Source organism: Nothobranchius furzeri, chromosome 6 (assembly GCF_043380555.1).
Source record: "Nothobranchius furzeri strain GRZ-AD chromosome 6, NfurGRZ-RIMD1, whole genome shotgun sequence".
NCBI lineage: Eukaryota > Metazoa > Chordata > Actinopteri > Cyprinodontiformes > Nothobranchiidae > Nothobranchius > Nothobranchius furzeri.
Genome location: NC_091746.1, coordinates 38,081,337 through 38,153,425, shown reverse-complemented (window position 1 = coordinate 38,153,425; position 72,089 = coordinate 38,081,337). Strand labels below are relative to the sequence as shown.

Here is a 72,089-nt window from a genome sequence, read left to right as displayed (position 1 = left end):
CTCCCCCTTCACATAAACTCTTTTTATTATCTACAATGAAATGTCACCTGCTGTGGCTGTTTGGCGCACACACACACACACACACACACACACACACACACACACACACACACACACACACACACACACACACACACACACACACACACACGCACACACACACACACACACACACACACACACACACACACAATCTCACTTTGCAGAAAACGATTGTAACTCAGGAAACTAATCAATCCACTAGTGAGAAGGAACGTCGCCACATATGACATTTAGAAGTTCTAGAGTACCATGGCAATCTTGAACCCGGCGCCCCGCGAGCCCAGCATGTTGTCCAGGGGAATCCTGCAGTCCTCCAGGATGATATTAGCGGTGGACGAGGCTCTGATGCCTAACTTGTCCTCTTTTGTCCCCAGAGAACCAGGAAGGCACTGATACCCTGAAGGGACAAGGAACAACAGTCCGTTAGATAAACACTCACTCCATCAGATCCATGCCTCGCCCCTGCAGCCAGAGGCCCGCGGTGCGTCACCACGTGCCTTGTGTTTGAGCTTCTTATCTGTGGTGGCGAACACAATGACAGCTGAAGCGTCCCAGCTGTTGGTGATCCAGGCTTTGGTCCCATTCAGCACCCAATGGTCTCCATCCTGGTGCGCCATGGTGGAGGCTGCACCTGCGTCACTGCCATAACATTTATAACAATTAATGTTTCTATGGTTACATTGTGATTTCTTAGTACATATTCTATTTGGTGAGAGATAAACTTTATTGCTACAATGGTCTGGCTCTCTGTCCAGGGTGTACCCAACCTGATTGCCCATTGACCGCTGGAGATGGGCAACAACCCCCTCGCGACCCTGCGTGGACAAAGCGGGTTCAGACAATGGATGGATGTATAAACGTTATTGCATTTACCCTAGTGAATGTATAATTAAACGGGTAAAGTAGTATTCAATGTCAAAGAAAGTAAAAAGTTATTATCAGGAGAGGGAGAATGTTTAAATGGTTAGCAGCAGTGTTCAAGCCGATGGCCCCCTCCACGAGGCCACCACAGCTCAGCAGAACATCATTGTAGCTTCTTCTGGGGAGAAAAACACTTAGAGAAAAAATAAAGTTAACAGCTGAAATAGCAGGAATTAATACAGTTAAAGAGCAAATTGTAAAAGTAGAAATAATACAGTTGAAGAGCAAATTGTAGAAGAAAGAAGTAGAGTGTGGAAAGTGGTCAGTATGTCCTCCAGCAGTCTAAGCCTATAGCAGCATAACTACAGAGATAACTCTGGATAACCTAGCCTTTTCGATGGAGGCATGTTGGAGGCAGGGCAAGGGAGAGCCATCTTTACCGACTGTACACTCCACCTCCCTCTACTCCCCCACTTGTCCAGATCTGGGCTAACATCAAATTTTAACCATAGGCCCTATCAAATAAAATTGTTTTAAGCCTAGTCTTAAAAGTAGACAAGGTGTCTGCCTCAAGGACTAAAGCCTGATTCATGCTTCTCCATCTGCGTCAGTGCGGAGACACCCAACGCCATTATCCGTCCTTGCGTAGGGCACCGGCAGGCACGCAAGTACATATGGAGTCGAGCCCACTTTTTTAAACATCCGTCGAACGAGATGGAGAATGCAAGCTTGTGATTGGTCAGGGCACCGCTGTCATCTACACCGCCACCATTGCACCCACAAAAACTTTAAGAGAGTGGAGGATAACTAGCGGCAGACACGGAGAAGCTTGAAGAATACCTCGCAAAAATAATTCTAAAATATGAACGTTCAGTTCCCGCGTGACTGGATGAGTGAAAAGATACACAGCGTTTTATTTGTGGACCAAAATGACAGGAAACGTGGGTTTAGAGGTGGCGAGCACATGAAGAGGTGGAGGAGAACGAGAGAAAAATTTGTCCGTGTTAAAAAGTCTCATATACAAAAAACAATATAAACACACTATCTTGGACCTGATACATGACAGGATACCACAGAACAGCTCTACGCCCTCTGCTGTCCTGCCAGGGAATTGCTTTGCAACACTCTCCAGGAGACGGAGAAGTATGAGAGAAAAGGCTTCCATCAATCCGTGCGTGTCTGTCACTTGCGGAGCTGACGGAGAAGCATGAATCAGCCTTAAAGCTGGGAGTTGGTTTCACAAGAGAGGAGCCTGATAGCTAAAAGATCTACCTCCCATGATGGGAGTCCCATCCTATTTTTAGATATTCTGGGAACCACCAGTAGACCTGCAGTCTGAGAACGAAGTGCTCTGTTAGGAACATATGGAACAATCAGATCACTGATGTATGATGAAACTTGATATTAAGAGCTTTATATGCGAGAAGGAGGACCTTAAAATCTATTCTGAATTTAACAGGCAGCCAAGCTGACAGGAGAGATATGATCTCTCTTTTTAATTCTCATCAGAACTCTAGCTGCAGCATTTTGGACAAACTGAAGACTTTTAACTACATTCTGCAGACTTCCTGAGAGTAATGAATTGCAGTAATCCAGTCTTGATGTAATAAATGCATGAACTAGTGTCACGATACGAGCAAAGAGGAGGTTAGGACCCAAAATGCAGAACCCAGGATGACATGAGGCAGGGGTGGAAGATGAAATAAAAATCCTTTATTTGGGGATAATCCAAATGCAGGGAGCCAAAAACCAAAAATCCAAATACTGAACGGGAGATTCAAAAACACTAGAGACACAAGAAGCTCTGGAAACACTAGAGATTCAAGCGAGACAAATCTGACAGAAACAATGGACCGACAAACACTCAGAGACACAGACCGGGCTATATACACTGGGGAGAATGAGGGGGAGATGAACTGCAGGTGTGTGGGGAGAGAGAGAGACCAGGTGAACTCAATTACTAATCAGGGAGGAAACAAACATGACCTAAGAATAAAACCTAAAGACCTGAAGGGCAGCAAACATAACTAATATTCTAAGGGAGAAGCAGAAGCTAGAGGAAAACACTACAGAAAGAAACTACAGGGGCGTGACTAAAAGGGGGCCAAGGGAGCACAGGACCTGGGAGGGGGATGCCTGAGGAGGGAAACCTAGAGAGCTGAAGATCTGGGGCAAATGCGGAACACCAGGAGACACAAGAGGAAGACGCAGACAAGGACACATGAGGGCGCTAGGCGATACAAAAGGAGAATCTAGAGAGGGATGGAGAACATAAAGGAAAAACCTGAGGGGAGATGCAGACTCAGACCATGACAACTAGTTTTTCAGCATCACTCCTGGAAAGGATGCTTCTAATCTTAGCAATATTCTGAAGGTGGAAAATGAAAATCTTACAAACCTGTTTAACGTGGGATTTGAATGACATGTCCTGGTCAAAGATAACACCAAGGTTCCTTACTTATTTATCGGAAACTAATTTAATGCCGATTGAATAAGCAATTTCCTTGTCTGAAGTTCTGGTCCAAAGATGAGAACTTGAGTCTTGTCTTGATTTAAAAGCAGAAAGTTTTGAGTCATCCAATTTTTCATGTCTTCAAGACAACCCTGTAATCTATCTAACCACTTAGGTTCATCAGGGTTAATGGATAACTATAACTGAGTATCGTCAGCATAACAGTGGAAGTTTATCCCATGCTGTCTAATGATTTCATCAATTGGAAGCATATATATGTATAGTAAAAATAATTGGTCCAAGCACGCTACAGTTCTCAGTAAACATTGTAGCTCAAACTTGGAGACAATATTTTTGAACTGTAAGCCGTCTTACTCCCCGCGGGAAATATCTTCATTCATTTTGGTTGGAGTATACATACATCCTCAAGCAGATGTGAGTGTTGCATTGCAGACTCTCGCCGATCAAGTTACCTCCACAGAGAACAAGTACCCAGACTCAGTGCTCATTATTTTGGGCGATTTCAATAAGGCTAAACTTAATATCGAACTACTGAAATACAGACAGCACATCAGATGTCCTACTAGAGGCTAAAACATATTGGATCATTGCTATACAGTTCTTAAAGGGGCATACCACTCTGTCCCTCGTGCAGCTCTCGGCCTCTCTGACCATAATTTGATTCATCTTATCCCCACTTATAAACAAAAACTAAAATCTGTAAAGCCAGCCATCAGGACAGTGAGGAAATGGACAAATGAAGCAAAAGAGGAGTTACAGGACTGTTTTGATTGTACAGACTGGAGAGTATTTGCGGATGCCACAGACGATCTGAATGAGCTAACGGACACTGTGTCATCCTACATCACCTTATGTGAGGAAGTGTGTGTGCCAACAAAGACTTTTCGCATTTTTAATAACAAGCCATGGTTTACAGCAACACTGAGCCAGTTGAGACCAGGCCCCCACAATGCAGCTCTGAAACTGAGTCAAACCCGGAAGTGAAATAAATTGCAGTTCCACCCTCATCCGCTGGGGGCTGGTGTCAGAAACGAGCAAATCCTCATTGACTCCCATGTTAAAAATACCAATTTCACAGCAGAAATAAACATGTTTACAGCCTGGTACCAAAACATGTTTTTGGTTTAAATGATCTAGTTTACACTCATGACAACTCTGAGGGGGGTGAATTGTTTTCTCACTCTTCTGTTTAAGTGTATTAAAAGCCTAAAATTCTGTATAATTAATGAGCATCAGACCCACGTGACCACAGAGCTAGCTCCGTGGAAAGGCCTCAGTAGAGCCTCGGCCTGGCTTGGAAACTGCTCCGCGATTTTGAGTCTCTGTGTTTGTGTATTCTTGTTTAGATATTATTTGTGCAATTGTTGGACAAAATGACTTGCTGTGGCATTAATTGCACATATAGAGCGTCCAAGGAGTCTCCACTTCATTTTTTTGGTAAGTAAAATTATATTTATGTATTTTAGGTCACTGCCGAGCTGAGCTTAGATTTTAACATGTACTGTTTAACCATGAAATTTAAATGTAATAGGGTAAAACCCAGTGCATTTAACATAATGCTGCACTTTAGAAAATGGGTTGAAATATAACATGTTGGCGGAGCTGGGTTCCGACTATCGGCTTGTGGAGCTCTCGGGAGACCGATGTTTTCCACCCTTATCCCCTCCCTGCAGCCCAGTCCATCTCTGTCTGATCGCGGCTTCTGTTTGCTGAAAAGCGGGCTGATGGCTGGTTCTCCCAGCAGCTCGGCGCATCTGTCTGATCGCGGCTTCTGTTAGCCGCGCGGGCTGACGGCTGGTTCTCCCAGCAGCTCGGCGCATCTGTCTGATCGCGGCTTCTGTCAGCTGCGCGGGCTGACGGCTGGTTCTTATGGCAAGCCAGAACCGCCAAAATACGCCACTTCTCCCCACAGCTCGGCGCATCTCTTTCTGATGGCGGCTTCTGTTTGCTGCGTGGGCTGACGGCTTGTGGAGCTCTGGGATGGAAACCTTTCCACCCCTTTCTCCCCAGCGGCAGCTCTGCGCATCTCAGATCGCAGCGGCGCTTGTCTGCTGTGCGGCTGCCGGCTTGTGGAGGTCTCCGAGACCTCCACAGAGGTCTCCGAGACCTCTGTGTTCCACCCGGTTTTACCCAGCGGTCAGCCCGGTGTATCTCTGACTCAGAAGCTCTGGTGTTGTGCACAGTTAACTCTGGTTGTAGCTAGGTTGCTACCTCTGTTAGCTTAGCTCCCACCTCCGCATTAGCTTTGGGTTAGCTTGTAGCTAGTTCGACCGGGTGTCGTCAGTCGATCCCAGCCTTACAGCCCCACCCTCAGCTCTCTTCCCTTTCATGGAATTGTCTGGGCTTGACGGAACCTGTGACAGTGGTCAAAATGGCGGTGGTGGCCACCTCCCATTTTGGCAGAAAAACTTGTTATTGGAGTCTATGGAAACCCATTGACCATATATTTATGTCGATGGTTGACACAGGCAAAGGAGCAGGCTTATAGGGCAGGAGACAGGCCTCTGTACAAATCACTCAGGACTTTGACTAGGAAGATCAGAGGTGCTAAGATTAAGTATGCAGCAAAGCTGAAAGACCAGTTTTCAGCCAACAACCCCACATTATTGTGGAGAAACATTCAGCACATTACCAATTACAGGAGATCATCTTTCATTTCTGATGCTAATCATGGCCTTGCTGAGGAGATAAATGGCTTTTACTGTCGCTTTGAGGAAAGGAAAGTCACACCCCTCCTCCACTCCAGCATAGCTGCAGCTGCCACCGCTCACCTGGAAACTCTTAAGGTTGGTTTATGCTTGACGCGTCCGCGAGGTCCGCACGGCTCCGCGCAGAAAAGTTGCGTCATTTTGCGTCATTTTAACAACCACGCCCCTCCACCGCGCCTCCGCACGGCCCAGAATTTCCGCAACGCGCACCTCGGAAATTTTCTAACCACGTGGACGGACGGACGCGGAAAAACATGGCGGACCGGCAAGAACTAGTATGGCAGAGGTTCGTAAATACAGACATTTGTATGATTCAGCTCTCAGAGATCATCGTGATCAACAAGTTGTTAATAATTCTTGGAGAGAAATAGCTCGCACTGTCGGAAAAGACGAGAATGCTGTTAAAAATGCTGAAATGCCAAGTTGTAAACTTCTACAATGGTGTAGTGTTGGATGCATGCCGTAGAGCTCCATGCTGCCCCCTACAGTTTGGGAGAATATTGGCTCACCGCAGAGACGAGCCGTATGAACCATAAAAGCTGCGAGTTGTGAAGCGCGCTCCATCCGCGAGCCGCATCACCGCGCGGAAAGCGAATGCGTCAAGCATAAACCAAGCTTTACTCCTCTTCCATCTAAATCACAAGCTACATTCCTTGTGAATGAAGAGGATGTCTGCAACATCTTTAGGAGACAGAATATATGGAAGGCACCAGGCCCAGATGCAGTGGCGGATGGCCAGTAGAGGGCAATAGGGCACCGCCCTCCCAGTTTTCCCCAGTGTTTTTAATTTTTATTTAAAAAAATAAATAAATAAAATTAACAATAATCACATATTCTAAGTTAATTGTGTGTTTTGTAACAAAAACAAATCATATATATAAATATCTATATTGGTGAGAAGCTCTCTGCCGAGCGGTGGAGGCGACAGAAAGGCTGTAGGCTGTGTTTCAATCGCCCAAACAGCACTGAAGCAGCCAGCCAATTGCTGACAAGAAAATCAAAGGGTAGGAATGGGAATGTATCCAATCAGCGTCGACGTCGATTCAGAAGCATGATGGGCGATAGAGCTACTGCCACAGGCTTTCGTTGGTGTTCGGTAGAACTCGGCAGACTCTCGACTACTCCAGCACGTTTTTGGTCGTGACGCAGATGTAATAGCCTACAACCAGCATGGATACCGGATCTCAGCAGCCACTGAATTCAGTTCGGTCTCTTCTCCAGCATCCGTTCGAGAGGAGAACTATGGTGGAAAAACTTAATGTCAAAGAGCTTGGACCAGATCAGCCCGACGTAAAGATAAGCCAGCAGGAGAAGGAGAGAGGTAAACTGTACACACGAGGCTTCTCCCAAAATTGGTACACCAGGAAGGCTTGGCTAGCTGGATGCAATCACGCTAATGCGTTATTTTGCTTTCCGTGTTTGTTATTCAAAACGGCTGGGACAGATAAGGCATGGATGAGTCAGGAGTTACGGACATGAAACATTTTTCTGAGAAGGTGACGAAACATGAGTTATCCCGGGCACACATGGACAACACGGTGAAGCTAGCTATGCTAGGCAGAGCTAACATTGCCATGCAGCTAGTGACGAGGGGCACAGGCTTACAGCGAAGAAACACAATGAAGAAGTGGATCAGAACCGGCACATTTTGTCCAAGAGAGAGATGTCAACACAGTGTATGAGCACAAGGGTGACCTCCTCAGATTTTTTCCAGATGATCAGAGACTCGGATGACTTTGATCCAATCACTGAGAGAGAGGCAGGAGGCTTTGTGAGAATGCTGGAGGAAGAAGATTTCGGCTTTCTGCTGGCATTGTGTCACAAGATCATGCCACATGTGGACATGCTGTTCAACCAGCTGCAGAAGAGGAACATTGACTCTGTCTCCATCACAGGGGTCATCCCGAGCTTCACCAACAGCATGCAAAAGATCAGGTACATACTTGTTTATTTAATATTATTGTGATGAAATTCTCCAGTATGTTAGTTTCACAAACAGTAATGTGGATTTGGACCATTTATGGTCATGTTATTTTATGTGCAATTTAATGCAGTATTTTTCAACCTTGGTCTGCAAGGCAGTGTGCCAATAGTCAGACACACGTGGATTAATCCCTTTGTCCAATAATGTAAGACAGGAAATAAAAAAGCTGTGCTTAATTCAGGAAAAGTGAAGTTGTGCACAAAGCTCAGAAAGCACAAGTTTGTTTAAAAAAAAAAAGCACAGCCCCACCAAAAATATTTTTCACCAGCCGCCACTGCCCAGATGGAGTAACTCCTTCCTGCCTCAGGACCTGTGCTGTCCAACTAGCACCTGTATTCACAATGATATTCAACTGATTGCTGGAGCTGTGTGAGGTTCCATCATGCTTCAAAAGCTCCACTATCATTCCAGTGCCTCCCCTACTGAATTGAATGACTATAGACCTGACATCAGTAGTCATGAAGTCCTTTGAGCGTTTGGTGCTGTCCCATCTAAAAAACACTATAGGTCACCAGCTGGATCCCCTGCAGTTTGCCTATAGGGCAAACAGGTCAGTGGATGATGCAATTAGCATGGGGCTGCACTTCATCCTGGAACATGTTGATCAACCAAGGACCTACGCAAGGATATTGTTTGTGGATTTTAGCTCTGCTTTTAACACCGTTATACCAGAAATCCTCACCACAAAGCTCTCTCAGCTCACTGTTTCCCCTTCCATGTGTCAGTGGATTTCCAGCTTCCTGACAAATAGCATGTGCGGTTGAACAATGTTACGTCTGGCACAAGGTTGATCAGCACCGGTGCACCACAGAGGTGCGTCAGGGTTAGGGTTAGCAAGCCTGGAGTATGAAGAAGATTTGTCATGTACATTTACAAAATGAAATCTGTCAGACAGGTAGGATTTAAACCAACCTAGCGCTGTTCCTTTGATCCCTACAACATGTTCAAGCTTTTCTAAAAGAATGTTGGGATCAACTGTGTCAAAGGCAGCACTGAGATCCAACAAGACTAGAACAGACACAAGATTCTTATCTGAGGCCATGAGAATACAATTTGTAACTCTCACTAATGCAGTTTCAGTGCTGTGATACTCTCTAAAACCAGACTGAAATCACATTAGGGAGGATGCTAATGATTTTGTTTCTATTAGAAACAATTTTACTTGTGAAAAATCCCATAAAGTCATACACACTCTCACAACACAAAGCTTGCACATACATACACTACTGAATCACTTTGGGAGATTGGGAGTAGGGGTCCTTGTAGCCTCTGACACGTTCCCTCCAGCCCAGTGGCTTGGAGCTGTATCTGGGGACCTTGGTGGTGTTGCAGAGGGTCCAGGTGGAGATGGGGTCTCCAGTGGTGTGCTGTGTTCTGGGACAGCCTGGTCCATGTAGTGGTGATATGGCTTCTTTTTTGATTCCCTCCAGTGAAAAGGGTTGGCCTCATCGGGGTTCTGCACCTCTCTGTTGTGTTAATCATCCACTGACTGTTTTCAGATGAACCCTTTTTTTTCTAAAGCTCCTTAACTCTGACCGATGAACCATGCAGATATTGAAGGCTCTCATTAGACAAACTAGCATTGAGTTGACACACAACAAACCCATTACATCACCCTCATGCTAACTCAGGATGTTGGAATCCCCTTGCTTATTGTTGGACTTTATTCTCCCAAAGAAGATGATATAACATAATGTTTATTCTAAGAGAAATTTTATTAAATAAATAATGCATTGTTTACTTCAATTCAACATTTGAAATGAAGACACAACATAAAAAATATGTTTTTCTGATTCAAGACAAAAACCGTTGATATTCCATATCAAGTTCTAAGTCTAATTTGAGGAAAGCTTGAGGAGACTTTCATGCTGGTGCTTTCATTAGTGACTAACAGTCATTAGAATCATTCAATTCCCTTTTATTGTTCCCAGCACAGCTCTTAATATGAGTGTTATGAGTCCGGAGTCACCAAAGGGCTTTAAATGACTCACTCTGTCCAGAGGAAACATACACTACAAAGGTGTGGAACACTGAAAAAAACATTTTCTAATGAATATTTCTGAGTTTTCATGCAAGCTGAACATGAAAATAGTCTCCTACACCTACCTGCTGCATTAGCTTCTGATAGAACATAGACGGTGAAACTCTAGGATTTGAAAATCCTGACAGATCTACGGCACACTAACACTTGACATTCATGAACTCACCCATCTTGGCTCACGACGGGGAAGGCTGTTGTTGGTTTAACGTCCAGGAAACAGCAGAAACTGTCTCGGCTTACAGAAGCCATTTGTTAGCATTAGAAACTCCACCACACAGCAGAACTCCTTCAGGCTTGTGTTATTTGTGCAGATAAAACATCAAAATTGCAAAGCAAACTGTGTCAATGGTGGAGTTGCATTGCTGTTAGCCAATCCGATGCGAGACATCCAAATATCAGGAAATAAGGGTCCAAAACCTGCCTTCTGAAGCTACTTTCTCCTCCATCTGACTTCTACTTCCTGATTCAGGTGCATCAGCGATCCACCCCGAGTACGACTTACAAGGCATTCAATCATTCCCACTAGAGACCATTGCAAGTGTTCAACACCTTTACTATCACATAACTTTTCACAAGAAAGTCAGCAGGGAGGTATGAGTTCCTCTGAAGCATGACAAGGAGAAGACTTTTGCAGCATGGCCTTGTTTCAAGACACCAACAGTTTGATGCTCAGCTAAAGGTCCAGGAGTGCTGATGACTGGGGAAAGGTGATTTTCTGTGATGGATCCATCCATGTTCATATGCTTTTCCAGGATTGAGTTCTGGAGGCAGCAGCCTAAGCAGAGGTCCAGACTTCCATCTCCCCAGCCACTTGGACCAGCTCCTCCAGGGTAATCCTAAGGTGTTACCTGGCCAGCAGAGAGACATAGTCCCTCCAGCGTGTCCTGGGTCTTCCTTTAAGTCTCCTCCTGGTTGGACATGCCCGGAAAACCTCACCAGGGAGGCGTCCAGGAGGCATCCTAATCAGATGCCCGACAGTGGAAATTTTTTGGTAGATACTAGAATACAAAAACAAATGTTTTCTTAGTCTTCTTGTTCTGTTTCATATAAAGCTGCGATCGTTTGAGAAAGAAAGACGAATGACAGTGGTGAAGACTCCGGGCAAATGAACAGGCTGAAGTTTCAGCTTAAAAATCAAACAAAAACAGTAAGAAAAGAAAATTCAAAACAATATTATTTCTTAATGGGTTTTAAATTAGCTGTTTGCTCCAATGGGGGTGTGTTTTGGGAGGATTGATGCGCAGAGTCATTGAGTCATTAGTGCCTTATATTCACCCCAGCTTTAACAAGCTGGTGACTCAGACCACTGGTTGTCCCAAATCTAGAGCTTCATCAGGCTGCCCCGATAGTGGATAACTGCTCTGTGTCACTGGTTCTCTTTCCTCTCGGTGACTAAGTCCAGCTGCTTCATCAAAGGCTGGAAATGACTCAGAGCAGCATTTCAGCGTTCCTGTGTGAGTTTACGTCATTCCTTAGATTCTGACGGCTTTAAAAAACACTGCTCAGGCTGTAAACAATTGTTTCAGTGGTGAGCACTCACTCAGTCATAAATGACCTAGTAAACATTATATTTAAATACAAGTAGCTGAGCCACAGTGATGATCATGTACAGGCACGTCTTTGGGTCAGCAGAAGAAATATTTCTAAAAAGTCAGATTAATGGAATCCGTTTGGAATACTTTGGAAAAACAATGATCACATTTTCTCAAAAGTTAAGATGCCTTTTATATTCAACTTGACATGAACTTGATCAAAGGATAAGCCAAAATCTAAAGTGACTTTTCTTAAGTTCAAGAGTTGTAGTTTTGTGGAGTAAGACCTTACCAACGAATGGCCATTAGGGTCAAAAATCCCTGGGAGTGCAACCTCCAGCAAAATGACAAGAACATCAGACTACCTTTCATCACTGGCAACAAGTGAAGAGATAAATGTGTAACACAACATTGTTTATGAATGGTGAAATTTTTGTAACCGCTTGTGACAAATCAGTAAATGTGTTATGTCCTCACAGGCTCCCGTAGAAGGAAACATGGTGTCCAATATGGCGTTTCCCAATGACTTAGACCCACTCCCATGTACTTTATACCCAATTTTTATGGTCATATGTCACAAAGGCGCCAACATTTTTCAACAACTGGGCATCATTTAATTCAATTTCACCAACATTTAGACGGATATTTCCAGAGATTAATGGTTAAAAACTACTCATTGTCTCTTTAAGACAAAGGATCTATCGGTCAGGTCTGCTTAATAATGCATTACTGAGTTAATATTAAAAATATTAAGCAGTTCATGTATTTTTTAACGAATTATTAATGCTTAATAATGCAACAAACAATGTTATTTGTTATTAATGTTTGAAGTAAATAACCTATAATTCAAAACAAATTATAGTGCAAATGGCAATATTTTATTGCTCTGGCACATTATATATACGGTAGTATAGCTACAGATATGCTACATCCATCCATCCATCCATCCATCCATCCATCCATTTTCAGCTGCTTGTCTGGGGTCGGGTCACGGGGGCAGCTGCCTAAGCAGAGAGGCCCAGATTTCCCTCTCCCCAGCCACTTGGACCAGCTCCTCCGGGGGAATCCCAAGGTGTTCCCTGACCAGCTGTGAGACACAGTCTCTCCAGCGTGTTCTGGGTCTTCCTTTAGGCCTTCTCTCAGTTGCACGTGTCCGGAACACCTCACCAGGGAGGTGTCCAGGAGGCATCCTTACCAGATGCCTGAGCCACCTCAACTGGCTCGTCTCGATGTGGAGGAGCAGCCGACCTACTCCGAGCCCCTCCCGGATGACCAAGCTTCTCACCCTATCTCTATGGGAGAGCCCAGACACCCTGCAGAGAAAACTCATTCCGGCCGCTTGCATCCGTGATGTCATTCTTTCGGTCACTGAATCAACCAGTATATCGAGATCTTTGCTTTCTGGCTCAGCTCTCTCTTCACCACGACAGATCGGTACAACGCCCGCAGTACTGCAGATGCTGCACCAATCCACCTATTGATCTTGCGCTTCAGCTTTCCCTCATTTGTGAACAAAAATTCCTCCACCTGGAGCAGGACCTTATCCCTGACCTGGAGCAGGCATTCTACCCTTTTCCGACTCAAGACCATGGTCTCGGATTTAGAGGAGCTGATTCTCATTCCAGCTGCTTCACATTCGGCTGCGAACCATTCCAATGAGAGCAGAAGGTCACATTCTGATGAAGCCAACAGGATCACATCATCTGCAAAAAGCAGAGACCATCAAAGAGGCCACCAAAACTGATGACCTCAACACCTTGGCTGCGCCTAGAAATCCTGTCCATGACAAAGTCCGTGTGTCTGTGACAAAGGGCAGCCTTGGCGGAGCCCAACTCTCACCGGAAACGAGCTCAACTTTCTGCGGACCAAGCTCTGACACCGGTCATACAGGAACCTAACAGCCCACATCAGAGGGCCTGGTACCCCATACTCCCGGAGTACCCCCCAGAGGGCCCCCCAAGAGACGTGGTTGAACGTGTTCTCCAAATCCACTGCCAATTCAGTTATTTTGATACGGATCCTTTAACTGAAATTGATTTGAACTTATTGGTGATTTGAAGAAAATAACAACAATTAGTGACAACGAATCCTCCTCAAACACATTCTCTTCCATAACTCTGTGTTTTAGTGATTTCTCTAGGCAGGAAACGCTCCGGAAGATGTGACCCCTTTTGTGAATCATTTGTCAGACAGGTTTCAGAACAGTTAGTTATCTGATAGAAGCTAAACAACAAAAGAGCTCATGTTAAAGTTCAAGGCAGGAGAATTCTGAATATATCCCTGACCATGGAGGCTAATGGGGCTCTTTATGTGATGGTCTAGTGCATTTTGCCCTGGGGGAAGTGATGTCCATGTATGAATTGTTTATGCTGAAAGAAACATGCCATATAAATGGCTTTTGGTTAAACTGTGTCAGGGACTTCTGAGGAGGAAGGCTGAGTTCCACAGCTGTATGGATGAACTTCCACTTGGTGAAAGCTAGGCCCAGTTAACAACTTGCCTGACATGAATTCTGCTCTCTAGCAGAAAACACGGATGGAAAATTCTCTGACCTTTGACCTTCAAACACTTCTGTAAGGACAAGTGGGACAAAATCCCTACAAACCAAATGAGACTGCCAATAGTTGTCACCGTGAGTTATTAGAATTTGGGGTAAATCATAGAACTGTGAGGCATTATTTAGTCTGTACATGTGACCACAAAAAACACAGAAGTAAGGAACATGAGTCAAAGAACATCCATCCATACCCGCTTGTCCACACAGGGTTGCAGGGGGCTGGAGCCCATCTCCAGCAGTTTGTGGGAAAACAGGTAGGGTACACCTTGGACATGTAGCAAGTCCATCACAGAGCAACACCGAGACACGCAGGACAAACAACCAAGCATGCACACACTCACACCTAAGGACACTTAAGGACCGATTAACCATATCAGTCATGTGTTTGGGAGTCTGGGAGGAAGCTGGACAACTCAGAGATAACCCATGAACAAGGAGAAATTACAAATTATACAGAAATACCCTAGGTTGAGATTCAAACCCAGGACCTTCTTGCTGCAAGACAACAATGCTAATCACTGCAGAGCCCAAGGAAAAAAAGATGGATTTGGTCATCTTCATCTGAAATGTTGGGCTCAGCCTGTTATGAGATCCATTTGTTTTCTGTGATGCAGCAGGTCTGCTCTGGGGTTTGTTGTTTTACATTTATTCTCTGGACTTCCTTCTTCTCTCTTCTGCATATCTGCTGTTTGTTCATGAACTTGTTTTCATTTCCGGAGCCATTTTCCATCATTATCAGAGCCATCAGTTTATTTCCTGTGTGACAGCACCATTTCCTGTCTCAGTGGAATTTAATCAGAGATAAAGCTAGCTTCATGTTAACTCTCTCTCTTTGCACCTTGTTTCTCTTTCATTTCATGTACTCTACATATCTTCCTCCTCCTTCTGTCTGCTGGACTGTTGTCAGTTTTAAATACCGTAAGTCAACAAATGTCAACATATGCCTAAACAGCTATTGTTCTTCGAATTTTGACTCAACGACTCCCTCCAGAGTTGGAACCAACTCACGTACATTTCCAGAGATGAATAATGCAACTCTTAGCACGATTTGCTCTCTTGGTATTACTGTGTTTCTTCTAAAGAAGAAATAATCATCTGAGTCCATTGTCCCCCTGCCAGTGAGAAGAATATGCTCCCTCAGAACAATAAGCACTTCCTTCTGGTAGGTTTAGTGGTTGACGGCAGCCAACAAATCAACTGAAAACATGTGACGGGCTATTGTGCACAGCTGCGCTCCAGTCTTCCTGTGTAAGCTCACTTCCCAACTGAGGTTACTGTGTTTGTGAGCAGGAAACACCTACATATACTGGGGCAATGTATGTGCACAATGGTATAGTGCTCAAATGCAAACTGCACGTAAAAGCTTTGGAGCTATTTTACCCCTGTGCTTTCACACGTTTCATCAAAGAGCACAAACAATATTTATGTGATGTTTGAAACTGGTGACTAAAGTTGCTTGCAGAGTAACTTTGAATGTTGCACTTGGTGCTCAGAATCTTATGTTCTGACATATCTTCAGTATGGTGAATGCTTAAGGGACTATGTAAAATGATGTTTGGGAAAATAAAAAATAAAAAAACCATCACGAACAGAGCAGGAGTCGCATTTTTAATGGACACGACTTTTGTGTGTCATTACTTAAACTTTCCATAGGTGCTCCACAAGGCTCCGTGCTGGGGCCTCACCTTGTTGCTACTGATGGCTTGTAAAAGGTAAATGTCCTGTATTATATACCATCTTCTTGAGCTTTAGAACCCCCCAAGGCGCTTTGCACACCACTCGCCTCACGCACATAAGTGACCAAAACAAAGCAGTATGGAGACACTCCGTCTTCAACCACCTCTCAGGCAGCAGCCTGCACTCCCAAGTTCTACACGTCACTAGAACATAACCAACCAACACAATAAAAGCAGTGTTTTACAAAATGGAAGGCCTGTAGTGTTTATTCTCTTACAGTAACAATTTATCAATTTTTTTGAGGAATTTATTAGAGATTTTTTGGTTTTTATTAACTGTGCAGTAGAAAAATAATCATTAGATTAATTGTCTAAATAGTCATTAGAATAGTCGACTATTCGATAAAATAATCGTCAGAATAATCGTTTTAAAAATAATCGTTTACCCCCAGCCCTACATGCCAAAATGGTTGATGGAAATGAGCAATATGACTGCTCTTAGTTGGTGCATTTAGGAAGTTTTCTAGGCACACCTCACAAGGAGGAGACCCCAGATTACAACCACTAGTGATTGAACTGGCCCACTCAATGATTACTAGGCAAATTCCTAGGCACACCTCACTAGGAGGAGCTAAAATTAGCCTAGGAATCTGGACACACCATTGCAATTGCAAAATATTTGACTCTGCAGGTTGGTCTAGTCAGGTCTATAGCCTACCACTCAATTTTTGTAGCATAGAAAGATTTTTGGGGGGGCTTAGCACCAAACCTGTGATACAGAAAGACTACAAAAATGGCGTTGGCTAAGGAATGGCACTTGTTTGAAACGGCTTTGGCATAAACTTTTAACTATTTCTTTAAGACATGAGCAGATAGAGGTAATTATATGTTTTATTTAAAGGATGTATTATAAGGACATACTTTTGCTTCTTTTTATTTGATGGTCTATGGCAGACTCCGCCATTGACAGATTTCTGACAAACTTGTCACATTGTTTGTTCTGATTGGTCTTAGTGCTGTCCAACTGTATTTGGACACAGTTTGAAAGACAACCGTATTCCACCCCATGACCAAGCTCTGTCTATGGATTGTGGCCAGACTATTTACATTTGTAGGATGGCTTGCCAGGCTAATATAGTCTCAGTCTAACTACATAGAGTGAAAGAGATTAAAAAAGAGAAATTTTAAATGAAATGATGAGTTTAAAGTACTGGTCCTGATGAAGGCTAATCTAACTGTCTTATAGAGTTCTTTTTTAATAGTCACTTTTTGTCACTTTGCATTTTCTTCCTTTGTGTAGTTTGTATGTTGTCTTGTTAAGTTATATTGGTATGATGATGGTTGTGTTAGTCATGCTTCTTTTTGTGGTTGTTTTGTGAAGGTGGTTTAATTGTAATTTGTGAGGCTGTGATGTCAGTTTTTCATTATTTTCAATAGTCATCTTTTCTTATGCAAGTGAGCTGCGATCCTGTAGGCTTCATTGTTTTGAGAGTTTTTACACATTGCGAAAGTAGATTTGTTTAGCTATTATATTTTATATGAACAGAAATGAGAGCAGCACACCTGCTTTTCTGATGGATGCTTTTGAAATTCCTGTGAAAAAGGTTCAGTCTCTGTTTTTAGGTCAAGGGGGCAGTTTGCTGAGCAGCACGTATTCCATATCAGGAGAAATCCGTTGTGGGAGGGAAGGTCTTTCATTGTCTGACCTAGCTCTACTGGCACAGGAAGCAGAAGCAGTTATGGCGCCATGCTCTGGTGAACAATCCCACGCTCTCACTGCTTTTTCCTGAGCATGCCTCCATCAGGTTGTCAGCTAATCCACTTTTCCTCTTGGATTAGCTGTCTGACAAGATTCTCTACTGAAATTTATGACCAAATAATGTAAGTTCATGTGTACAGTTCACACAGGGACACAGAACTGCTTTAATATAGGATTTGACTCAGAAAACTTAGCAAAAACCACACAAAGTCCAGAAACTGACCATCACAGCTCAGATTCTTTGATTTTAAATGTCCATCATAAGCTTGGATAAACAGTTACAACCCCTATAATTCATGGACCTTCTGAGAGTTTCACTAAAACCTGTTTAGTGATTCAATCGGCTCCACCAGCCCCTCCGACCATCACAAGCAGCTGAAGAGGGTGAAGTGTTATGCCCAAGGACACAATGATTGACAGGGACAGAACCTGGATTTGAACCAACAACCCACTGGCTACAGGGCAAACGTCTAGCTCCTGAGCCAACTTAACTTTAGCTACCATCAAACAGTTTAGACCAAAACTCACCCTGTCAGCATGTTTGTCTTAAAGGTGTGGAACACTGAAACTCATTTTTTTATTGATTATTTCTGATTATAATCTGTCTTTTTCATGCAGACTGTCTCCTACATCTATCTTCTCCAATAGCTTATGGCAGAAAATAGATGGTGAAACTCTAGAATTTGAAAAGCCTGGCAGATCTACGTCACACTGTAAGTTTAAGCTGCTACCCACTTTCTCCATTCAGGAATCATGAATGAGTTTTCAGAAATCTATAAAAGTGATTGACTTATCATATGCTGTGATGAAAGAAAGAAAGAAAGAAAGAAAGAAAGAAAGAAAGAAAGAAAGAAAGAAAGAAAGAAAGAAAGAAAGAAAGAAAGAAAGAAAGAAAGAAAGAAAGAAAGAAAGAAGAGAGGCACATTCAGTTTATATTAGAAGTGTCTTCTGAAGAATTTTGGTGACACTTTTCAAAGAAGAAATTCTTGCCTTCAATCTCTTTGTCTTCTGGGATTGGGATTACTTTTTCTGAACTACACGTACCTTTTCATTTGCTGACAGAACTCTCCTTTTAAGCGTTTTGGGAGACTCTGTGATTTGATAGCAATGGTCACTCAGGATGCTATTTGGCTGTAATGACACAGTGTTATTATTATTTTTTTTATTTTTATTTTTTATTTGTTCCCACCCACCCCCCACCCCGTGTCCTGTCTGGCTGTGAAGCAAACAGAATTGATGTATGAATGCTGGTAACAAGCCTTACAGATTTACTTTCAGGTGCAGCATCAAAGCGTCTGCTTTTAATGTCACGCCTGATACTTAAAACTTTATTGTTGTTGTTTTTGAATGCTTTTTAATTCTTACCAGACACGGAGACAGAGGTGAAAGAGAAAGGAAGAGACAAAAGATGGGGGGAGGTTCCACAAAAATAAACAATAATGAACAAGAATCTGCTTCTAGACCTGCGGAAAGAGAGAAGAAAAAAGCACAAAAAAAAAAGAAAATAAAGGGACACAACAACAATACAACAAGATCAAGTTATCACTGTGTCAACTTGATGAAGAAATATATAATCAACATTGTTTAACTGAACAATCACACGATAATAAATCACAGTGCATTAAGTGCCCACCATAGTCTTAAGACATGTGTTGAACGTGCCCAAGTCCATACTTATGAGAGCACCATGTGAGCACCTGTTTGTGTACACACGCTTGTTTATGTAAGGTTTCTCTATAGGAGCTTCCAACAGAGAGTGTGAGGGGCCACAGATCTGCCCCCTAAAGATGTGCAGGAGACGGAGGGAGCTCCAAGTCCCAGAGATCCAGGAGTTGCCCCAGAGCACAGGAACTCCAGGGAGACTGCGACCAGAAAAACCCCTGCTCCCCTCGAGAGGCGCAGGGGATCGCCCCGGGGGGGCCACAACCAGCAGCCGGCAGAGTCCCGGGACCCAATGACCCGGGACCCAGGGGCAACCACCCCCCCGGGGACCCAGCAGAGCCCAGGGACATAGACCCCACCAGGCAGCCACCGGGATTGGTCAGGCAGACGCCAAAAATCTTAAACTCCCTGACCCAGGAACCACGACCCAAGCAGACCAAGGCACCGCACTCCACACCAGGTGTGGCAGGGAGAGGGGAGACCAAGATCTATATCACCAAAAGAAGTACCAGGGGAAGGGCGGAGTCAAAGGCCCCACCTGACATACATGGTCATACACAAACACAGTCACACACTCCCTCCCTCATGCTCACACATGCACATACAACCAAAGACTTACAAAAATGCACGCCGGACACCCACTCATGCTCCCCATACACACCCTAATCACTCTGGTCTCGGTACTGCTGCACATGGGGTACAACCATCACCGGTAACCAGAGTTTGACCCTTTCTGCTGGGGTGCTGATGAGCAGGCTCCCCCGCCCAATGCTGAGCACAGCAATCCACCACCCCAGACCCCAACCAGACGGCCAGATCTCCCTCCAGGCCTCCAGCCCCAGGAAGCCAAGCAACAATAGAGGTGTGCTAAGACCCCTAGTCTCCCTCCGCCTGCTCTAATATGGTGTTAGTGAGTGTTGATGAGGTGTATTCCATGGCTGTGGTGAGCAGGCAGTGTGGGCATCGTCTGTCCTATGCCAGCTGATGCCACCACACCACCCCACTTGCACCCACAGCCCTCGGTGTCTAAGTGCAGTTTAAATTTGGAAGTGGGCGCCGGCACCCGGGATGAGGCTGAGAAATCCCCCTGCCAAATGCCGTTGGATGTGCTCACTCCCAAGGCCCTAAGTGTGTGTTTGTGTGGAGTAATGGCACAGTGTTAAACTGACCAGAGACCGAGTCATTCTGGTGTTGAACACTGTGACCAGAATGAGCATTATCACACTCAATTGCTAGCAGAGGAATGTCATCATGTGTTACATTCTGAGTAACAAAGACCTCTTGAGGTGAGTCTTCACACATCATTATATTGCTCAGATCAACAGCAACTTTTATTCCCCTGCTTCTTCATCTGTAACCTTCACAAAACTATTTACAAAACCAATGGGGTTGTCACTTACCTTGTCAATCCTACTTACCTGTACTTTCCTTCTTGGAAGATGTTTTTTGACCTTAAAAGGAAGAGAAGATTGTAAGTACAGCTGTGTCCTTCAGTCAAAGTCTCCCCTACAGTAAAAAAAGAGATTCACACACACACACACACACACACACACACACACACACACACACACACACACACACACACACACACACACACACACACATTTCTGTATCTCAAAACCCCACTGGTACACCAGTGTGTGTGTGTGTGTGTGTGTGTAAAAGCCATGTGGACAGTGTTTGTTATTTATAAAGCATATGTTGTTAGATTTTATCCAGACTTTGAAAATATATATTTTAATTACAGTTTGATTTATTTGACACCAGTAGAATGTTTATTATTTTGTTAATTTCTCCTTAAATGCCTAATGTTTTAGTTTAAAATGAATATTTTTCATTCATCCCAATACATAAAGTTATACATTAAAGACTGACCAAAATTTTTTTTATTTATCAGAATAAATATCCATAGAATTAGATGGAAATTAATAACGTGATTGTTTCCCCATCTAAACAGCCCCAGTCACAGACAGCTCAAGGGAGGGAGAACTTTTTTTTTGTTACACAGCAATGTAACATCTGTATATTATACAGCTAATGCTTCAATTTTTTTTTTCAATTGTTAACTAAAATATGAAGTAATGTGTTTGTACCCTGGAGTCCGTAGTGAAGTGATGACTCTCAAAAGTGTTCACTGCACAAGCGGGAGTGTGAATTGGGAGTCCAGCACTCTCTTCTTTGGTTGCTTACCCAAAGGTCAAGCCTCTCTGGATCACCTAGAGGAAAACTTCATACAAAAAACTACTTAAGCATATGGGTTTAAAATACTTAATAGCTTATCATGGCCTGTAGTAAAAGGTCTACAATTAGGATAAAGAGTAATACAAAATGCATACTTTATAAAAAAAAAAATAAAACAAAACACTTGAGTCTATCGCCTTATTGGACAGGATATGAACCTTTTAATAATCAATTTTAGTAACACATTTCCATTTTATTAAAATACAGTAGTTCCCATGAGAACAGGGCACCCGGTCGCGGCTCTTTGTGAACAAATTAGTTATTTAGTCGCTCCCAACCATTATTATTTTACAAATATGCAAAAAATTTAAAAAAAAACGAGCAAGTTTATCTGATGGCTTACAGGCTTCTGGAGACTAACATCAAGCACTATCAACCAACTCACTGAGCTGCAGTATTTCTGTGGTCAGGTCTTTCTCCGAGTCCAAGAGCTCCACAAGCGGTCAACCCGCGCAGCAGACACGGGCCGAAGTGGTCAGTGTAAATGACCACGTTAATATTTTGTAAAGTAGTTCATAAAGTTATGAGCGACTGTTATATTGTTAGAGCGGATGCTCTTACTTTGAAAGTCACAGAGCGACAAGGTGCCGTAAATCGAGTGACGTAAACTATATAGCTGAAGCGCGAGATCTAATGCACAGAGAGAAGGTGTGCTCTATGGTTAATGGACGGGAATGGGAAAAAGAACGGCTATTAAGGTGCAATACTGAGTTGAAAGCAGTTTCTTAGCACCTGGTTGATGAGGGAACAAGGTTTGTAACCAAGTTTGTCCTGTAGATATGCACTTTGTTGTTATACGTAGCGTGTAGCTGCTAACCGCTGCTAAGCATAAAGGCTAAGTTTTTTACCCACTAGAGGGTGCTAACATATCTTGTCATGTTTAGGCATCGATGCAACGATTTCACTGTTATATGCAATAATTGACAAGTTTCAGTGTTATTTGTTATGAAAGGTAAAGAGAATTAATTTGTGATTAATAAATAAGTCAAAAGGGTTAAAGGTAACACACTGTTTGATTTACTAATAGTTTTTTATTCTGTATGTTGTAGCTCTTACGGTGTGTTCACATGCACAGCGATTTAATAAAAGGATTGTGAACCATCAGTTTGAGAGACCATCTTTTCAACCGAGGATGCTACAGTCAGAGATTCGCCGGGCTGACCGCTGGGGAGAACCGTGTGGAAGAATGGAACACAGAAGTCTCCCTCCGAGAGCTCCACCAACATGTCATATTTCAACCCATTTTTATGTTAAATGCACTGGGTTTTACACCCATCGACATACAGTACGTAATTAGCCAGTTTGCAGGTGTTTGTGTGTGATGTTGGTCATTGGGTTTGTACGTGCAGTCTATTTTTGTCACATGGTCTGTGCCATAGTTTAATGTGAGTTCTTTGTCGTGTTTTGTCTGCTGTTTTTCATGAGGTTATCCCATGTGGATCCCTGTGAGTGTAGCTAGGGTCATGCTGACTTTTGTAAAGCGTTTTGTCTCTGTGATTATTTTAGCATTACAAGGTGGTGCTTTTTCTGATAGGGTGGTTGCAGGAATGAAGCTTGACTAGATGAAGTTTTCTCACCATGAACATCATATGTATCTTGTCATTTTTTTTTGGCACATAGCAGCTGTTTGGTCACCATCTTTAGCCTTTCCATATTTACGTTGTGGTATTTTTTTCAGATAATGATTTTTTGTGACTTTTGTGGTTTACTTTATGCTTCTTTGTTATTTTCTCTTATTTTGGTCATCTTGTTTTACTCAATCTTTCCATTTCTACACTTAAGTGTGAGATTATTACTGGATTGGTTGAGACCTGCAAGAATCTCTTTTGCTTTGGGAGTTGTATGTTCTCGGCTGCACAGCATCTAAATCTTGGTTTCACAATTTCTTGAATAGGTCAAGGGAAGGTAAACTTCTACTTCCAGTCAGTGCAACCCCAAATACAAATATTATTTTAAATCAAGCTTTAGACTTTAGTGGTTTTATGAGAAATGTTCCGCCTTACATGTGAGTCATTTGGTATATTGGTGTCAGGGAGGATGTCCGTGGAGATAAACTTAAACTGACACACACCTGGTCAGCAAAGGTTTACTGGAAGTTAAAGGATTTTATCTTGTTACAGGTGTTATCTTTCTCAGTGGGAGATGTTTCTGCCTAAAACATCTCCCTTTCCATAAATATTTGTCTAAAGGATTCAAAGTAAAAAATGTGCAACATTTCACGTCAGTCAAAAGTATAAGAAACATTCCAGAAATAATATCATACGGCTGAACATTTTATTTGGCTTTTTTCTTCCACTTATCATGTGAGGTTTGTGCTATTCTCCCACCAGTTCTTCTTGGAGGCGACTGATAAAATAGGCTCCTACAGCCCAACAGGAACAAGCTATTGGACCACTCTTCTCAGGAAAACTGGTAGAGTTGATTTATAATGTTTGGCTGCTTTCCTCACTCAGTCTTTGGACCACAAACTGTTGAAAGGGTCTGGCCTTTGGGAAGGCCATTCCAGACGTTTTTCATTAATGGTTTTATCCGATCAGAAACCAGTTCTGTGTGGAAGAGAGAAAATCCACAATAGGTTCAAACTTGTGATCCCAATTCATAATCTTAATAAGGGTTAGGGTTAGGGTGCGTGGTGGAGCAGGTGTTGCTGCCTCACAGCGAAAAGGTCACATATGCAAATCCCGCCTGCATGGCCTTTCTGTGTGAAGTTAGTATGTTCTCCTAGTGCATGTGTGGGGTTTCTCCAGGTGCTCTGGCTTCCTCATTCAGGCCAAAAACAAACATGTATGTTAAAACTGTAAGTCATACATGGTCAAACATAAACTTAAATCATAAGCAACTTGTTTGTTTCCATCTTGGAAAAAATAACCATTTGAATTGATAATTAACCCCCCCAAAATAACTGATGATCTTGCCCATGATGGGTTGATGCAAACGTCAGCCCAGAACTGCATACTGCAGAGGTGTCTAAAGGAGATGAGGGCCTAAATGAACAGGTTAAAAGTCCTCACATCCTACAAAATACAGGAACTTTTTTGCAAAAATGCAAAAAATATTTTATAGTGACATTTTAATTTGTACTGCTTGAAAAGGCATTGAATAAACATATTAGCGAAAATATAAACATAATTTTGTTAAATATGTTTAGTTTAGGGTGATCAGATCCTAACTTGCCAAATGTGGGACAGGGACAATGTGGGATAACGTGAAATCCCAATGCAATGAGATAAAGTAAAACAAAAGTAAAAAAACAACTAATAATTCTTCCTTTTAGCTTCAACATCACTGTTAATTAAAATTATTATTATTATCATATCATTTATTTACTATATATTCTGTTTGAGATAAATTTGAAAAAGCAAAAGTTTTAAACTGCTAGAGACTAAAAACCACCATTCTAGAAATTCAATTGTGGGCCACACAAAATCCATCCAAAGGCCACAAATGGCCCCCAGGCCACACTTTGGACATGCCGTGGCATACAGTCATCAGACACTATCAGACAAACCTCTATAATAGTGGTTGGATTTGCATTCGGAACTGCTTTATTACTTTGTTACACATTCAACAAGGTGTTCCTCACAGGTTCTGGTCTCATCTCCTTCCCAATGGGCAGCAGAGGCTGAAGCCCACGCTGATTAGTGTCACGAGCGTGTGGCGAGGTGAGCTGAGGTGAGGCAAGGATCCACACGCGGGGAGGAAAACAGGCAGGCAGGTGAGGACTTCTAACATCGATTTATTGGAAACACACGCTGGAACACTGAAACAATGACACGACAGGGAACACAGAACAGAAGGGGTTTAAATACAAGAGGAGCGGGAGCTATGGTGATTGGGAAACAAGAGGCAGGTGGGAGCAATTAATGGAGAACAGACAAAACCTAAGAGTAGACAGGACAGGGCGTGACAGTACCCCCCCCCCCCCCCTCAAAGGGCGGATCCCAGACGCCCACAGGAACAAGGAGCAGGGCGGGAGGAGGGGGACCCGGAGGGAGGGCCCAGAGGAACCGAGGGACCACAGGAGAGGCGGCAGGGATCAGCAGAGTCAGGAGGCCTGCGCCTGCTGCAGATGAGGAGGCGACGGGCCCTTGGGGGCCGGCGCCTGGGGCAGATGAGGAGACGAGGACGAACCCTAGGGGGCCTGCGTCTGGGGCAGACAAGGAGGCGACAGTCCCTTGGAGGCCGGCGCCTGGGGCAGATGAGGAGGCGAGGACAGGCCCTTGGGGGCCTGCGCCTGGGGCAGAAGAGGAGGCGACGGGCCCTGGGAGGGCGGCGCCTGCGGTAGAGGAGCCCTGCAGGCTGGGCCGGGGACACAGGCAGGACCGGCGACAAAGTCCCTGCAGGCTGGACCGGAGCGACCTTCAGAGTCACCATCAGAACCGGACACGGAGGAGACGTCAGACCAGACGCGACGTCATCGGACGAGCCGACTTTAGGATGGCAGGCGGCGACGTCATCGGACGAGCCGACTTCAGGAGTGGAGGCGGCGACGTCATCGGACGAGCCGACTTCAGGAGTGGAGGCGGCGACGTCATCGGACGAGCCGACATCAGGAGTGGAGGCGGCGACGTCATCGGACGAGCCGACTTCAGGAGTGGAGGCGGCGACGTCATCGGACGAGCCGACATCAGGAGTGGAGGCGGCGACGTCATCGGACGAGCCGACTTCAGGAGTGGAGGCGGCGACGTCATCGGACGAGCCGACTTCAGGAGTGGAGGCGGCGACGTCATCGGACGAGCCGACTTCAGGAGTGGAGGCGGCGACGTCATCAGACGAGCCGACTTCAGGAGTGGAGGCGGCGACGTCATCAGACGAGCCAACTTCAGGATTGGAGGCGTCGACCCTTGGAATGGAGGCGTCGACCCTTGGATTGGAGGCGTCGACCCTTGGATTGGAGGCGTCGACCCTTGGAATGGAGGCGTCGACCCTTGGAATGGAGGCGTCGACCCTTGGAATGGAGGCGTCGACCCTTGGAATGGAGGCGTCGACCCTTGGAATGGAGGAGGTGTTGACTTTCATCCGCTTCTGGTCCTCTGGCTTCTGGACCGCCGGTCCCCGATCCGCCGATCTCTGGGCTGGTAACGTCTGCTTCTGGGCCTGCACCGGACCCATCTGCTTCTGGGCTGGTACCGTCTGCTTCTGGGCCCGCATTGTCTGCTTCTGGGCCGGAACCGGAACCGTCTGCTTCTGGGCCTGCACCGTCTGCTTCTGGACCCCCCCTGGAACAGGCCTTGAGTGAACGAGCAGTGCTAGTGCTGAAGACAGGGAGCGCAGAGCGTCGAGTCAGAGCTGATTAGAATGGGCGCTCTGTTGAAGCCGGACCAGCTCAGCCCGTTGACTGGCCAGTTCAGTTGGCTGGACTGTGGGTGTGGCTCCACCTCCCACAGATGACAGAGGAGCCGAGTGGACCGGAGGCGGGACAGCTGGTTCAGCCGGAGCCGCGAACAGTTCGTCCAGCTGGAGCTCAGCGAGCAGGTGGTCCAGCTGGAGCTCAGCGAGCAGATCGTCCAGCTGGAGCCCGCGGAGTTCAGCGAGCAGATCATCTAGCTGGAGGACTTGGAGTTCGATGGTCTGACGAACCTGGGCTGTTTCAACCTGTAGACTGGCGTGCTCCGCCCACAGGGCTGCGAGCGCAGCTCCTCCTCCTGCAGACGCCGATTCGGCCGGAGACGGGACAGCTGGTCTGACCGGGGGCGTGTCCGAACTGGCTCGCCGAGCACGGCCAGCGGTGGGCTCGCAGCTCCGTCCTGAAGCGCAGGGCTGCGGTGGATTCCGGCGTCTCTCCCCACGCCGTGGACCAACCCCGGGGGAGCAGAAAGCCAGCCTCGTGCCCTCGAAGCTGGAGCGATCCCGGAGCATCTCTCCCTCCAACGTCCCGTCCGGTTCCGGAAGGGCGGCGAGGAACGCCGAGGCAGAAGGTCGGGGATGCCGTCTGCGGCGAGGCGGAGCTGGAGCTGGGGAAGGAGAAGCCGGTCGATAGTCGGCGGAGAAGAACTGGAATAAATACTTCCATGGGAGGATCTCCCCGCTGGACCCTTCAGGGGGTCGTGTCATTCTGTCACGAGCGTGTGGCGAGGTGAGCTGAGGTGAGGCAAGGATCCACACGCGGGGAGGAAAACAGGCAGGCAGGTGAGGACTTCTAACATCGATTTATTGGAAACACACGCTGGAACACTGAAACAATGACACGACAGGGAACACAGAACAGAAGGGGTTTAAATACAAGAGGAGCGGGAGCTATGGTGATTGGGAAACAAGAGGCAGGTGGGAGCAATTAACGGAGAACAGACAAAACCTAAGAGTAGACAGGACAGGGCGTGACAATTAGCTGCATGGGAGATCCCCCACCCGTCACACATTCAATGATGTAGTGACTGTCTGAATATGTGCTTAATGTGTTTTTCATGTATCTATTCAGTTCAGTTCAATTCAAGTTTATTTATACAGTGCCAAATCACGACGAGTTGTATGGGATTAGATTTGTGCCAATAGGATCAAGAAAAACACTTCGGAGAGCAAACAAATTTTAAGACATTGAGAGAAAAAACATTCGTTTCAAAAGAAAAACTTACGATCTGAATCAGATTCTTAAAATGATCAAGAACAACACTTTGACAGTCAAACAAAAATTAAGAAATTGACAGAACAAAAATATTGACTAAAGGAAAAAAACATGTTTCAAAAGCAAAACTTACGATCTGAATCCTTCTTAAAATGAGTAACAAAGTATGTTTCCTTTTTCTGTTTGTCTCCATGTGTTTTTGTTATCAATTTCCTTAGTTTTGTCCTCGCTGCTCAGAGCTTTGCTCTCACTACCAGATTTGCACTTACACTGTCTGGCTTTCTCCTTTGCAATCCCTGAGTTTTTGGTTGCAATTCTGACACAACCCTTTCAGGTGGGTGGGACTTCTGAGAAGTCCTCTCCCATAGGACAGTGGTTTCTCTTGAGTGACAGTTCAGTGACCCGGAAGTGATGTAGCCTCCAAGACAACATGAATTGACCCCATCATTAACCCCTGGGACGTAATTTTGGGGGGGGACGGGTGGGACATGTCCCCCCCACTTTTTCAAAAGGCAGTTTTGGTCCCCTGCACTTTTTTCCATCCAAAAACAATGTTACGCTCCATTAAATGGATTTGGTTGAGCACTAGAACCGAAACGGAAACCGGTTTCCTATTAGACCCGCCCAAAAGCTAATCTATTGGCTCTGCTGATACTTGCTAACGTATTATTGGCTGTTGCTGCTGTCACTCAAGTTGGAAACAGTCCGAACGTGCTCACGTTGTTTTGCTAGTTTGGAGCCGCTAGGGAACACCGGTACTGAGTCACATCGTCAACTAGACGCTGTGTAATATCAGCTCAGCTCAGCTTCCATTACATAACATTTGAACAACTGTTCATTTGTGAGTCTTTGGTAGTTAGGCACAGCCAGGAGGCAGCATGTCAAGTAGGGATGAGTACCGAATTCGGTACTTTTTAAGGTACCGACCGAATTCCACAGTACCGACCGAACACCGATTCACGTCATTTCAAACGGTGCCTCGTTTCGGTACTGCCAAGACAGGTGCGCATGCGCAAGAGCGTTATGTCGCCGGTCCCTGCGAGCCAGTTGTAAACAGAGCAAGCATGGTAGAAAGAAGAACGCACGCTAAAGCTTGGGTCCACTTCACTAAATGTGATGGGTAACTGGGTGATGAAACTAGCGACAGACAACGATCTAAGTGAGACATCCTCATCTTAATCTGCTCCAGTAGGTAAATAAAATGTTTAAGATAACGTTACCTTGATTTGTTAGCTTCCGTTTCGCTAATGGTGCGTTCGCTTTCTCCTCGGAACTCCGAATTTCCGACTAGAAGAACATGAACGCGCTCTAAAGTTTGGCTTTACTTTACTAAATGCGACGGGTGAATGGGTGAAGGTAAAACCAGCGACAACGATCTAAGTTTGATCCATCATCGTTTTAATCTGCTCCAGCAGCTAAATAAACTGTTAAAGATAACGTTAGCTTGATATGTTAGCTTCCATTGCCACCGTTATCAGCTAATGGTGCGTTCGCTTTCTCCTCGGAAATTCTAACTTCCCAGTAGGAAAAATCATATGAAAAAGGACGGCAAAAGGAATGAAGATACACAGTAAATTTAGTTCACAGTAAAGATGTTTGCTTCAGTTTAATTATCAGCTTATAAAACTACAAGGACGAAGTTAAAATACAAACTTGTATGTTATTTATCATGATATTTATCAAATATGGTTATATATTGAGAAAAATATATATTTAATTATAAAAGAGAATTAAAATAATAAACACTCAAAAGTATCGAAAATTGGTACCGTTAAGTACCGGTATCGACTCGTAGGTACCGGGAATTAGTACCGGATCGATTCAAATGTCAAAGGTACCCATCCCTAATGTCAAGAAAACGAAAAGTGGATATAAGAGACTTCTTTCAAAGTCAAAACGTAAGTTGGAACATGTGACACCCCTGCATTAAGCTCAGACTCACCTCCTCCTTCACAAACATACTCAAAACTAACTTTTACAAACTCATCTCCTCCACATAACTGACTCCCCAGACACAATTTATTCGTATTATTATAATTATTGTTTTATTATTATTACTATTATCATCATAATTATTATTACTAGTAGTAGTAGAAGTGTAACTTCAAAACTTTTATCATTTAACTTTATTGTAAACTTATCTATTGCAATGTATATGTTCACATTAAAAAGCTCTGAAAAATGAACAGTATCATCATCGTCAACAGATTTTTTTAAGCTTAATGTCAAAGATGTACACTTTTCATTAGATTTATCTTATTTTTTCCATTTATTTTTTGTGTGTTGAAATGCAACAACTGTTTAAACACTTTTAAGGGAAAAAACATATTTAATATGTTTTTATACACTCAAATGTTAGGGTGATGATCATGTGTAAAACATTAGTTCAGCATGTCCTCTAACACAGCAAATGAACAAACGGCCAGATCTCAGGAGGGACCGTTTATGTATAAATAATTTTTATACTTTTGACTAGGCCTGGGAAAGTAACAAATTTTGCTGGACGATATTTTGTCCAACAAATTGTTGATGATAAACGATATCATTGTCAACATTATCTAGACCAAAATAACCACTAATATAATGTTAATATATCATAATAATGCAAGTACACCCTTTAAAATGCAACAAATAAACCTTCATTTAACATTGAAATGTCCAGAACCAGAACTTCTAAATGAATAAAAATAACAAACAAAAATTGAATAAAAAAGGAATCTCACTCCCTGTTAGAGAATGTTGCACCAAAAACAATAAAAAAAGACCCAAAACAATAAATACAATGGCCTATCCATTGTCAACAGCCAAAACTGCACTTCAATAATGATAATAAATAAAAATAATAATAGAGTTGTACATTTTTTAACTTTGATATATATATATATGAGGATGGAAAAATTATTGAGATGGGCACGTGACGTGTCAAGGGGTCTTTACATAACACCCCCCACCCCAAATCCGCACAAGCCTGCTGTGTCCCCCCCACTTCTGAAATCAAAATTTCGTCCCTGATTAACCCTAACCCTAACCCTACACACACACACACACACACACACACACACACACACACACACACACACACACACACACACACACACACACACACACACACACACACACACACACACACACAACATACACACCAGTAGTGTTCTATGATTACATTGTGATTTCTTAGTAAATATTCTGTTTGCTGAGAGATAAATGTGAATCTCAGCCCTGTCCTTTGTCAGGGCAGGGTTGGGGTACCTGTTTTTCCCCTCCTCCCTTCCCTTCCCCTTGTCACCCCTTTCTTTTTTATCTTCACATGGGAGCACCGAGAAGTGACTACATGACCTCAGTCAGCCTGAACCTGTTCACGTGTTTTTAGATGCTTTATGTCTCCTCTTGGAAAGGCTGTACTGAAACAATGTGTTTTTGTGTCGGGATGCTGGTATACTGACAGATCAGGTGATTTTGATTCTGATATTGACAGTTTAGTATCCCACATGCGCAGTAGATTTCTCAGCTGCACATCCATGATGTGAATCTCCTGCTGCTTCATATCCTTTCTTCATTTAATGCTCGTCTTCACCATGTCTAGATGTCCCAATGCACTGAGCTATTTGTGTTAACAAGTAGTTAAACAGGTGTACCTGATTAACATACTAGTGGTACAGTATGTGTAGTATTGGAAAATAAAAGTACCCTATTTATTTTTAATATGGTCTCTGGCTTAGCAGGCAAAGGGTGAGAAAGGGCCCCATCAGGAAGTGGTGAGGTGGTCAAATCAGATTGCGTTTACATGCAGATGCAGTCGGTTTCCTACTGCATTACCTGGTGCTTCAGCACAATTAGAACCAGTTTGCCTTCAGCAAATGTTTACATGCCAGGGTTTCCCCCAGTGCTTTACAAGCCTGGAGGCCCGCCAGGCTTAGCATCATGCCCCGCCCCCCTCCTCTACCCTACCATGTCTGCCGACACAAACGGCGCAACGAAACTAGAGCCCTCCACCAGCTGATACTGGTGAGAAACAGCAGCAGAACGTGTGCAACCCCCCCATCCCCGCTCTCACGGAGGAGCGCGACCCCCCCTCCCTGACCGATGGCCGAAGCCGCCAGGCTTAACTCATTTTCTGGGGGAAACCATCGACATATATACTGGACAATTCATTTCCATAGGCTCCAATAACACGTTTTCGAGGGGAAACGGGAGGTGGCCACCACCGCCATTTTGACCGTGTCACAGGTTCCGTAAAGCCCAGACAATTCCACAAAAGGGAAGAGAGGTGGAGCTGAGGGTGGAGCTGTAAGGCTGGGATCAACTAACGACACCCGGTCGAACTAGCTACAAGCTAACTTGAAGTTAACCCAAAGCTAACGCAGAGGTGGGAGCTAAGCTAACGGAGCCACCTAGCTACAACTAGGGTTGCCAACTCCCTGAAAAATAAATAAGGGACACCTCATGGGCAGGGCCAGCTGCTCCGATTGCTTTCACCCTTCCCAACATGGTGATTTATTTTTGCTCTTTTTTTGTGTGTGTGAAAGGATTTTTTTTTTACTATTTGACTTGAAGTTGGTTTAAGAAAATGCATATTTTTTGTGATATGAAAACATGAGAAACAAATGATCATTTAGCCATTTATTTATGGCGTGAAATGACAAAATTATTATAAGTAACAAAGGTATTTTTCTTAAACAGAAAACTGTTATGCTCAACTTTTTGTGCAAAATGACAAAAAAAAAACAACAATAAAGCAGGTCTCTTTCTTAAACGGTAGCCTGTTATGCTTTACTTTTCAGAATATAAATAGCTCTCTCTTTAAAACAACTCTGTTCTGCTTATCTTAAAATTGTATAAATTAATAGAAAACAACAGAAAGAGCAACTATGTAACAGTGCACATTTAGTGCAATTAGAAAAGTGCAAACAGAACATCTGTGGAGAAGCTGTAAACATATTTGTGCCTCAAAGGCCTTGACTGTAGCCTACAGTTGAAGTAAAAAAAAGTCCAAACTCATGAACTCAAAAGCTCATTGCTACATTATGTGAAAACAGACTATTTTCTCCATTTTTATTTCTTTTGAGATCTTGCTGCATTTAGGAGTTGTTTGTCTTTCAGTACTGCAGAGTAAACCTCTGAGCAAGACATGACATAATTTAGAGTGACAATGAGCTCACATCTAATGAATTCAGTAGAACATTTGTTCTGCACATCAGTCCACTTATTCTTCATGAGAGAGAAAATCCTCTCTGCAAACCCAGTGGAAGATGGGATGATGAGTACAATGGATACAACAGGCTGGATGTTGGGGAGGTCAGCTGCCTGAAGAATTTCCATCCACTTCTCTGCTGTTCCCTTGGACTGCCACTTTTCCTTCTCCTGAGGTCCTTTGGTGAGGTGCTCCAGAAGGCTGGTTGCAGTGACACACTCGTCATAAAGCTCATCCATAGAGATGTTTAACCTGCCAATGGAGATAAGAAGTAAACCTGGGTTAGAAGAACCACATAGAACATTTCCAGGTGTAAATAAATGTAAAACATTTATTGTATATGTATTGCATTGTATAGCATTTATACTATACAAAAGTTTACCTTATTTATTATGTATTTATACATCCTTATATTAAGTATACAGTATGAACTGTTTGAATTTGTAAAATAGTGTATAAAAGATTGTGTGTTTGTATGATGTATATATATATATATATATATATATATATATATATATATATATATATATATATATACACTCCAAACAAAGTTAGTGATTATAGTTTTAGTTGTACATGTTATCTTATCAATTTTATTTAGTTATTTGTAACCATCATTAATTATAAAACATGGTTTATCATTTCTCTAGCAAGTGTTTCCTTCTTACCTGCCAACCAGGTGAAGCTGCTCAATGATGTTCTCCATGACATCAAACAAGATCTTCCCAGATGATAGAGAGAGGGGCTGCAGGTGGAAGAGCCAGTTTTGTTCTGAGAAGTCAAACCACTTCCTGACATAGCAGAGGGCAGTGTCTCGGAAGACTGTAAACTCCTGCCTGGCAACTTCAGCATCAGATGGCAAGAGACGCTGGAGTTTCTGTCTTGTTAGGTTCCTGTAGAAGCCATCATCTCTTCTCTGAATAAGTCTTTTCAGGAAACAGTCCATGATGGAATAGAGGGCCACAGATGTGGTATCATTCTTCTCCAGTTTTTTCACCACTTCTTCAAACAGGCACATGATATTGTTACAGAAGAGGAGGTAGACCTCCACAATATCTGCCTCTCCCTCAACTCCAGCAGCATCTTCTGTCAACTTCAGCAATTCCTTCAGGTGCCTTGGACATTCCTGACCAATGCTGATGAGATACAACTTCAGCGGGTCCCAGTTCTGCAGAAGGCGGGTGATTGCAGGGTTGAGTGACAGCCATCTCATCACAACATGGCGCAGGATATCATGGAAGTCAACGTCACAAAATTCACAGAACTCCCTCAGGGACTCTCTCCTTTTGGCAGAGGTGGAAAAGAAGCTGTATATCTTAAGGACAATATTTTCCACATCAACTGAGAGCATGTCCAGGGCTTTTTTCACAGTGTTATGGACAATATGTGCATGGCAGTTGCCACGAAGAATCTCCTTGTTGGTCTCTTTCAATTTTGTGAAGACTGAGTTGTGGATGCCATAACTGACATTTGCATTGTCAGCACTGAATGCAGAAACCTGATCTAGGGATAGCCCCATGTTTTCAAGAGAACTTTGTATTAATTTTACTATTCCCTGTGCAGACTCATCTGGATTTTCAATAAAATCCAATATCCTGTTGACAACTCCAGTCTCTGGTGTGAAAAACTGCAAGGCCAAGGCCAATTTCCTGATTTCCCTTATTTGAAGCATCAGTATGAAGAGAGAATTGGAGTAGAGTTGCACAACTTTTCAATTGTTTGATCACCTCTTCTATTGCCTTTGGAGACAAGACATCGTTGACAACTGCTTCAGCTTTTGACCCCCCACAGGACATCTTCTTGGCAATACCGGAGTCATTCAGCGTTCGTACAATCTGTTTGAGTGCACAGTCAGCTGACTTATAGCTTAAACCGTGCTTTACAGTGTGGTAGATATGGGCTATCTCTGCAGCAGTCACCTGTAAATGAAAATATATATATATATATATATATATATGTATGTATGTATGTATATGTATATGTATATATATATATATATATATATATATATATATATATATATATACATATATATATATATATATATATATATATACACAGTGGGGCAAAAAAGTATTTAGTCAGCCACCGATTGTGCAAGTTCTCCCACTTAAAATGATGACAGAGGTCAGTAATTTACATCATAGGTACACTTCAACTGTGAGAGACAGAATGTGAAAAAAAATCCATGAACTCACATGGCAGGATTTTTAAAGAATTTATTTGTAAATCACGGTGGAAAATAAGTATTTGGTCACTTCAAACAAGGAAAATCTCTGGCTCTCACAGACCTGTAACGTCTTGAAGCTTTTCTGTCCTCCACTGGTTACCTGTATTAATGGCACCAGTTTGAACACATTATCTGCATAAAAGACACCTGTCCATAGCCTCAAACAGTCAGACTCCAAATTCCACTATGGCCAAGACCAAAGAGCTTTCGAAGGACACCAGGAAAAGAATTGTAGACCTGCACCAGACTGGGAAGAGTGAATCTACAGTAGGCATGCAGCTTGGTGTGAAAAAATCAACTGTGGGAGCAAATATCAGAAAATGGAAGACATACAAGACCACTGATAAACTCCCTCGATCTGGGGCTCCACGCAAGATCTCATCCCGTGGGGTAAAAATGATCATGAGAACGGTGAGCAAGAATCCCAGAACCACACGGGGGGACCTGGTGAATGACCTGCAGAGAGCTGGGACCACAGTAACAAAGGTCACCATCAGTAACACACTACAACGGCAGGGAATCAAATCCTGCAGTGCCAGACGTGTTCCGCTGCTGAAGCCAGTGCATGTCCGTCTGAAGTTTGCCAGAGAGCACGTGGATGATACAGCAGATGACTGGGAGAATGTCATGTGGTCAGATGAAACCAAAGTAGAACTTTTTGGTATAAACTCAACTCGTCGTGTTTGGAGGAAGAAGAATACAGAGTTGCTTCCCAAGAACACCATACCTACTGTGAAGCATGGGGGTGGGAACATCATTCTTTGGGGCTGTTTTTCTGCTAAGGGGACAGGACGACTGATCCGTCTTACGGAAAGAATGAATGGGGCCATGTGTCGTGAGATTCTGAGCCGAAACCTCCTTCCATCAGTGAGAGCTTTGAAGATGAAACGTGGCTGGGTCTTCCAACACGACAATGATCCCAAACACACCGCCCGGGCAACAAAGGAGTGGCTCCGTAAGAAGCATTTGAAAGTTCTGGAGTGGCCTAGCCAGTCTCCAGACCTCAAACCCATAGAAAATCTGTGGAGGGAGTTGAAAGTCCGTGTTGCTCGGCGACAGCCCCAAAACATCACTGCTCTCGAGAAGATCTGCATGGAGGAATGGGCCAAAATACCAGCTACTGTGTGTGCAAACCTGGTAAAGACCTATAGTAATAATTTGACCTCTGTTATTGCCAACAAAGGTTATGTTACAAAGTATTGAATTGAATTTTTGTTATTGACCAAATACTTATTTTCCACCCTGATTTACAAATAAATTCTTTAAAAATCCTGCCATGTGAATTCATGGATTTTTTTTCACATTCTGTCTCTCACAATTGAAGTGTACCTATGATGAAAATTACTGACCTCTGTCATCATTTTAAGTGGGAGAACTTGCACAATCGGTGGCTGACTAAATACTTTTTTGCCCCACTGTATATATATATATATATATATATATATATATATATATATATATATATATATATATATATATATATATTACTTTATAGCTACACTTCTGGCCAAATGCCACAGATATTCATTGCACATGCCCATATTAACATTTTTTGTTGTTTGAAAAGGAGTAGGCAGAAGTATACACTTAGCCTACCCCCTCAGTTTTACCTCATTCGTTTTAATTTTCTTTTAGTTTAAAACTATCCAAACAACATATAAACCAAGACTAGGCTGCATCAAAACTAAACACCCAAGTTGAAAAACAAAAAAGAAAAACAAACGAAAAAACAGAAACAGACAACAAAAATAATAATAAACAAGCCCCAACACTGTGGTTTTTTTTTCATATAAATACCTTCACCTTAACCAGAGGGTTTAAAAAAGCAATGTGTACTTACCATATCTGCTTCTGCCGTGGCCTTGTGGACGACAAACTGATCGAGTGTTCCCCGTGCTTTCACGTCCTTCATGTTTTTCATGTGGCTACTACTAGAAGCATGTTGCTTGAGGTCAATCAGTCCACCATAGCCTATGGAAAAACTGCGGCACACAGTGCAGTACGCTTTATAGGTGTTATCGCGCACTTTTTCCAGCCAGGAATTTTCCTTTTCCCATTCCTCCCTGTATTTTTGAAGCCTTTTTTTCTTCTTTCTCGGAGGGATGCTGTCGTCTGAGACTTGTACAGCAGTGTTGGTGTTTGTTTCCCTGTTGGCCATGCTGTTTGCTGTCGTCTGTTTTCTTACGGTATCTTCTCCCCAAGCGACCGTTCCTCGACCAATGAAATAAGCGGTAATCTGTATCGTCATATTCGTGTGTGTAAGCGTGCGGTCAGCTCATTGGTCACAGAGCAGGCGAAGGGCTGGCTTTCAAACAAAGCGTTAATTCCAATAATAGACTACAGACTAATTTTGATTCTCACTATATTACGGGACAAAGTGCGTCCCTTTTGAGCTCAATACGGGACGTGTACTTTTGTTTCTAAATACGGGACGATTTCATTTTTCAAGGGATGGTTGGCAACCCTAGCTACAATCGGAGTTAACTGTGCACAACACCAGAACTTCTGAGTCAGAGATACGCCGGGCTAACCGCTGGGTAAAACCGGGTGGAACACAGAGGTCTCCCGAAAGCTTCACAAGCTGGCAGCCGCGCAGCAGACAAGCGCTGCTGCGATCTGAGATGCGCAGAGCTGCCGCTGGGGAGAACCGGATGGAAAGGTTTCCATCTGAGAGCTCCACAAGCCGACAGCCCGCGCAGCAGACAGAAGCCGCGATCAGATAGAGATGCGCCAAGCTGCGGCGAGGGGAGAAACGGGTGGAACACAGAGGTCTCCCGAGAGCTCCACAAGCCGATAGTTGGAACCCAGCTCCACCAACATGTTATATTTCAACCCATTTTCTAAAGTGCAGCATTATGTTAAATGCACTGGGTTTGACCCTATTACATTTAAATTTCATGGTTAAGCAGTACATGTTAAAATCTAAGCTCAGCTTGGCAGTGACCTAAAATACATAAATATAATTTTACTTACCGAAAAAAATGAAGTGGAGACTCCTTGGACGCTCTATTAGTGCAATTAATGACATAGCAAGTCATTTTGTCCAACAATTGCACAAATAATATCCAAACAAGAATACACAAAAGCTACAACTAATTGTCTAAGTTGAGAGACTGAAAATAGCGGAACAGTTTTCAGGCGAGGCCGAGGCTCAGGCTGAGGCCTTTCCCCGGAGCAATCTCTGTGGTCACGTGGGTCTGATGCTCATTAATTATACAGAATTTTAGGCTTTTAATACACTTAAACAGAAGAGTGAGAAAAAAATTCACCCCCCTCAGAGTTGTCATGAGTGTAAACTAGATAATTTAAACCAAAAACATGTTTTGGTATCAGGCTGTAAACATGTTTATTTCTGCTGTGAAACTGGTATTTTTAACATGGGAGTCAATGAGGATTTGCTCGCTCCTGACACCAGCCCCCAGCGGATGAGGAGATGAGGGTGGAATTGCAATTTATTTCACTTCTGCATTGGCCTCAATTTCTGTCTCGCATTCTGGGGGCTTGGGGGAAACCCTGCATGCATTAAATCAACAACGTTGGTGTATAGAGCTCCGGACGTCACGTGACTCTCAAAGAGTAGACGCCATGTTGGCAGGCAAAAAAGGTAAACAAAATGAACGGGATCGGCTTGGATTTTTCTCCGTCGGAGTTTACTTCACACTTTAAAACCAAAGAAATCATTTTATATAGTCAGAAATTAAATAGATTAAACATCTCGGACCCATTCCATGCTCGTGGGATTATTTTTAAAAATGCCAAAAGCTGTCGAAGCGGACCTGGCCAGGGAACGCCTTGGGATTTCCCGGCAGGAGCCGGCCCAAGTGGCTGGGGAGAGGGAAGTCCCTCTCGACTTAGACTACTGCCCCCGCGACCAGACTCTGGATAAGCAGATGAAAATGGATGGATGGACAAATACACGTAAGTAGTTTAAATAGAGTGCTGTGCTGTTTGAATGTATAAACTGAATGCCAAGAGAAATCACTAGTCTGATTTTTTTTCCGGGAATAAAATAAATATGTCAGGCAGGAGCATCTCAGGATCTGTCTGAGAGCTGTCTCGGTGAGACAGATAATAGCAATCCAAAGTGCTTTTTATGTGTGATCTGACAATTGATCAACCATTGCTTAAAAATGAAATACAGCTTAGCCGGTTAATTGCTGTGATCATAAAACACGTAAACGGCAGCATGCAGAACTCACGAGGCAACGTTTTACGTGATGTTTACTTGTTGCTATGAGTAATAAGGCAGAAAAAGCCATGCCAAAATAAGTTTAGGAAGCCCACTAAGAATCGTAATAAAAGCATTTTAAATAAATACCATACACAGTTGAGGAAATGTTGGTTTAAGTACCTGATATGAAGCGGTCGCTGTGAAAACCTTTAGATATGAAGCGGTCGCTGTGAAAACCTTTACTCTCGGGATCTCACAGTTTCATTTTAGCCTGGAGGCTAGCGCATTTCATTGCAATGATCCAATGTTTGCGACGTTCCGGATCTTCGGGAATCCTGTAGATGGCTCTTCCCTTATATCGTCCGCGTCTTTTCTGGCATCCTGGGACACAACAGGAATCTACCATATTTCCGTTTGATTGAGTTTTCTGACAATAATAAATAGCCCAGCTGTGGGCTTCTGCCTGCCAATATGGCACCGTTTCGATTTGAACTGTTGCATGCTGGGAGAAGTTACGTCAACTCCCGGAGCTCTAGGGCAATGGGTTGGTTTTCTATCGTGCATTTTAAAAGCCCTGACTGTCTCGCTAATGTTTCCATTTCTGACATCAACATTTTTGTAGGCCCTCTGGATCCCCAAGCAATCGCTTACCTTGCCTGTCGGCAGGCATCCTCTCATATTGGCCAATCAGCATCACTGAATGTAATGCCTCTGGGGTGTTGAGGATAGCGACCCTGCTACAGGAAATTGCTAGCTAGCGTGCTTGAAGGTGCTCAATTTCCTTTCCCCTCTTTCTCTCACTCCCCCATTCAAACAAACTCTTTGTTGATAAAGCTGTAATCAAGCCTGCAGCTGTTGCAGTAAAATGTGTTTTTTGTTCTCATTTCATGTGATTTTAATGTTCAAAACAGAGTATCTATTTCAATTTCTATGTTGTGTTAGTGCCACCTAACTGAACTTTGAGGTTTACACGCTTTGTGATGATCGATTGACTCAAAGGCTGCTGTTGACAGAAAACTCAACCGGAAAACAAAGAAAGGATTAAAATAAAAGTGGATTAGGCCAAAAGAGAGAATAAGAACTGCAGTCATGCTGAATGTTTGGTAGGAAGGCACACACAGGATACATGTTTTTCAGTATTTTTATTTGAATTGTCATTTCATTTTGCTAAGATCTGATCTTTCATTCTTTAATTCACTGTAGTTTTTACAGTGTATGCTGGTGAAAAGGTGATGGAGCATGGTCCTTTATTCTAGACCAAACATTAAAAAATCACCTGCGAAGTGAGGAGGCTGGAGTTCACTAAATTCAACAGAAGAAGCCCCACGAATACTCTTTCCACCAGTCTGTAACAGCACTGCAGTTTAGTTGTTTTCCTCGGTGCAACCTTATGTCGATGGGTGCAACGGAAGACAACAGTGCGACACTGCCCTCACCTGGTGGACAGGTGAACTGCAGATCCATTTCTCTCACAATAAAAGATGCTCCCAGACAGCGGCGGCTGTCTGAGCGCGCAACAGAACGGTCCACTTACAGATGTTCGGCATTTTTGCTGATTTGGGTTGACTTGTGTGTGCTCGCGCAGCTCGTCCCGGACTCATCTTCCTCCTCTACCTGCTGAGTCGGAGAAATATCTGCTCTGAGATCCGCCCCTCCCGCTCAGGCCGGTTCTTTTATCCGCCGTGTCCGACATGACGTCCAGCAGCAGGTACAAGAGCCGGGCGCCTCGCGCAGGTAAGCTCCCTCAGATGGCTGATAGGCTAACCGCTGCACGCGCAGCAGCTGGTTGGCTAATGAGGCTTTCATTAATGAAACCTGGTCTTTGTTTTGCTGTTCTGGAAATGGTTGCGTGCGTCCATCCTCCGCCGACTGACGTGTCCTGGAATCCGGCTCTACGATGCTAAAGATGATGCGGAGGTAAGGGACAGCAGGGAAAAGGCTGAGGTGTGTGTTTTGTGTGTGCGCGCGCTCCAGTCCAACCTTTGTGTCAGAGGCTTTTAGAATATCTGAAGGGTCGCAACAACATGCGTGACGTTACAGCACGCATATACCCCCAGAAAAACAAGTGTCGTTATTTTCAGTCACTCACATCTGTAAACATGTGTCTGGTGCAGAGCTGTCTGTGAATATGGGTCAGCTAACAAAACAGTTTTCCGTTTGATCTCGGCTCTAACCACCTGCTCAAAGCTGTAATTCACATTCAGCCCACAGAACAGAACAATTATTTGAGCTCATGAAAGTAAATAAACTGATATCACAAAATAATAGAGGGTTTTGCAGCTGTACTTCATAAGTCAAGATCGTAATTTTGACTAGTTATTTAGGACTGTATGTATTTGCAGTACTTGCATTATTTTGGTTTTATTTTCAAATTGTTAGTAAATTTGTATGAAAGCAGTGACTAAAGGCAGCTCATGTGTCCTGACCTGCTTTAGTGATGGAAACACAAACTCCAGGATGAGACAAGGACATTATTTCTACCAATCTGACTTCTTATTCATAATGAAGCAAAGTATTTTGTCTTATAATAATCAGAGTAAAGCAGAACAAACTGTCTACCCCCGCTCACAACATATTCTGTGGCAATTGGTCTCCTTGATCCTCCTGCTGTGGATTAAGGTATCCTCCCCTCCAGTTGGTGCTGTATGACCACGCTGATGAAAACCCTTCTATCAACAACAGAGAAATATGAACTGATGAATTTTACTGATTTACTAAAATCACAGCTAGAATAATAACAAACCCTCACCTAACAGGACAAGGCAAAACTGGATGTAATATTGTAACACATAACAATGCATAAGATGCTAGAGAGGCATAAGGAAACAATGAAATTTGACATAGCATGAGTTAGCATGATGTAGCCAGATGTCATGTGACAACACAACTAAATGATGTGGTTTACTTTATTGGTTTACTTTGTAGACTCAAAAGCCAGCATATCACAGACCACAGTGTTGGTCAGCAAAACACACTGCTCCCAAAGCTCATTCCTTAAAGGTGTGGTGCAAAGAAAATAAAAAAAACATTCTAATTATAATTAGTCACTCTGACTTTTTCATGCAGGCTGAACATGAAAATAGTCTCCTACACCCAGTGGCGGCTGGCCACTAGAGGGCGATAGGACGCCCCCCCACACACACACACACAGTTTTCCCCAGTGTTTTTAATTTTTATTTAAAAAAATGAAAAAATAAAATGAACGATAATCACATATTCTAAGTTAAGTGTGTGTTTTGTAACAAAAACAAATTATATATATATATATATATATATATATATATATATATATATATATACAGTGGGGCAAAAAAGTATTTAGTCAGCCACCGATTGTGCAAGTTCTCCCACTTAAAATGATGACAGAGGTCAGTAATTTACATCATAGGTACACTTCAACTGTGAGAGATAGAATGTGAAAAAAAATCCATGAACTCACATGGCAGGATTTTTAAAGAATTTATTTGTAAATCACGGTGGAAAATAAGTATTTGGTCACTTCAAACAAGGAAAATCTCTGGCTCTCACAGACCTGTAACGTCTTCTTTAAGAAGCTTTTCTGTCCTCCACTGGTTACCTGTATTAATGGCACCTGTTTGAACACATTATCTGCATAAAAGACACCTGTCCATAGCCTCAAACAGTCAGACTCCAAACTCCACTATGGCCAAGACCAAAGAGCTTTCGAAGGACACCAGGAAAAGAATTGTAGACCTGCACCAGACTGGGAAGAGTGAATCTACAATAGGCATGCAGCTTGGTGTGAAAAAATCAACTGTGGGAGCAAATATCAGAAAATGGAAGACATACAAGACCACTGATAAACTCCCTCGATCTGGGGCTCCACGCAAGATCTCATCCCGTGGGGTAAAAATGATCATGAGAACTGTGAGCAAGAATCCCAGAACCACACGGGGGGACCTGGTGAATGACCTGCAGAGAGCTGGGACCACAGTAACAAAGGTCACCATCAGTAACACACTACAACGGCAGGGAATCAAATCCTGCAGTGCCAGACGTGTTCCGCTGCTGAAGCCAGTGCATGTCCAGGCCCGTCTGAAGTTTGCCAGAGAGCACATGGATGATACAGCAGATGACTGGGAGAATGTCATGTGGTCAGATGAAACCAAAGTAGAACTTTTTGGTATAAACTCAACTCGTCGTGTTTGGAGGAAGAAGAATACTGAGTTGCTTCCCAAGAACACCATACCTACTGTGAAGCATGGGGGTGGGAACATCATGCTTTGGGGCTGTTTTTCTGCTAAGGGGACAGGACGACTGATCCGTCTTACGGAAAGAATGAATGGGGCCATGTGTCGTGAGATTCTGAGCCAAAACCTCATTCCATCAGTGAGAGCTTTGAAGATGAAACGTGGCTGGGTCTTCCAACACGACAATGATCCCAAACACACCGCCCGGGCAACAAAGGAGTGGCTCCGTAAGAAGCATTTGAAAGTTCTGGAGTGGCCTAGCCAGTCTCCAGACCTCAAACCCATAGAAAATCTGTGGAGGGAGTTGAAAGTCCGTGTTGCTCGGCGACAGCCCCAAAACATCACTGCTCTCGAGAAGATCTGCATGGAGGAATGGGCCAAAATACCAGCTACTGTGTGTGCAAACCAGGTAAAGACCTATAGTAATAATTTGACCTCTGTTATTGCCAACAAAGGTTATGTTACAAAGTATTGAATTTAATTTTTGTTATTGACCAAATACTTATTTTCCACCCTGATTTACAAATAAATTCTTTAATAATCCTGCCATGTGAATTCATGGATTTTCTTTCACATTCTGTCTCTCACAGTTGAAGTGTACCTATGATGAAAATTACTGACCTCTGTCATCATTTTAAGTGGGAGAACTTGCACAATCGGTGGCTGACTAAATACTTTTTTGCCCCACTGTATATATATATATATATATATATATATATATATATATATATATATCATTGGTGAGAAGCTCCCTGCCGAGCGGTGGAGGCGACAGAAAGATCGCCCAAACGGCAGTGAAGCAGCCAGCCAATTGCTGACAAGAAAATCAAACTCAGGAATGGGAATGCATCCAATCAGCGTCGTCGATTCGGAAGCCCGAAGGGCGATAGAGCTACCGCCCAAGGCTGTTCGTTGATGTTCGGGTTGAGCTCGACAGTCTTGACCACTGGAGCTCACGAGTCATCCCGGGCACACATGGACAACACGGTGAAGCTAGCCATGCTAGGCAGCGCTAACGTTGCCATGCAGCTCGACGAGGGGCACGGAAGAAACGGAGGACGTTTGGACAGGGAGAACAACAGCAGCTGGGTGCAGAAGTAAGCTGTACATTACATTTCTCTGAGCAAGACAATCAGAATCAGAAATCCTTGGTTGTCCCACAAACCGGGACATCTGTTTAATAACATGTACATTGTTTAATGTGCAATAACTGTAAAAACTCATTTCAACACACATACTTATTATACATATTTAATCATGTAAATGTGTATTTCATGTAAATTTGTACATACATCAGTCTGATTTCATTTTACTTGTTACACTTCTGCTGCAGCAAACAAATTTCCCAGCTTTTGGGACAATAAAACATTTCTGATTCTCAATGAGATATTTTTACATTTGAAGTAAAAACATCTCATTGAGAATCAGAAATGTTTTATTTTCCCAAAAAACTGGGAAATATGACATTTGTAAGAGGATACTGATGCCATTATTTCCTATGAAAGTGTTTCCTATGTACTTATCTGTTGTTTTTTATTTATCATATGACAGGTTTGTGACACCATCCTGAGCCATGCAAAAGAGCGATTCTCTTTTACCAAGCACCTCGTTGCTGCCACTCTGCTACAAAGTGACTTGTTTGTGCAACACACAGCGCAGTTCCCAGATGCAGCACTGGCGACCGCTGTAGAGGCCTACCCCATGCTGAACAAAGCTAAACTCAGAACAAAGCTATCCCTCATCTATGAGAACCATGAGTTCAGGGCTTGCACTGGTGCACTGACTCTCTTCCAGTTTTTCATGGAGAACAATCTTCAAAGCACGTTCACAGAGACTGTCACTCTTTTGAAGATTCTTGTCACCACACCCTTGACCACAGCCGAATCACAGAGGTGCTTTTCTACTTTAAAGAGGATTAAGACTTTCCTGAGGTCATTACAGTGGACAGGTCCTCAAAATTGTTATTTTTTTATTTTTTGCTATTAAGCACAGCTGTTGAAGACTTTATTGCATTTGAGCCCCTCCATTTGTACTTCAGTAAGTCAAGCCAACATATTTCATGTTCAGAAAGCACGCTGTCCACTGAGATGGACATGTAATAAATTATTTGTATATTATTAAATGTTACAAAAAATATTTGTTGAAATTTGTTTCATTCACAACGAAAGATGAATGAAAAAAATATCATGGTTGAAGATTTCATAATTCATGCATCAAAGGGATAAGCAATTAAAAAAATATTTATTACCAACTTTCAAACAAGCAGATTAGCATTCATTGCTGTCCACATTACATCTCAGTCTCATACATTCGGAGCATGAATTCATGTAATTAATCACCTTAAAATTAACTTAATTCATTTGTGTAAAAGAGTAAAATAATAATTAATAACAATTCAAATTGAAATTTTCCATAAACATTCCAAAAGTTGCATTTTTCTGACTGGAAGGGAAAAAATTCTCTTTTTTATTTTTAGTCCCAACATTTTATTGTTGACTCTGTAATCTGTAAACTTGTACTGAGTTATCTTAAAACAAGTTATTAAATTACTGGCATGTCCTTGAACCGTCACCTTATCGTGGTGGAGGAGTTTGAGTGCCCTAATGATCCTAGGAGCTATGTTGTCTGGGGCACTTAGTGCCCCTGGTAGGGTCTCCCATGACAAATTGGTCTTAGGTGAAGGGTGAGACAAAGAACGGTTCGAAGGATCTTTCATGGCGGTTAAAACGAAGAGTCGGAGTACCAGGCCCGGAGGGTTACCGGGGTCCCACCCTGGAGCCAGGCCTGGGGTTGGGGCCCGTGAGCGAGCGCCTGGTGGCCGGGCTTTCGCCCATGGGGCCCGGCCGGGCCCAGCCCGAACCGGATACATGGGCTCGTCCAACTGTGGACCCACCACCCGCAGGAGGAACATGAAGGGTCCGGTGCAATGCAAATCGGGTGGCAGACCAAGGCGGGAACCTTGGCGGTCCAATCCCCGGACAAGAAAACTAGTTTTTGGGACATGGAACGTCACCTCGCTGGCGGGGAAGGAGCCGGAGCTTGTGGCAGAGGTTGAGCGGTACCGGCTAGATATAGTCGGACTCACCTCGACACATTGCATTGGCTCTGGAACCCGAGACCTGGAGAGGGGTTGGACACTCTACTTTGCTGGAGTTGCTCCGGGTGAGAGGCGGAGGGCTGGGGTTGGCTTTTTGTTAGCCCCGAGACTCTCTGCCTGTGTGTTGGGGTTTACCCCGGGGGACAAGAGGGTAGCTTCCTTGCGCCTTCGGGTCGGGGAACGGGTCCTGACTGTTGTTTGTGCTTATGGGCCAAATAGCAGTTCAGAAGACCCACCCTTTTTGGAGTCCCTGGGACGAGTGCTAGATAGTGCTCCATCAGGGGACTCCATTGTCCTGCTGGGGGACTTCAATGCTCACGTGGGCAATGACAGCTTGACCAGGAGGGGTGTGATTGGGAGGAACGGCCCACCTAATCTGAACTCGAGCGGTGTTTTGTTATTGGACTTCTGTGCAAGCCGCAGTTTGGCCATAACGAACACCATGTTCGAACATAAGGATGCCCACCGGTACACTTGGTACCAGGGCAGCCTAGGTCACAGGTCGATGACAGATTTTGTAGTCGTATCATCTGACCTGCGGCCGTATGTTTTGGACACCCGAGTGAAGAGAGGGGCGGAGCTGTCAACTGATCACCACCTGGTGGTGAGTTGGATCAGATGGCAAGGGAACATGCCGCGTAGACCTGGCAGACCCAAACGCATAGTGAGGGTCTGCTGGGAACGCCTGGCAGAAGAACCTGTCAAGACGGTCTTCAACTCCCACCTCCGGCAGAGCTTTGACCACGTCCCGAGAGCAGTGGGGGACATTGAGTCCGAGTGGGCCTTGTTCCACTCTGCGATTGTCGAGGCGGCTGTTGCTAGCTGTGGTCGTAAGGTGGCCGGTGCCAGTCGTGGTGGCAACCCCCGTACCCGCTGGTGGACACCAGAGGTTCGGGGAGCCGTCAGGCTGAAGAAGGAGGCCTACAGGGCGTGGCTGGTCTGTGGGTCTCCGGAGGCAGCAGACAGGTACCGGATAGCCAAGCGGGGTGCAGCAGTGGCAGTTGCCGAGGCAAAATCTCGGGCGTGGGAGGAGTTTGGTGAGGCCATGGAGAAAGACTATCGATCGGCTCCAAAGAGGTACTGGCAAACTGTCCGGCGCCTCAGGAGAGGAAGGCAGCAACTCGCTCACACTGTTTACAGTGGGGATGGGGAGCTGCTGACGTCAACTGAGGCTATAGTCGGACGGTGGAAGGAATACTTTGAGGAGCTCCTCAATCCCACCAATGCGCATTCCGAGAAGGAACCAGAGCTGGGAGGCCTGGGGATGGACTGTCCGATCTCGGGGGCAGAAGTTGCTGAGGTAGTCAAACAACTACACAGCGGCGGAGCCCTGGGGGCGGATGAGATTCATCCTGGGTATCTCAAGGCTATGGATGTTGTAGGGTTGTCATGGTTGACACGTCTCTACAACATTGCGTGGTCATCGGGGGCAGTTCCTAGGGAGTGGCAGACCGGGGTGGTGGTCCCCATCTTTAAGAAGGGTGACCTGAGGGTGTGTTCCAACTATAGGGGGATCACACTCCTCAGCCTCCCTGGAAAGGTCTACTCCAAGGTACTGGAGAGGAGGGTCCGATCGATAGTTGAATCTCAGATAGAGGAGGAGCAATGTGGTTTTCGTCCTGGCCGTGGAACTGTGGACCAGCTCTATACCCTTGCAAGGGTGATGGAGGGGGCATGGGAGTTTGCCCAACCAATCCACATGTGCTTTGTGGATTTGGAGAAGGCTTATGACCGTGTCCCCAGGGGCACCCTGTGGGGGACGCTCCAGGAGTATGGGGTGGGTGGCTTTCTGTTAAGGGCCATTCAGTCCCTTTACCAGAGGAGCGTGAGTTTGGTCCGCATAGCCGGTAGTAAGTCGGACCTGTTCCCAGTGAGGGTTGGACTCCGCCAGGGCTGCCCTTTGTCACCGGTTCTGTTCATCACTTTTATGGACAGAATTTCTAGACGCAGCCGTGGTGTGGAGTGTGTCGAGTTTGGTGGCAGGAGAATCTCGTCTCTGCTTTTTGCGGATGATGTGGTCCTCCTAGCTTCATCCAGCTCTGACCTTCAGCTCTTGCTGGGTAGGTTCGCGGCCGAATGTGAAGCGGCTGGGATGAGGATCAGCACCTCCAAATCTGAGACCATGGTTCTCGACCGGAAAAGGGTGGCTTGCCACCTCCGGGTCGGGGGAGAGGTCCTACCTCAAGTGGAGGAGTTTAAGTATCTCGGGGTCTTGTTCACGAGTGAGGGTAGGAGGGATCGGGAGATCGACAGGCGGATTGGTTCGGCGTCTGCAGTGATGCGGACGCTGAGCCGATCTGTCGTGGGGAAGAGGGAGCTGAGCCAGAAAGCCAGGCTCTCGATTTACCGGTCGATCTACGTCCCAATCCTCACCTATGGTCATGAGCTTTGGGTAATGACCGAAAGAACGAGATCGCGGATACAAGCGGCCGAAATGAGTTTCCTCCGTAGGGTGGCCGGGCTCAGCCTTAGAGATAGGGTGAGGAGCTCGGACATTCGGGAGGGACTCGGAGTAGAACCGCTGCTCCTCCGGATCGAAAGGAGCCAGTTGAGGTGGTTTGGGCATCTGGTCAGGATGCCTCCTGGACGCCTCCCCGGGGAGGTGTTTCGGGCATGTCCTGCCGGCAGAAGGCCCCCGGGTCGACCCAGGACACGTTGGAGAGGTTACATCTCCAATCTGGTCCGGGAACGCCTTGGGGTCCTGCCGGAGGAGCTGGTGGACAAGGCCGGGGAGAGGACGGCCTGGAGCTCCCTAGTTTTGATGCTGCCCCCGCGACCCGGACCCGGATAAGCGGAGGAAGACGAAGACGAAGTCTTGTCTAATAATACCCACCAGCTGTAAGCAGTTAACAATACATGGCATTCATTCTTACTAGAGACAATTGCAAATGTTTTGATTACGTGAGTAAACCACACCTTTAAAGGGACTATAAGGAAGTTTGACAGTCAAAACATGTATAGAAATAATACATTTCTTCTTCATGCTCGGGTCGAGCAGGCTGCTTCATGCGAGTTCATTCTCAGGCATAGCCCGTAACATTTGCTATCCGTAGCTTTAGCAGCAGAGAGAGGCAGTGCCAACTCAGAGACTTTGTCGCTGTTCGTAACGCCTAGTGACAAACCTAGCTACACTTCTGAGGACCCTTGGCTATGTTCTGTAGAACTTTCTTCTAGATATTTCCTGCAAATTAGCAACAAAATAGTCATTTTCGCTCTGAACCGTTCTTTGGATTGACGTCGTTACAGCTGTCATCAAGGATATTAATGTTACAGATTCATCAAATGTTACTGGTGCTTTAGCTCACCTAGTAAGATGGCTGACTCTCACACTGAGTATCTGGTTTCAATTCCAGGTGTGAATATAGTTTATTTGGAGTTTCTTTTTTACATTAATGGTATATTTTTTTTACAATAATAAGATGCCCAAATTTTTATTTGAGACTCGCAGAAAGGCATTGAATTCACGGATAAAAAAGATGTGGGTTCAACTTTCATTTTGGAACAATTTTTCAAGCAAGGGGAGGGAATGATCTGACCATGCAGGACTGACCCATCTTAAACCTTTGTTGGCTGTGCTGAAGAGAAAGGTACAGAACCAAATTATTTAATTAATTAGCTGTGCGTTCTCCTGTCCTCTGTCCTTCGGGCCACACACACACACACACACACACACACACACACACACACACACACACACACACACACACACACACACACACACACACACTGTACTTTTGGCCGGCCGGCCAACGAGAAAATGCAGTTGCAGAGACAGAGGCACATTATTTTATTAATTTGCTGTATTCTTCTGTCCTCCGGGCCACATACACACACGGGAAGCTCTCAGAGCTCTGTGCTCTGTCTCAGCTGTTATTTTCGTTAAGGAGTGTGCACGTACAGCATGCGCGCCTCGTGCATGAGCCTACTATTGAAGCTGCCGTTACGCTTTTGGCCTGAGGGGGCAATCGCGAGCATAAAAATTCAAAAGTCCGAAAAGTCCCTTTAAGAAAAACAAGAATTGCACATCACATACAACAACCACTTTGCCACAAAACTGCATAAATGTTAGGGTCTGAAGTTGCTTTGATTAAACGTTCAAGGACTTATTTCAAGTATTTACTTCACAGTAAGGTTCTCTAAATCATTTGGCAGATGATGGGAGTTCAAATTATTTGTGGAGAACATGTGATGGACCGAGATTCACCAATCTTGCCTCAGACCACTGCTCATAAACCTGTCCTTATCACCCCCAGACAAGCTAGCTTGGTTAATTATCAAATTACGTAGAACAGGTAGAGTAGAAACAAATCTCTGTGGTCTACCAGAAACACTCTGAAGCCTAAATTATGATAATTTCATGATCAAAAGCCAAAGACAGCTCAAGCATGAGGTGATGATTACATAATCAGTGTTACAACGAGGTGATCAGACCACAACCAACCAAATGAGGCACAACATACATGTTTAACAGTTAGTGTAATCTGTTACTAGTCCTAACATAGATTTTTTTCTGACCTAAATTAACTTGAGTTGTTTTTAGAAACAATACTTCTCACAGGCTTATACACTGTGTGGATATTGATATGAGAATGTTCTCCTTGGTGAATGAATTGAAATGAAACTGATGATAGAGTATCAGCCAACCCTCCACACACCGCCTGTTCCCAGTAGCTCTGTACTCACACCAGCTTTCCACATCTAGTTTGGAGCATTAAGCCTTTCAGATGTAAGTCCTGTTTGTTCTGAACTAAAACACTTACACTTCTCTATCTAGGACAGTTGGAGTCAGATTAAACACTAAAGCACCAGAAGCTTCCCTGCCTAAAACCAACACGATGGGGGAGTTTTTATCGATACTGATCTGAACACAAGACTCAGTGCCTTGTATTTCCAGATTTATATCAACCAAATCCCACAAGCTGTCTCATAATTTCTGTCTTTCTTCTGTGTTGTGCTTTTTTTTTTAATCTTGGCTGCATAACTGAAGCTGAGTCAGAGCAGAGAACACACAACCAGCAGCTTGGAAGTGTGTATTTCTGCGATGTGTGTGTATGTGCGTGGGCGTGAAGTGCAAACTCATTTGTGGATCAAATTTCAGTATGAAAGCAGCAGAAGAAAAGGACTCTCTGGATCTAATGCACCTTGTTTGATTTGACACCAGAAAGGTTTATTGCCCCCCTCCCCCCAGTGTATTATGCATAACTGGAGACCCTCAGGGCTCCCTCCACCCTTCTTAGTGCAGCAGTGAGGGATGCATGGGTCTGTCCTAACCCAGTTACAGAAGCTTCACATGTGAGTGAACTCATCTGTAACACTTTTTGTGTCATTGCTTGCAGGACAAGGAGTATGTGGGTTTTGCAACGCTTCCAAACCAGCTTCATAGGAAGTCGGTGAAAAAAGGCTTTGACTTCACACTGATGGTGGCAGGTGAGGCAAGATGCTCTGGCTGGGATGCTCTATGTTGAATGCGAGCCATTCTGCACCTTGAGCAGATCCGGTACCTACACTGAGAAACAGCAGAGTGTCTCAGCTAGTTTAAGCTAACCGTTAGCATTAGCAACTGCACCACATGGCAGAAACTCCTCCAGGCTTGTTTTTTTTTTCTGGAGATAAAACATCCACGTTGCAAGTTAGTGGTAGAGTTGCATTGCCGTTATTCAGTCTGAGGGAAGATGTCCAAAAATCAGGAAATAAGACTCCAAATCCTGCAGTCTGAAGCTCAGCTGTGATGTGGGAAACTTTCAATTCCAAGAAATGGCACACCAGTATATATCCCCCCATACCCCCCCCACCCCCCCACCCCCCCCCCCCCACCCCCAAGAAGGAAGGATTTACAAGTGGGAATGTCCCATTACCTGGATCGGATATGGCCGATTTTTTCATATTTTTCAGTGATTGGAGATCGGCAATTATACCTGACAAGTCTTGCCGAAATAGACTAAGAGCACGTTATATGCTTATTCCGGGGGAAAATCTACTGTAGAGGGCTCCTCTTCCTCTGTGATAGTCTCGCTCTGTTTACGGTCATTTTTTCCAAAAGAAGTCAGCCAAATGGATGACAAATCAAGTGGCGATTTACATTTCTCAAGATGTCTGGGACACTTACTGAACTGCTCCGCTCCCCTGTCAGCTCGCGTGAGTTTAAATCCTTCCAGGGAAACGAATCCTCCGAGTCTGCTGTGAGCTTGTTCATCCATGTCTCCATAAAAAAAACATAAGGCTGTCAGTAGCCCTGCAGCAGTAGCCAGGTCAGCGCTGAGAGCTCGTCGATATTATTAGGTAGAGAGTGGACATTCCCCATAATCTTGATGGGTAGATATGGTTTATATCTCTGTTACCTCTCCAGAGCTAAATTCTGGAGGCAGAACCGGGTTTTTGAGGAGAGAGAGCCAGCGTAAGCAGCGCCCACAGCTGATCCCTGCATTTAACAGTCAGTTCATCCTGATGATTACGTCCCGCTCTGCTGCATCTTCGTTTCTCCTTAATTCCGGAGGCAAAACCGACATTTCCCGTGGAGAAGCTAAAGAGAGCTAGCATTAGCTGTGCCCACCTTAGGGGCATTGAAAGATGCAAAAGCAACTAATAAAAAGAGAGTAACGAAGCAAGAGCTGCCATTACTGACTGCAGCCCACTTCGCGCTTTCTGTAACTGAATGCAATCTTTCCTTTTCCGTACTTTAGAGTCCATCTTCACAGCAGCAATTCAACGCAAAATAAAGCTACTGGAAATATAACATTCTACTTCTGGTCTCAAAACAGCAAGTTGATTTCATGGGATTTACAACAATAATGGTAATGGTTATTATTGAAATTAGTCTTAGAAAGTTAACTTGAGTTACTTGCTAAAAATATTTTTCAGCTTTATATATTTCAATAGAAAAGGCAAACTATCGGAACGGGACTCGAAATTGTATCAGATAAGTTAAAAGATCGGATTGGGGCTTAAAATGCTGATCAGGACATCCCTAGTTACAAGGTATTCATTCCTAATAAACCACTGCAAATGTATCGATAAAATGAGTGAACTACTCCTTTAAAACTTGTAAAAGTGAATCATCTATTTAATTTAATCTCCAACTCAAATCACTATAGACACCAACATAATTCAAATGTCACTACCAAACCTTTCTGCTGTCTATGTTTCAGGAATTATTTATGCACAAAATAATATTCGTACTATAATTGTTTGTTTAAAGCACAGTTTTTATTGACTGTAAGCCTGTGTCTCTAAGTGCCCAGTTGTTATGGTGACACTGATGATCCACTAGCAGCAGCTATAGCATTTCTGTTGATCTTGGTTTATTTTTATTTTTATTATACAGCTTATACACCAAAGCCTTGTTATTTAGTTTTAACTTGGGTTATTTAAAGATTATTTCCAAAAGACTTTTAATATTTCTAGAAGAAAGTGTATGTTTGTAAGAATATCACAATCTTTCTTGTGTTACTGAGCAAATCCTGGTCCATGTTCAAACAGGATAATGAAGATTCTCCATAATCAATATAGGGAAAACTGCACACGATACTACAGGAAAAAAAACAAAACAAATCAAATTACTCCCCCTACCAAAAAATGCTGCTTGATGTATGAAAACAGTGTACTAATTTGTGACAGGTTTTATTATGACTGAAGGAAAAGTGAACGAGTGTACGTTTTGCACGTGTGTACCTTTAGGTGAGTCTGGCCTGGGTAAATCTACGCTGGTGAACAGCCTTTTCCTCACTGATCTGTACAAAGAGAGAAAGCTGCTGAATGCCGAGGGTGAGTTAGATCAAACACACACACACATTCACACATTTGTTCATGTGTGTTTGAACTCACTTACTTTACGTGTGTGTGGCATTTTCTCCTAAAGAGCGAATCAAACAGACGGTGGAGATCACCAAGCGAACTGTAGACATTGAGGAGAAAGGAGTGAAGCTGAAACTGACCATCGTGGATGTGCCCGGGTTTGGAGACGCCGTCAACAACACAGAGTGGTGAGAAGAAGATGTTCTCCAGTAGAAGTACCTTTGTGGGGCAAATATGCTGAGTGTCCTTAAAAATACAGTTTTTCATCTGGTTAAATGTCTTTAAGACCTAAAAAACAAGCCTGTACTTTTCCCCGTTTTTACAACCTGTAATAAACTCACAGAAAATAGTCCAAGGTGATGAAGAAATATTAGCGTTGCTGTTGGGGACAACGCTGGAGTCAAAGAGTAAATTAAATAATCTCAGTTTGTTTCCACACCATTGACACTTTTTCCTGATTATTCATAAACCACAGACAGGTGTGACAGGTGGAGGTTCGAGGTTCCAGCCCGACACTGGAAGTCGATTATTCTTTTTTGTTTGTTGACGCAGTGTGTGCACGTTTAAGGAAGTCTACCTTTGTCAGATCTGGAACTCGAGTTTAAAACGTGATAAAAAATACACCCTGTGACAATTTTAAGGGTTTTTGTGTTACAAGCTGGTGGACTATTATGAGGGAAATGTCCTTAAATACAGTTGTGCCAGTAAGTTTACACACTCTGGTGGAATTTCATGATTTTTTTAGCCATTTCTCAAAGAATATGAATGAAAACACAAAAGCCTTATTTTGATTCATGGTCACTAACGTTGTGAAGCATTTTATTGTGGAAAAAAAAGTGTGAACCCATTTCAAATCACCATAACAAAATGAAATACCAAATTGACCCTGTGGAACACCCCAGTTCCTAATGCCCTGTGCTGCCCCGTTTTAACATCAGTGACAGCTTGGAGTGTTTTGTGATAGTTGTGGAGAAGGTTAGTCTAATGTTAAAGCAGCCCATGCTTCCATTTAGCCGTCATGAGTCTGAGCTCTCCCCACGGTGGTTCAATGATGTTGAGGTCAGGAGACTTAGATGGCCACTCCAGAACCTTCACTTTATTCTGCTGGAGCCAGTGGCAGGTCCACTTGGCTTTTTGGATGTCTTGTTGGAACACATGTGAACATATATACTGCTGCTTTCATCTTGCCTTCAGTTCGACCACGTTTCCAATGCCTTGGTAACTCTCACATCACCAAAACATCAGTGGACAAACTCCATATTTCACAGAAGAGATGGTTCAGTTTTCATCATGGGCCTTGTTGACCCCTCTCTAACTGACACGTTCATGGTTGTGGCTAGCGATGCACAATATATTGGCATCAATATCGGTATCGGCCAATCTTAGTCATTTTTTAACATAACGGTATCGGTCCAATAAATAAAACTTGACCGATATTAACAACCGATAGTTTTTCCATTTGGTTTCCAGTTGTTTATCAGTTTGAGAGGGTGGGGGTGGGGGGGGGTGATGTGTGTTTGTTTAGTCGTGACAGTGATTGTAATCATCTCAAAAGCTTAAATGTTTGTGGTGTGTGTACATAATAACACAAATTTAGCTTTATTAATTATCATTCTATACAAAATCTGCTTATTCTAGAAGCATTAATGTGAGTATATTGGTATCAGCAAATGTCAGTTATCGGTCATAACAGTGTTTTTAATATCGGATATCGGTATCGGCCCAAATATTTCATATCAGTGCATCATTAGTTGTGGACTAAAGTTCAATTTTGGTCTCATTACTCCAGATGTTTTTGTTCCAAAGACACTGAGGCTCGTCTCTGCTGTGTGGCATATTGTAAGCAAGGGTCTTTGTGGCGTTTGCATAATGGCGTTCTGCTGGCAACTCAGTCTTGTAGCCTGTTCTTTTTTTTCAAGTGTATCCTTATTCTGCTCCTGCCTTGCCACTGCCGTAGAGAGAGTCCAGATTGTCAGCAGAAGTTATTTTAGGGTTAATTTTTAGATCAAGAACAATTTTTCTGCATGTTTTGTCTCAAAAATGTCTGCTGGGCTACCTGACCGTGTGTGGTTTCAACAGAACCTCTAATTTTACACTTCTCTTTCAGAGTTCTAACTGCTCACTGGCTTTATCAGTATCTTGGATATCTTTTTATTGTTGTTTTATGTTTGCAAATAACCAAACAATGTCATTGAAATAAATACAGCAGCCATCTCAACCCTAACCCATTACACGTTGTTTTTGGCTGGTGGACAACACCTCTGTTTCTCTGAACAGAGGCTGTTCAGAAGGCCATCTGTAGTGTGTGTTACAGTCACCACTTTTAAATTGTACGTAGACCTTTACCTTAAAGAGGACAGATGTTACTGAGGCGTTTTAGTAACACTCATTATGTTTATCACAACTCAACACCACATTCATTCACTTTGATAAAAATCAGAAAACATTCTCAACACCCAAATGTCATTTCATGTTGTCTGATTAAAGTGTAAAAACTATGTTCACCACTTTTCTGAAGAGATCTGTGCTCCACAGCAGCGGCTGAGCTCAGCTGACCTTCTCCTGTCTGTTTCAGGCACTTATAGTGTAACCTGTGTGTGTGTGTGTGTGTGTGTGTGTGTGTGTGTGTGTGTGTGTGCGTGTGCGTGTGTGTTTCAGCTGGAGGCCGGTTACAGACTACATAGATCAGCAGTTTGAGCAGTACTTCAGAGATGAGAGCGGGCTCAACAGGAAGAACCTTCAGGACAACAGAATCCACTGTTGCCTTTACTTTATTTCCCCATTTGGACAAGGGTAAACTCACACACACACACACACACACACACACACACACACACACACACACACGCGCACACACACACACACACACACACACACACACACACACACACACGCGCACACACACACACACACACACACACACACACACACACACACACACACTGCTCACTTGTGTACGTGTATAAAATGATCTCCTACAGGCTTCGTCCCATTGATATCGAGTTCATGAAGGCCCTTCAGGACAAAGTTAACGTGGTTCCTCTCGTCGCTAAAGCTGACTGCCTCACTCCACTTGAGATAAAGAAACTGAAAGAGCGGGTAAGATCAGAAAACATTAGCCTTCCAAGATAATGCAGAACTTGTCCTCATTTCTATTTACCATTCTATTCTGCTGTGATTCAAACTCATAAAAATGTCTGTTTGTATGAATAAAAATAGGAGCTGTTTAATGTCCTCTGCAAGTCTTAAAATCTTCCTGGTCCTGGAGGAATAAAAGTGGTTGATTGATGGAAAGTTTGGCCATGGCTACAACTCTAAACTTCTATAATAATAATTATCATTATTATAATTAGGGATGCACCGGTACCGATACTGGTATGATCTGGTATGGTCTCAGTTGCACCTGAATCAGGAAGTAGAAGTCAGCTGGAGGAGAAAGAAACTTCAGATTTTGGACCCTTTTTTCCTGATATTTGGACATCTTGCCTCGGATTGGCTAACAGCAACGTGACTACCAATGACACGTTGATGTTTTATCTGCTCAAACAACACAAGCCTGAAGGAGCTCTGCCGTGTGGTGGAACTGGCCCAAGTTGGAGAGAGGGAAGTCTGAGAGCTGCTGCCCTCGCAACCAACGGATTGGAGCAGGGACTCAAACCTCCTCTCTCCCACAGAGAGCAGTTTCTGCCCTTCTGTGTGCTAGATGGATGACTAGATGAAATAATAATAAAGATTTTATAATTATAATAAAGAGTTAGCACTCAGCACAACATTTTACAAATCCTACTTGCAGATTTAATGTTGGCTACTACCCAGATCTGAGTCATAAATGATTTAACATAACACATTCCAACTCCGGAAAAAAGATCCTAGCATTGTTCTGTGAAAGAAACTTTGCCCTGAAAACATAAAGTCACTCCTCTTGATTCTGTAACTCTTTCATTCCTCTAAAGCGACAACATTTACCCTGACCAGCTCTGACTCTGACGCATACGTTCCTCCACAGAGATTTGATCTGAAGTGTGTTTAGAGCCAACAGAAGGGCAGAAACTGCTCTCTGTGGGAGAGAGGAGGTTTGTGTCCCTGCTCCAATCCGTCACATTTCAGGAGTATTGTGTTGTTCCAGGTGAGGGAGGAGATTGATCGGTACGGACTGAAGATCTACCAGTTCCCTGACTGTGACTCTGATGAAGATGGGGAGATCAAACAGCAAGACAAAGAGCTGAAGGCAAGCTTGATTAGACTAAATCAGGCCTATTTATAATAGTCATTAGATAATATTTCTGAGATACATACAAGATTACTAATGCCAACGAATGCTCGTTTCATAGAGTTTTTGCGTTCAGAACACTGTCATGCTTGAGCTCATGTTGCAGGAGAGCATTCCGTTTGCAGTAATAGGTGGAAACACGGTGGTGGAGGTTCGATGTCAGAGGGTCAGAGGACGGCTCTACCCATGGGGCATCGTGGAGGGTAGGACCTTGAACTGGGCTCTGAAGCTGTTCCCACTGTGGACACACCTGATCTGGGTCTTTTTCTGTATTACAGTAGAGAACTCGTCCCACTGCGACTTTGTGAAGCTCAGGAACATGCTGATCAGGTCACACATGCATGACCTGAAGGACACCACCAACGACTGTCACTATGAGAACTACAGAGCTCAGTGTATCCAGACCATGACCAGGTGAGTGGAGACATGGCTCTAGACCAGATCAGTGGAGGCTATGCCAGATCTATTAGCACTCCAGATTCTGTTTAAAATAGATATGGGATTCCCCCGGAGGGGCTGGCCCAAGTAGCTGGGGAGAGGAAAGTCTGGGCCTCCATGCTTAGGTTCCTGCCCCCACAACCAAACTCTTGATAAGTGGGTGAAAGTGTATATATCTATCTATCTATATATCTATATCTATATATCTATATCTATATCGTCTCGTCTCTCGTCTCGTCTCGTCTTCCTCCGCTTATCCGGGTCCGGGTCGCGGGGGCAGCATCCCAACTAGGGAGCTCCAGGCCGTCCTCTCCCCGGCCTTGTCCACCAGCTCCTCCGGCAGGACCCCAAGGCGTTCCCGGACCAGATTGGAGATGTAACCTCTCCAACGTGTCCTGTATGTATGGTGCCTGTACATTGGGGTTTACCACGGTGAACAAGAGGGTAACCTCCCTGGAAGGGTCCTGACTGTGGTTTGTGCTTATGCACCTAACTGCAGCTCAGACTACCCACCCTTTTCGGAGACCTTGGAGAGGGAGCTAGAGAGCGCTCCTTCTAGTGACTCCCTCATTCTGCTGGGGGACTTTAACGCTCATGTGGGCAACGACAGTGACACCTGGAGCAGTGTGGTTGGAAGGAACAGCCCCCTGATCTGAATCGGAACAGTGTTGTGTTACTGGACTTCTGTGCCCATCATGGATTGTCCATAACAAACACCATGCTCAAGCCAATCTACATGTCTTTTGTTTGGAGAAGGTGTTTGACCGCGGCCCCCGGGAGGCCCTGTGGGGGGTTGGCCGGCAGTATGGGTACCAGACCCTTTGATAAGGGCTTTTAGGTCCCTGTATGACCGGTGTCAGAGCTTCGTCCGTATGGCCGGCATTAAGTCGGGCTCCTTTCTGCTGAGAGTTGGACTCCAACAAGGCTGCCGTTTGTTACTCAATCTGTTCATAACATTTATGAACAGGACTTCTAGGTGCAGCCAAAGTGTTTAAGGGATCTGTTTTGGTGGCCTAAGAATCAGGTCTCTGCTTTTGCAGATGATGTGGTCCTGTTGGCTTCATCAGAACGTGATCTCCGGCTTTCACAGGAGAGGTTCACAGCCGAGTGTAAGCAGCTGGGATGAGAATCAGCTCCTCCAAATCAGAGACGATGGTCTTAAATCAGAAAAGGGTAGAATGCCTTCTCCAGGTCAGGGACGAGGTCCTGCCTCAAGTGTAGGGGTTAAGTATCTCGGTGTCACGAGTGACGGAAAAATAGAAATCGATAGGCAGATTGGTGCTGCGTCTGCAGTGATGCGAGCGATGTATCGATCTGTTGTGGTAGAGAGAGAGCTCAGCTCTTGATTTACCGGTCGATTTCTATGTTCCTACATGTGTGCGATGATGACTAATTGGACTTTACTTTAGAAGCTCTATGCATCACGCAGGTGGCAAAAACATGTTAGTAAAACCTTTTAATTTAGAGGATGACAAAACATTGAGGGATTTTGTGTTCATTTTGGCTAGCAATGTAAGGTAATAAATAAAATATATGAAATAATAATAATACGTGAAATTGCTGTATGCTTATAATGATTATTCATAGAAAAATCTATCTTTTGTTAAATACTGTTTTTTCAGTCATGTTAAATTCATGCCTTAATTGTATTTAGGGGACTAAAATGTGCTCCACCAATCGGTTGACCTGCCACCCATAAAGATCATTTGTCACAAATTCACATCAAACCCCCTTCTAGCCTCCAGATGGAGTGTTTGTCTTTTATCTTTCATCTAAATCTTGCTGCCCGGTCCTGTACACATGTTCTCCCCTCTGGTGGAGGATCTACAGGTATAAGGGCCATTCCTATTCATTTATTATTGTGATATTATTACAGTATATAATTACATATAGTCACTAAATTACATTAAACAATAAATAATAAAAAATAAGGGAAAAAAACAATGTCTTATTTCAGGCTTTAAAGCTGGGGTTGCTGGTCCTCAAGGCCACTATCCAGCATGTTGTCTCCCTGTTTAAACACACCTGATTTTAATCAGCAGATGTTTATCAGTCTGAACAGGTAATTCAACCATTGAAGTGTGTTGGAGCAGGTAAACCACTAAAACATTCTTGAACAAAACCCTCAAGACCAAAGTTCAAGATCCCTGCTTTAAAGAGTAGAATGTATTAACCCATATGTCTGTGGATGGTTGGTGCAACTGAAGAATATTGAAAATATATCTAAAGTGGTGTGGTAAATCTTGGGGCAAGTCAAGATTATCATTTAAATAAATGTTTGGATCTTCAGATGTGGGTTTCTATTTTTAAATCAGCAACTGCACCTGCAGCAGACAGAAGTCAGCATGATCTCAGGGAGAAGCTCCAGCTCGAAGTAGTGTTTCTGTGTGAAGATAATAAAAAATATCTATCATACCTGTTGTAGATGGCTTCCTGAGATGTAAAGTTTAAGTCCTTCATGACTGAAGAGCTAACGGCTAGTCTGAGCACACATATTCAGTCATCTGTTTCTCTCATCATCAAGTTGTAGAACTTCTGGTTTGGCAGACATGAAGTTCTTAATTATTTTGTACAAAAATATCCATCTAATGCAAATTTTATGATGGTATAAAAGTTCATAAAGTAAAATTTAAAAGACCTGAGGAGCTGTTTTACTGTTTCTGAGTTCATTCAGGTAGGGCTTGCTTTAATAGACCCAACTACAAAGTGTCCATTTAGTAAAAATAATGGTTGGTTCATTTTTGAGGATAAATCAAAGCAAGACAAGATATAAAAAATATCACAAACTGTCTCCAGAGTGGAAATAAGAGTGTGAGTCGTCTTCGATCAACTGTTTCCTCTCTCAGGGAAATCCATTCATCTTTCGTGCACTGGCCTCAGATGAAAACGTGTCTTTTGTCCTTCCACGCTTTCTGTCCATCTCTTGTTACAGTAAGATGACTGCAGAAAAGAGGGTAGAGAGTCCCATCCCAGTTCTGCCACTGTCCACGCCAGATTTGGAGACAGAGAAGCTCATCAAAATGAAAGACGATGAAGTGAGTGATATAATGAAAAGCCTCACACTCTCAGTTCTGTATCACAGCAGGTGTTATATAACACTGATGTGAACTGATGGCCTATATGTGATATTATGTAAGCCATCTCTCTTCCTGCTCTCATTTCTGTGTTTCTGCAGCTGAGGAGGATGCAGCAAATGCTTCAGAAGATGCAGCAGCAGATGCATGAGCAGGACCTGTGACCTCTTACCTTTCTGTCATGGCGATAATAATCTCTCACAGTAATCCTCCACTGATGCCCTTCTATCAGGGATGAAATCTTTATTCACTTTCAAATCACTGCTCTCATGTACAAAACAACGAACGACAGCATGTTTTCTTTTGAATGCAGTCAGTAGCCAAGTGAACCTAGATAGGCAATAGAGAATAGCTAGCACTTAACCTTTAGACCACATTGTGTTCTGCACTTGAAGCACTGGTCACACTTTGTGCTTCTTAATAATTTTGAATATCCTCCCTAAATGAATGCAAAACAAACAGTTCAATTCAAATGATGTTGTTAATCTCATGATATTATTTTTGCTATATCTGATTAAGTTTAATCAGTTATTTTAGCAGATTAGATGTGGGCAGGAAGGATCTGGATCTGAAAGAGCCTCTGATCAGGTTTTTCATCATGTTCTTTTTATAAGGTATTCTCCTTTAGTCATTCAGATCCAAAGACCACAGAACTGAAGTACGAACATTCTAATACACCACCCACCAAAAGAAAAGTTCAAACACTCTAAAATTTTATTGGACTGCCTTTAGCTTTGATTACAGCATGCATTCACTGTGGCATTGTTTTGATTAGCTTCTGCAATGTCACAAGATTTATTTCCATCCAGTGTTGCATTAATGTGTCACCAAGATCTTACATTGATGATGGCAGAGTCTGACCACTGCACAAAGCCTTCTCCAGCACATCCCAAAGATTCTCAATGGGTTTAAGGTCTGGACCACGGCTTAATTTGAGCCGGATCTTGCCCGAACTAGATCCGGGAACTGTCTTATTTTGAAAGTACCGTTCTGGCAACTGTCTGCTAGGTTCCGGCAACTCACGCGACCAACTTGTGCTATACGCAGGGTCCGAATTACGGGTGAGCTAAAATTCAATTCATTTCAATTCAAAAATACTTTATTAATCCCAGAGGGAAATTGATTGCTGTAGTAGCTCAGAATAATAATAATAATCAAGTCAACAAAGAGTTATTGTATATTACAATGGCTGTTGGCAGGAAGGATCTCCAGTAGCGGTCAGTGTTGCAGCGAAACTGAAGAAGCCTCTGACTGAAGACACTCTTCCGTTGTTGGACAGTCTTGTGAAGAGAATGCTCAGGGTTGTCCATCATTTTCTTGATTCTCTGGAGAATCCTTCTTTGCATCATCTCTTCCAGTGGTTCCACAGTCGTCCCCAGAACAGAACCAGCCTTTTTTATTAGGCTGTTGAGCCTTTTCAGGTCCCTGCTTCTGATGCTACTAGCCCAACAGACGATGGCTGGAGAGATTACACTCTCAACAACAGACTTGTAGAAGATCTGCAGCATCTTGCTACAGACACTGAAGGACCTAAGCGTCCTCAAGAAGTGCAGTCTGCTGTGCCCCTTCTTGTGAACAGCTTCGCTGTTCTTTCTCCAGTCCAGTCTGTTGTCCAGGTGAACTCCAAGGTATTTGTATTCCTCAACCACCTCCACTTCTTCTCCCATGATGGAAACAGTGTTTGACTCCACCCTGTTTCTTCTGAAGTCTAAAATCATCTCCTTTGTTTTGTTCACATTCAAGGTCAGATGATTGTTTCCACACCATGCCACAAAGCGCTCCACCAGCTCTCTGTACTCAGCTTCCTGTCCATCTCTGATACACCCGACAACTGCAGTCATCTGAGTATTACTGTAGATGACAGGTCTCTGATTTGTACTGGAAGTCTGAGATGTACAGGGTGAAAAGGAATGGTGAGAGTACAGTCCCCTGTGGTGCTCCAATGTTACTGATCGCCTGGTTTGATGTGCAGTTCTTCAGCCTCACAAACTAGTCTGTTTGTCAGGTAGTCTTTAATCCAAGCGATAGTTGAGGCCCCCACCTGTGTCTTCTGGAGTTTCTGGCAAAGTACATCAGGCTGTATTGTGTTAAATGCACTAGAGAAATCAAAGAACATGACCCTCACAGTGCTGCCTGCTTTGTCCAGATGACAATGGATTGGTGGAAGCAGCTGGATGATGGCATCTTCAACTCCAACTCCATGGCGATAAGCAAACTGCAGCGGGTCCTTATGTGTCCTAGTTTGCTTATTCAGGTGGACCAAAAGGAGTCTCTCCAGGACCTTCATGATGTGGGATGTCAGGGCAGCCAGTCTGTAGTCGTCACTGACTGATGGGCGAGTTTTCTTTGGAACTGGAACAAGGCAGGATGGCAGCCTTGTTCCTGTTCAGTCTCTCCAGCTGCCTCTTCATCTGACTTCTAGAGACAGATAGGTGGGAGGGAGAGGTAAATGGGGCAGCAGCATCTCCTGACTTGGTTGAAGACAGATTTATAGAACCAGAAGAGTCCATGACTGCGTTAGAGGAAAAAAGAGCTGGCGTGTGACAGGAAAATGTTGGATCAGAGAAGGATGGGATGTAGGGTTGTCACGGTATGAAAATTTAACCTCACGGTTATTGTGACCAAAATTATCACGGTTTTCGGTATTATCGCGGTATTTTTTAAACGGTGTTGCATATGTTCAGAAAGCATTGATAGTCCTGTTCTACACAAACTGAAATAGTTTTGAAAAGGTTTAACAGTGTTTATTAAACCTAAAATAACACAAAGCCTTAGCAAAAGTGCAACTTTTCACAAGTAAAGGAACAAATAGCTTCTTTTTCTGGAACATGTTACAGTAGACAGTGCAGGTTTAAATTATACAAATCCAAACATTCAAAACATAAACAATATGTAAACAAATCAAAGAAACATCACTTGTTTTCTCATATACTTGTTTTCTTCATTATCAAAATGAAAATCTAAAACTCCAGTCCACACTTGACTTGAGCACTGTACAAGTCAACCTTAAAAAAATATGTATTTAAAATAAATAGCCACTTTAAACAAATTACTAAAATAACTACTACACTATGTAATCAAATCCAAATGTTCAAGTATAAATGGCATTGAATAATTAAACAAATCAATGACAAGGAACTAATTGTATATTTCTCTTCATCATCAACAAATAAGATGCTTCATCCAGCAACAGGGTGTCCGTGACACGGTTTAAATGCTGGCAGAGGACGCTGCGGCTGCAGGATATAGTGACTCGTTGCATTCTCCCTCAACCAAAAGTCCTCACGTCATGCATTTAAGCTAAAATGCTAATGTTAACTTACCTTGCACTGGCTGTAGAGACGTGGGTGATGGTCACGCAGATGTGCCATTAGATTCGAAGTGTTGCTGCCTTTTGCAGACACTTGTTTCCTGCACGTTCTGCAAACGGGATAGCAGTCTTCTGTTAACTGTCCCTCAGCATTTTTCAGAAATCCAAAATATGCCCATACTTCCAATTTAGTCTTCTTTGAGGGCTGATGGATGTCCTGGGCGCTGCCGTCTCCTCCTTCGGCCATTATTTCAGCTTCAAAGTTTCGGTGCCGTTGCAAACTAAAAAGTGCGTGTGTGCGCCGCGGGAACTTCAGCTGAAGCGATGGTGGCTGGTAAGGGTCACCGCGCTGAAACCGCGGCCACGGTAAACCCACCGAGATAATTTAGTTTTTTAAAAACTGGACGGTTATTTTTATTGTCAACTTTTTTACCGGGTTTTACCGCTATACCGGTTACCGTGACAACCCTAATGGGATGTCTGATTGGCTGGGTTTGGCTGGGTTTGTTCCTGAACTGAACCTATTGAAGAACTTGTTCAGTTCATTGGCTGTGTCCAGGCTGCCATCTGTGCAATCCTTCCTCTGCTTGAAGCCTGTGATCTTCTTCATCCCTGACCAGACATCTCTGATGTTGTTCCTCTGTAGTTTGTTCTCCAGCTTCTTCCTGTATGCCTCCTTGCTGTCTCTGATCTTGATCTTCAGTTGCTTCTCTATACTCCTCAATAATTCCCTGTCTCCCTCCTTGAAGGCTCTTTTTTTCTCTTTTAGCAGATTCTTCAGTTCACTGGTGATCCAGGGTTTGTTATTAGCGAAGCATCTCACTGTTCTGGTGGGTATGATGTTGTCCACACAGAAGTTTAGTCAGTAACACATCCAGTCATGGCATTGATGTCCTCTTCATATCCTTGGCAGAGAGTCATCCAATCTGTGGTCTCAAAACAACCCTGCAGGGCTTCTTCAGCGTCCTGTGACCATTTTCTCGCAGTTCTTCTTGTCACATGTTGCCTCTGAACAAGTGGTTTGTATTCTGAGCAGAGAAAAACAAGACTGTGATCCGATTGTCCCAGAGGAGGTCTTGTTTGGGACATGTATGCATTCTTTACATTTGCGTAATACAAATCCAATGTCTTGTTTTCTCTGGTGGAGCAGCTGACAAACTGTTGAATTGTTGGAAGTGTAGCAGAGAGCGAGGCATGATTAAAATCACCAGATATAGCCATAAATGCATTGGGGTGCTGGGTTTGTAGCTTAGCGACAACGGAACTGATGGCATCACATGCATTTTCAGCAGTGGCTGAAGGTGGAATATAAATGGTTGCCAAGACAACACTGGTGAACTCTCTTGGCAAATAGTATGGGCGACAACTTACTGCCAAGAATTCAACATCTGGGCTGCAGAGACGACATTTCACTGAAACATGACTTGGATGGCACCATCTGTTGTTGACAAGCACTGCCACTCCACCTCCTTTTCTTTTCCTGCTTCTCTTCAGATCTCTGTCTGCTTGTACAGTCAGGAATCCTGGCAGAGATATGCTGGAATCGGGGATATGGTCCTGCAGCCACGTCTCAGTGAAACACATAACACTGCACTGCCGAAACTCTGGCTGGGTCCTTGAAAGGGCTTGGAGCTCCTCCATCTTGTTGGCCAGTGATCTCACATTGCCCATTATGATCGATGGAAGAGATGGTTTGGATTTCCTCTTTCTCTGCCTCTGTTTTGCTCCCGCTCTGCACCCATGCTTATTGCGTTTTAGCTCATTTGGGATTTGTGGCTTCAGTTGAGGTATTATTTCAGCCTTTCCAATGTTAATCAGCTGTTCCCAATTGTAAACCAGCTTGTTGCCATGGTTATGCATCATAACAAATGCTCAAAAAGTGAAAAAAGTTAAAAATAGCAGTCAAAATCCTCCAAGCTTCACAGCACCAGAAACAGAAAAGTAAAATGTCCAAAAAATATACTGTTTTTCTTGAGAAACTAGAAGAAAAAATGTCCAAGAAAAGGCTAAACTTACATGTAGTCAACAGAGCTACTCCAACATGCAGCCACCCAGAGCAGCGCAGTTCCGGAATCTCCTTCCTGGAAGCCTTCAATTTACACACCCAGGGGGAGCCCGAGAAAGATCCTGGGTCTACTTTTATTACATTATTTATGTGGACTTATTTTACATTACTTATATTACATTATTTATGTGGACTCTCTGGGGATTATTACATCGTTTATGTAGGCTCATATCCTTTTATGCTTTTTGTCTTTTATTTGTGCCTGATGCGTTTCGCTGCTGCGGAGTCGAGTGCATCACCTCACCTGTTTTGTCCTCCGGTGACTTCACCTCACTGGTGATGATCTTTTTGAGCTGCAGTTCAAAGGTAACTCATAAGGTGAAAATATATGAAGCCAGGTAGCAGTTTTTCTTTAGGATTGAGAGGACATGCAGGAAGATAATAAACAGAGACAGGACAGAAAAATAGTCAAATAAAAACAAGTTTGTTTTTGTACCTGGTGGTTGCAACAAACAGACACCATTGAAGGTAATCAGAAGTGAGGAACAGAAAATGAAATTGTTCTTTCAATGTTTGGATCAACAGAAAATCTGAGAGGCTGCAGGCGCACCAGTGACTTTGCAGCCGCTGCACAGGGGGAGGGGGGAGAGGGCTGAAGCAGGGGAACAGTAAAGATGCAAAAACTACCATTGTTAAAAGAAATGTGTGTTAACTTTGAAAATGTGGATGCATGTTTTAATTACTTGTCAAAAGCTCAAGTGACACCCCCCCCCCCACCCCCACCCCCACCCCATGTTCCGGCATCTGCTTTACCTTTAGTGAACTTTGGTTTGACATCAGTATTTGTGTTCCAGGAACGTTTGATTTACAAATTAAGCACTGGTCTGGACTCTGTGGTGGCCAATCCATGTGGGAAAATAATGTCTCCTGCTCCCTGAACCACTCTTTCACTATCTGAGCCTGATGAATCCTGGCATTGTTACCTTGGAATATGCTCGTGCCATCAGGGAAGATGGAATAACCAGGTCATTCAGTATATTCAGGTAGTCAGCTGACCTCATTTTTAGAGCACATTCTGTTTCTGAACCTAGACCTGACTAAGTGCAGCAACCCTAGATCATAGCACTGCCCCCACAGGCTTATACAGTAGGCATGATGGGTGCATCACCTCATCTGCCTCTCTTCTTACCCTGATACACCCATCACTCTGGAACAGGGGCCAACTGGACTCATCTGACCAGTTTTTAATAATGTGTTGGACAGTTCTTAACCCAGTTTTAGTCATTTCTGCAATCTCCTTAGATGTTTTCTCTGCTTGATGCATGCTAATGATCTGACCCTTCTCAAACAGACTAACATCTTTTCCAAGACCACCAGACGTTTCTTTCCACGTGGTTGTTTAAGAAATGAGAAGCAACCAGTTGGGGTTAAATAATTTGTCACCCATGCAGCAATTAACCAATAGGAAGCTCCTACCTGTTTGCTTAGTTAAATCCAAGTGGTGACTTTTATTTTGGCCAGATAGTGCAGTTTTTTATACAACAGCCCTAAATGTGACACTTACAAATTAGCGTCGGTACAGTCCCTTACTACACTGTACGGGACCAGAATTTAGTTTTACACATGGGTCAGACTTGCGTTTTCGGTTCTGAGGCAACACTTTTTTCAGATCTCCTCCGCAGCGGTCAGACTGGGACTGAGTTGACACTACGGACTGGTTAGTTGGCTAAAATTACAACTACCCCCTCAGATCAGCGACTACAATCATCCAGCAGGGGGTTCCCGCATGCGCAATTCATTTTTATGCTGGATGCTGTTAAGTAAACTTCTGTCTGTAGCACGGAGCTGCCAATCAGTGGGAAAGGGAGAAGGGAGTGAGTGTGTGTGTGTGTGTGTGTGTGTGTGTGTGTGTGTGTGTGTGTGTGTGTGTGTGTGTGTGTGTGTGTGTGTGTGTGTGTGTGGCCTGCAGCAGCGGAGCACAAGATTATGAGGACACACACAGCAAATTAATAAAATAATGTGGTTCAGAGTCTCCAAAAGCAACACAGCTTAAGCCCACCTTTGTTTACCTTATTATGGAGGACACCACGGACTTTCCAGCGCGTATTAAACACCGCCCACTGGCTCGGGTTTTCCGCATTCCTGAGAAGTCCTTCGGATTTAAATGTGAAAACTACACTAGACCAGACCAAACTCACACCATCCAGCCCCAACAAACCCTGACCATACCGACGCTAATGTGTAAGCACCAATAAAGTTTTTCACAATTAAAGAAGCTGCCAATGCTCATATTACCCAAGTCAGCCAGCAAGATGAAAAGATGGATAAATGCTAAAAGACCATTCAGGGAGCACTTTTTAAAGCCTTATCAGATAGGTCACTATAATACCCTTACAGTCTTTACCTTGCCACCATGTTTCATAAAGTGTGTTTTCCACTTCTGTGATATGATGAAGAGGAGCCCCTTTTTAAGGCCTCTCTGCTTGTCCTTAAAAGCACCAATAAAACTAGCCGACAGTGACAGATGCACCATTGGTTGGAATAGAGCTCTGCACCATTGACCAGCCCCCCTCTGTTGGTTCAGATGTATGTCGGTGATGACTACTCCCTCATTTCTGCCTTGGTTCTTATGCAAGCCACACCAAGGTTTTGCTAAAGAAGCTGTAAACAAATAGTAAGCATGCCAATAACTTCATCTATATAAAGTGTATTTAAACTTTTATATATTTGGGTATGTAAATGTTGGTTTAATATATTACAGGTATCTTTGCATATCTGTCTGAATGTAAAAAATCTGAAAACCAACAGTTCTGGCCAGCTTTAGGTCCTAATAGTTCACTGGCAGGGTGAAAAGTTTCATTCAAGCTGAATAAGACCCAACTAAAAGGGATTAATGTTAAGTTTTATGGTTCATAGTAGATCATATTTAGAACTTGTAAAATATCCATAATCTTCTGCCTTTATAGCAAACTAAATGCTGGACATCTGCTCAGCTTGTCCTCATCTCTCTACATCTGATGCTGCAGTCATCAGTTAGGAAATGGAAACACTGATGATGGATGGATGTGAAACCCCAGCAGCCAGTCCTGTTCTAAACAAACATGGTGCTCTGGTACAACAGTCTGTGTAAGATGTAATAATGAAAAGTGAAGACGATTCCCTCTTTGTTTCAACTACTCGCTGCTCCACATGTTTGCTTCAGAACTTGATCTTCAGCCATTCTAATGGACCAGTGCACCTCCAAACATCCCCTTTTGTCACTAGTCAGCCCACACTGCATGCACACATTAATATTATAACTAATACTGACTGGATGTTTCAGTGGGATTGTTTGTTGTCTTTAGCTGCAGCACAGCTTAGATGTTTCATGTTTAATTACATTAGATGAATTAGACTCATTGGTGAATGGCAACAACACGTTTCATTCATAAATATAACGCCACAGATTCATTAGGCTTATGGGCAAACTAAGAAAAGGAAAACAACCTGCATTCAGATTCTGTCTGACTCTGCTGAACTCCACACTCAGGATGTAAGGGTTGCCTTGTTTCTCATTAGTTTTTTATGGTACACTCCTGAAAAAGAAAAAAAAAAGATCACTTACTTTATCCTATTTGTTACTTTTGTTTCTGACCTGTGATTGCACTGTAAAAACTACATTATGTGCTGGTTTCTAATAAACGTGTTGATAATGTGTTGTGTTTGGCTTTTCATGTCTTATGTCACAATAGTCCTTGAGCAATGTCTTCTGAGTGGCTTTAGATGATAAAGATGTTGACCTTTGTCAGGATAAGAGTGTTGATTAAACAGAGCTATAATCTGAGTGAGCTTTAATCAGCCAGCTGTCCCCACACATCCCTATGACTGGACACCAAGAATTACATTTGAAATGGATGGCTGAAATTACAATATGCCACATGTAGCATTTTTGCAGCTATGCTTTGACACATTTTTAATTTTTGTCTGTTATATTTTGCCACTTTTACGAAATATGCTCAAATATATGGCGGCTGAAATGAGAAACGATCAGTTTGGAAAGTAAATGGTTTCTATGCAAAATTACAGACTGGTTCCAGCAGAATGATACTAATCATACCATACCAAATGTATTTACAGCACATTTAAAAACAGGATGGAAACTGACCAAAGCGCCTCCCAACATAAAAACAAACATAAAATGCCAATGAAACAGTCAGATACAGA

General features: G+C 43.6%; 1 protein-coding gene across 2 annotated transcripts; it reads left to right on the top strand.

The window, feature by feature from the left end:
- Nucleotides 1-40,823: 40,823 nt before the first annotated feature.
- On the top strand, nt 40,824-71,580 carry septin5b (septin 5b). 2 transcript variants are annotated; one of them, XM_054744017.2, is made up of 12 exons: nt 40,824-41,424; nt 41,597-41,634; nt 52,335-52,425; nt 54,673-54,759; nt 54,854-54,977; nt 57,448-57,582; nt 57,771-57,888; nt 58,916-59,017; nt 59,166-59,262; nt 59,338-59,473; nt 62,430-62,532; nt 62,673-71,580. In XM_054744017.2, exons 1-12 carry the CDS (start codon nt 41,382-41,384, stop codon nt 62,733-62,735), a joined length of 1,137 nt encoding a protein of 378 aa, XP_054599992.2. In that variant the 5' UTR covers nt 40,824-41,381; the 3' UTR covers nt 62,736-71,580. The 2 variants fall into 2 exon arrangements, with proteins under 2 accessions (XP_054599992.2, XP_070408303.1); XM_070552202.1 differs by having other exon boundaries at nt 40,845-41,607.
- The last annotated feature ends 509 nt before the right edge of the window (nt 71,581-72,089 follow it).

What these genes read in the sequence shown, in the direction of transcription:
- septin5b (XM_054744017.2), top strand. Translation starts at nt 41,382, where the DNA reads ATGACGTCCAGCAGCAGGTACAAGAGCCGGGCGCCTCGCGCAG. An exon ending in GAGCCGGGCGCCTCGCGCAG is followed by an intron (nt 41,425 to 41,596) that starts GTAAGCTCCCTC and finishes ACGATGCTAAAG; the next exon opens with ATGATGCGGAGGTAAGGGAC. An exon ending in ATTTCCCCATTTGGACAAGG is followed by an intron (nt 57,583 to 57,770) that starts GTAAACTCACAC and finishes GATCTCCTACAG; the next exon opens with GCTTCGTCCCATTGATATCG.